Source organism: Cornus florida, unplaced genomic scaffold (assembly GCF_030987335.1).
Source record: "Cornus florida cultivar Cherokee Brave unplaced genomic scaffold, ASM3098733v1 CherokeeBrave_3.0.0_Hap2_Chr02, whole genome shotgun sequence".
NCBI lineage: Eukaryota > Viridiplantae > Streptophyta > Magnoliopsida > Cornales > Cornaceae > Cornus > Cornus florida.
In genome coordinates, this window is record NW_026775572.1 from 13,297,823 (window position 1) to 13,358,770 (window position 60,948).

At 32.6% G+C, this 60,948-nt stretch overlaps 1 protein-coding gene, 1 long non-coding RNA gene and 3 pseudogenes across 2 annotated transcripts; 4 read left to right on the forward strand and 1 right to left on the reverse strand.

The window, feature by feature from the left end:
* Positions 1–26,340: 26,340 nt before the first annotated feature.
* LOC132293715 (expansin-A15-like) lies at positions 26,341–28,600 on the forward strand. The gene is made up of 4 exons (XM_059791308.1): positions 26,341–26,515; positions 26,638–26,767; positions 26,842–27,154; positions 27,850–28,600. The coding sequence occupies exons 2-4, from the start codon at positions 26,641–26,643 to the stop codon at positions 28,151–28,153; spliced, it is 744 nt and encodes a 247-aa protein (XP_059647291.1). The 5' UTR covers positions 26,341–26,515; positions 26,638–26,640; the 3' UTR covers positions 28,154–28,600.
* Positions 28,601–29,003: 403 nt separating this feature from the next.
* On the reverse strand, positions 29,004–31,462 carry LOC132293716 (uncharacterized). Its single transcript, XR_009477903.1, has 2 exons — positions 31,005–31,462; positions 29,004–29,501 (listed from the first exon to the last, which is right to left on the reverse strand). It is a non-coding gene; the product is annotated as an uncharacterized LOC132293716 (long non-coding RNA).
* Positions 31,463–44,659: 13,197 nt separating this feature from the next.
* LOC132297649 (U2 spliceosomal RNA) lies at positions 44,660–44,800 on the forward strand (annotated as a pseudogene).
* A 1,161-nt stretch (positions 44,801–45,961) lies between these two features.
* LOC132297659 (U2 spliceosomal RNA) lies at positions 45,962–46,102 on the forward strand (annotated as a pseudogene).
* Positions 46,103–46,652: 550 nt separating this feature from the next.
* LOC132297667 (U2 spliceosomal RNA) lies at positions 46,653–46,793 on the forward strand (annotated as a pseudogene).
* Positions 46,794–60,948: the final 14,155 nt, after the last annotated feature.

The window sequence follows — 60,948 nt, forward strand, 5'->3', positions numbered from 1 at the left end:
GCAGGTATCCCCTGCTACACAAACACAGGTAACCCCCGTTGCAGAACTCGTAGGTATCCCCCGCTACGACATGACACGACTCACAGGTAGCCCCCGTTACAACACGACACGACACAATGCACTGACAACAACATGATAAGGTGCACATATGATAATGCAAAATGACTCCCAGGTAACTATGCAACACAACTCACAGACAACCATACAACACGACTCACATAAAACCATGCAACATGACTCACAGACAAACATGCAACATAACATGACTCACTAGTAGCCCCCATTACAACACGACACAACTCACAGGTATCCCCCATTACGACACATGCCGGCTCACAAGTGTCCCCCGTTACAACCGACATGACTCACAGGTATCCCCCGTTACAATAGTCACAGGTAAGCCCCGTTACGTTTAGCACAACTGTGCACAAGCAGCTGCCTAATCTCACAGGTATCCCCCGTTACACAAGAATCCATCACAATAATATCTCATCTCCTCTGTGGATAATCCCTTTTTATATGGCCCGACTGACCACACCGAAAGCAAACTCCGAAACTAGGTCTATCAAAAGGACACTCTGCCTTGCGGTGTCCTGGCTGCTTACAGTGATAACACACTAAGCTTGTCCTAGAAAGCTCTGAAGAAACACCAACAATAACAGTAACATTTGCCGTCCGCTGCTCCTGAGTAAACAAGGAAACATCCATGTGCCTTTTCCTGTCCCAACTCCTGGAAGAAGTACCTACACTCGTATCACTCGTTCCTGAGAACCCATGGTACCACTCATCTCTTGTCAATCCTTGGCTTCTGCTTCTACCATTAATGATCTCGTGACTGCTTCAAAATAATTCTTTAACCCCAAAAGTGTCAACCCCGGCCTAATAAAACGATTTAGGCCAAACACAAAACGCCATGTCTTCTCCTCCTCGTTTCCTAACACATCCATAACGAAACGTGAGAGAGAAGTGAACTTATTTTCATACTCTGTTACTGATTTGTCACCTTGCTTGAGACTATCGAACTGCATCCTCAATTCTCATCTCTTAGTCTGCGGGAAGTACTTTTCAAAGAAAAGACTCTTGAATGCATCCCAACTCATACTGTCAATATCATGCGCGTTAGTCATGGTTTTCCACCATGTTGCCGCGTTACTAACAAAATTGTATGTAGCTAAGGTGATCTTCAACCGACCACCGGGCACTGCTATTACCCTGAAATGCTTTTCAACTTCATCCAACCAATTGTCCGCTACCAATGGATCTGGACCTCCTTCAAATGTTACTTTCATGAATTTGTTAAATCGAAGCAGATACTCAAGATTCCGCTCCATCTCCGTCTCGGTTGCGGTACCACTTGAGGAACTGTGGTACTTGCAATTTTCTGAAAGGTTGTAGCTGCAACCCTTGCCACCAGAACTTCGTCCTCCGGTACTTGTGGATTATCATCCACTTCTCTAACTCGGCCCTGTCCCAGTGAAACCCTATCCGGCTGGGATGGTCCTTCACCTGCTCGCTCCCCGACTTCATCCAACTCCATCACTTTATGTAGTCTTCAAACACGGTTCTACAAAACAACTACACGATTAAAACAATAATACACGAAGTAGTTCAACCCACAAGCTACGGTGCTCCCACGATTCGTTCGATAAGAACCAAAACGTTCACAATCGCAAGAATGAACGAACCCCCTTACATACATGAACCAAAACCATTCGTAACCCAACACCACACTACCACGAAACTTCAAACTTGTTAACAACGAAACACACTAGTCATACATACATCCACTCCCTAGTGGATGGACAACCACAACGTAAACCTAAGCATGCGACTACGTCCCAAAACTGGATTATATCTATCGTGCTCAAATAAAAGTTATCACATCCTATAATATATGCTTTACATGACTCGTGCTCAATTACATGCAATAAGAACTCATATAACATGCTTTTAATAATAATTACACTTAACAATTAAGCACGTAGTCAACTAAGCATTCTTTCATCATCAGTAACAATTAACAATTAAACATGTAGCAAATCAAGCATGCTTTAGACAAATTTAATCATGTAAGTAGCTACACACATACATTTAACATTTAACCGCTTTTACATTCAACAATTAATGAACTTAATGAACAATGAACACAGAGGCATATACTAAACATGGTAACATCTAAGCACATAAGCACATAGCAATAAGTCACGTTGTTGAACCAAAAACTAACTCTTTTAGGTCAACCCTACCCATCGTCCTTAGGTTTTCAAACCTAAAGCTCTGATACCATTTTGTAATGGCCCAAATCCACTGGATCCAGATCATTAAGCGAGCTCTTACACTACCCAAAATCATCCAAGGGTATTATAGTCCTTTCACGTTAAATTTATATATAAAAGTCTAACAAGGACGAGATAGTCATTCATCACAATTTTATTGTTTTAAGACTCCAGGGGTATAATAGTCATTTACTTATATCACATAATAAATAAAATAAGATCCGGGGCAATATAGTCCTTTCGGTGGTTAAATTATAATTATTGCATTTTATTGGGTTATAAAATAATTACTTGCAACATCAATTGGGTGCCAAAGTGTAATTTAGGAAACTAAATAGATATTACTTAAGAGACAGAAACCGATCGACGTATATACGTTATACGTCAACTGGTTTGGGTTGTGAACAGTGGAAAACCCACTACCGAGATACCGATCGACGTATGGGATTTTACGTCGACTGGTTTAGGACGTGTAACATGAAGAGCTCACTGTTAGGATACCGGTCGACGTGTGAGTAGCTACACGTCGACTGGTTCACGCTACGCGTCAACTGATTTTGGGTTATTTACACTCGAAATTTTCACTGTTTCATATACACCAACTTTGGTAACCAATCACCCAATTACCACCATTGCACGTGTGCGTATTTAAATACATTTCAAAACCCAATACAATAACACTATTGGTAATAAAAATTTTGTAAGATACATAACACATTCCAAGAAAATGCACCAAGAAGGATTTAATATGATTATATTTAATTGCATCTCCAAATACAAGTCCAATACGTTATTTAAAGACCGAATTACATAAGTTTCATTTTATACAATTTTCAAAAGATTAAATACAAGAATGAGGCCTCCATGGCCAATATTTACAAAGCTTTAATATAAACAAAATGGAAGTGAATTCCTAACTACGTCAATGTCCATGGATGCACACCAATTACCGGCCATCTCCAAATTCTTGAAAAATGTTAATGTTGATAGGGTGAGTTCAACAGCTCAGTAGAGTAAACCTAAAATACAGTCCTACAAATCCCGTGAGCCACAACCAAAGAATGGGAATCAAAGAAAAGGGATCATGGGATTAAATCATTTCAACATTCATGGAATTCACAATTTCACAAGTTGTACCATCAAATATGAAATACAATGTCTCATTTTTTCTTTCTAACCCAACCTCACTGCAACCTTCCTAATCATCACATTGGCTCACCACACAAACCCCCATCTCATTTTCTAACCCTCATTTCCACATTAACCTTCATCTTCTTAACTCACCCTCATGCCATGAATATGCATGTTATACAACCATTTATCATTATACAAGTTATAATTTTTATTTAAATTATCATATCAAACATCCAAACATAGAAATTGATAACATAGATCATACTTTCACATTTTCTCATACAAAAGTAGCATGCTTGGCACAAATACTAGAAACCATCATTTTCTCATCTTTCAACAATTAAGTCATCACAATTCATGCTTAACATCACAACCAAAATTTTAACAAAATAAGCATGCTTCACAACCTTAAAATTAGCATGCAAGGAGGCATATAGAAACTCACTAAAACCATAGGAATTTGTAAGTTAGACTTCCCCTACCTCAAGATAGAAACTCAAGCTCCAAGTTCCCAACTCAAATCCCACCAAAAGCTTGCAATACCGGTACCAAGATGTAGCCCTTGCAATGGTCTATGATTTGCCAACAATGGCTTAAACCAAATCCTCTCTAGCATGAACAAATTTTAGAGAGAAGGAAGAGAGATATAGAGAGAAAAAGAAGAAAATAGAGGAAGAGAGCTTGTGGGTTGGTCCGAAAATAAGGGGAAGAAATAAAGAAATGGGCCAAATGGAGACACCTCATTGTCTCTAGAATTCTCTAGACAATTCCATGAGTCAAAATGACAACAATGCCCCTTGAACTTCTTTGTAACTTCAACCTTGCCATAAAATACCTCCTTCCATAAAATATCACTAATACAACATACATACATGTATAAATATACACATACACATATGAAATGCCGAAAATGCCCCTCACTTAAGGTGAGAGAATCGGGAGAAGTTCCCGAGTCCGGAAATCGTGCCGACCTCCAAAAATTCTAAAAATGACACCGTCACTGCTAATTGACTTAAACTGATTAGAAATACACTTCCAAAACCCTCAGCTCAACAAATGACCAAAATGCTCCTCGGGGCCCGTGTGGCACGCAAAACGAGGCAAGGATTAAAATAATCCAAAAAAAATCAAATAAATTCCAGAAATTAGAAAATAGGAAAAATCAGTAACGTTACAAGGCGAGTTACAAATTACATCTCACACTTATTTTTGCCTTTGGGATAGGAGGTGAGTCACAAACTAGATCTCACACCTGTTTTTGTGACAGGAACATGTGTAGTCTACAGAGAGTGCATAACTCGTGCATAACCTGTGCATGGCCATAAGTGAGAGTAAAGTCGCGAGTAATTTAAGACTATTTTGGGTTTGTATTTTAAATAAATTATAAAGGTGACAACTCACTATATAATATTTTCTACACCAATCTTTAGCATGGGACGAAAGTTAGGGGTGCAGTTTGTAAACATTTGCTTTGTCGTCACAATTTATTACAGGGAATGGGCATCTTTTCATCGACAGGTATCGCAGAACGCAAGTGCGTTGCATTGCATGTTACGAACATATATTGACAGGTGGCGGAGGATATCTAGCATGTTGGGTTGCATGTTACAAGCATATGTTAACAAGTGGCATAAGATATTATCATACACGATGTTGGGTTCCAAATGTATAATAAAAGATACTGATACAACTCTATCATAAATAGATATTAACTGTTATGTTCTTATAAGACTTCACCTTTTTTATTTACATAGACACTACTAGACACTTCTCTACAATAATAGAGATTTCCAATAATCGACTAGAGATTTCACCATCTTCCACAAACAACCGAAAACCTAATTGTACCCATAAATCATCATCTCACAATCATACGAACAGAAATGGAATTTAGCACTAATTGACTTAGCAACTAAAATGAAATTTACATCTGGCTAGATTACTTTATTAATCATTCAAGCCACCAAAATTGGCCTAATACTTCGACTCTTTACAATTTTCTTTAATTATAAATTAATCTTAACAACATATTAATCTCTCCATCTCTCATTTCTACACTAAATTACTTCATGAATCTTTCAACCCACCAAGATGGATTAATACTTTGATATCCTATAATTCTCTCTTATGGACTAACTCAAGCATATAGATGGAGTAAAACAAGATTAATCCTCACATCAATAAAACAAGCTATCCATTTGTTATGGACTCTTGCTGATTGATGTAGTGCAAAGGTTTGTAGTATAAGAGTAATTGTCATTTTATGAAATTAGTTTACGTAGTAAACGTATATGGTATTTTATTTATTTTTTTCGATGCATTTATTAAGACTCTTCCATCAGGTATACATCCGTTTATTGAGGTAGTCGGAGATATGAGTCATCACTTGAACTCTAAACAAGTGGTAAGTAATGACAATGAATCAATGGTTACTATTGAACTCTAAACAGGTATACTCACACACACATGCCTCCACTGAGACTCGAACCCGTGACATCTCTTTGAGAAGTAGGGACTTGATATCGCTAGGTCACTCGCCTGTTGGTACTATTGAGGCTTCGTTTGGCAAGGCTTTTACTTCTGCTTTTACAAAAAAGAAAAAGAGAAGCACCAGCTATCACTTCTATTTGGTTATATGATAGTGTTTGGAACTGCATTTTAGAAGAGTTTTTAATGTTAGAAGAGTTTTTCTGTTTGTTTGGCAAAACGTTTACTAAAACTCTTTATATATATATATTTTATCTAAGGGTAAAATAGTTATATTAGTAGTAGAAGAGCTTTATATATATATATATATATATATATATATATATATATATATATATATTTGAGAGGATTTTTTTTTTTTTGGGTGTTTATCAACCTAAATTGAAAAATAAATAAATAAATAAACCTAAAAAAGGAAATTAAATACAACGTTTTCCATACAAGTTCACCTTTTTTTTTTTTTCCCTTATAAGTTCACCTATTTTCCAATTCAATTTTGAGGTGAAAAAAAAAGCTAACCATGAAAAGATTTTTTTTCTTCATTCTGTGACCTTTTAGAATGATTCTGAGGAAGCTATACATACATGTTCACCAATTTCCCAATTCAATTTTGTGGTGAAAAAAAAGCTAAAGATGGAAAGAAAACAAAAAAACAAAACCAAGAATGAATCAAAATATAGATTAGATTGCAACAGTGAAATATATATATATATAGTTCTAATTCCTTAGGGTTCCCTTTTTTTTTTTTTCGACGATAAATACAAAGAAAGATCATGAGGGGAGTATGGAACCTACAAGAACAAGAAAACAGAGATCCACCTGGGCTAAAGCCCTTATGCAACTCCAATCCCAAATCAGAGGTGGAAGAATTCTTAACCCTGCCACCAATTCAAAGAACTCCGATCCTACTATGTGGGCTGAAGCACATGATTTTTCATGTTCCAACTCTGGACAAGATTGTAGCTATGGACAAGTATATTAGATCTATGCATTTTCTCGTAAGTTCCATATTAGCCCCATGATCTTTTTTTCTATTTACCGAAAATAAAAACAAAGAAGAGAATGAGCCCAAACAAGAATCTTTTTCTGAGTTTCCTACCCATTGAATGCTCGATCAAATCAATATCATCTTTTGAGTATGAAGGGGATATGAATTATTTTTTTCCTTTTTTTGGGGTTTTTGAGAAGGCAGAGGCAAGTTCTGTAGTGGCTAGGGTTTGGAAAGAAAATTAAAGGGACTTTTATAGGGACACGCTTGGAATTACATTTTTTTATTAAGTAATAAAAAAAGTACACTTGTCATTTAAAAAGTTTCATTAAAATGCCAAGTCTTCCCGTGTCGTTTCAAAAGAGCGCTTTGAAAAAACGGGGTACCAGCTTCTCCAAAACTCTCTTCCAAAATCCAAAAACTCTTTTAAAAAATTAGTCAAATACTACTCAAAAGAGCTTTCAAGTTCAAAAAGCTAAAAGCAACGTTTGAAAAGCCAATCCAAACAGTGCCTGAGTCTATTGAGGATCAATTGGTATATATTTTGTACAAAGCAATGCATTTACATTTACATTTACATTAACATCTTCCAATTAGTTGAATACTGCTAATATCACCAGTTATCAGCGCTTGCTCCTGAACTGTCTAGAGAAAGAGAAGAAATTCGTGGCGCTCTGTCAGCACCACATCTAATATCAACATTTAGCCAAAATTGAGTGAAAATGCAGGTTATCCCAGTACTCCATTTTCAGTCACAATTCTGTACAAGCTATCAGAACACATAGCAGTCAAGATATTATATAACCAAAGCATAAGCAAGACACACTCCATTATCAACTATTTTAATAAAAGAAATAGAGCATAGATTAAACATATTATATACCTTACAATAAAGCAGAATTATATATTATTGAGAAGTAAATATTTTACACCTCGAATTTCTGATGCTAAAAAAATCATCTGATGATATCTTTATGAGTAAAAGATTTAACATAGATTACCACATCATGGGTAAGTAAACATCATACAGAAAGATCTTTTCATGACCACATTCTAAAAATTCATTACAAAACCATTTTCTGATTATAAACATAAAATGACTCTTAACTGCAAAACTGCTTCGTTCGTCAGCTAACATTCATATAAACACCTTACAGATCTGGTGGGCGATTCTAATTAATGTTCCTTTTCTTAAATTTCTGTCCCGAATGGACGAACACACTAGCAACTCCTCCATGGAAGAGTGATACTGAAAAGCGCTTGAATTTGAAGATTTAGTATCTACAAAAGAACAATTAATCAACATGTGATCAATGTGAATATAAAGAAGATTCATGCAATCCAAGAAGGAGAAGAGAAGGATAATTAAAACATTGACATTATTTGAATAATGCATCTAAATTCTAAAGCAAGAAATTAGAGGGATTCAATCCAATGACTGCTGAAAGAAAATTCAATTTATTATCTTGGTTTTTGGAGAGAGCAGATTTGAATATGAGTTGAAAATGCATTTCAGTAAAACTAGGTGCACATTTGGGAGGACATGGAAGTTCCAACATAAATAAAACTAGGTGCACATTTTCCTCTCTTCTCTCTACCAATCCTCGAACCCTAGACTTAAGGGTTGACCACACAAGCCAACTCCTAAGCCAAAGAGGCTATGAGATGACAGGTTAGGCGCACGTTGTGTGTGTGTGTGTGTGTGTGAGAGAGAGAGAGAGAGAACCATATTTTTGTATTAGAAAATGCAGTGAAATACATATAAAATTAAGTAAGATATGATGATATAGCTATATGATTCATAAGCAAAAGGAAGTGTAAATTAACTTATGCTGAAAAGGGCATCAAATTCTTGATTGAAGCTCCATGCAGATGTCATCACCAAAAGCCTAGCATTAGGAGCAGAATGAAGGGTGTAGCCAAAGACAACTTGCCGAACTTAATATCAGCAATCTGCCTTCTGAGAAAGAAGCTGAAGCTATACAAACGTCGGCAAGTCATCCTTGGCTGCACCCTCTACAATCTGAACCTTCATGCAAGGCCACAAGTGAGAAGATATTCAAGAACTAGTGGTGCATCCTTGTAAGGATATCAGGAGCTAGAATTAGGTAGCTAGGAATGAAAAGAGCTAGCTATGGAGGACAAGAAAGAGATCTAGAGACTAGGTATTTAATGAATGGCTAAAGGCAATATAGTGGATGTGAAGAGGAGGATAGGTTGATAGGCTTTATATAGAATTGACTGAGGAGATGTAGTAATCAAATAATGATAAATAGTATATTATTAGTGAAATAGTGCAAATTTATGCATTATCTTCAATCGAGGTGATGACAATAGCTCTTACAGGGATATTGCTTTTGGCCCAGTAGAATAGAGTAAGTGATAAGGTTCTTTCTCTCTCTGTCTCTCTCTCTTTCTATATGAAAAGTACTGCTGCTAAGAAATGAAGATTAGGTCCATTGAGACTAACATTAATTCTCAGTGTGTTAAATTAGAGTGCTAAGCCATCTAGCTCTGTGATAATAAATTTGACGGTTAAGTTAATGCATAACAAAACCAGTATGTGTGTGTGTGTGAACAAAAAACTAGGATCCATATTCTCCTTGAAAACTAGAACTCTCGAGAACTGTAAACAAAGACTGCAAGAGAATCAAGTCAATTAATGCACAGAGAGTAACAATGTTATTAGACATCTTGTAAAACATTGGATCAGTGGTGATGGATAGGTCATGGGTTATGGGAATATTCTGGTAGTGTATGATGTGTAAAGCAGTAAATTATTATGTGCAGTAATTTATTATGTGGAATAATGAGAGGAAAAAGGTCTAAGGAGTACCCAAAACAAAAAAAAAATTAATAAAAAAGGGCTAGAACAGTGTACGAAGACTTCGCCATTGCGGGATTTGGGGAGAATTAGATATACGCAGTCTTACATCAACATGTGGGGGAGAGGCTGCTTTCATACTTCGAGCCCGTGACCTCCGGGTCATAATAGAGTAACTTTATTGTTATGTCAAATCTGCCTTCTGACACAAAAACTGAAGTAAAAATGAAAAAAAGAGAAAAAATAAATAAAAAAGAAAAGGTTTGGGGACAGCACAGTTGCAGTAAAAAGTGGCAATAAAAAGAGGTAGAAAAACGTTTGATCTTGGGAAGTGAGGAACTCGTGGATCAAGGCTGGTAATGTTGGACATTGGCCCCTTGCTTTAGCACTCAATGCAAAGTGTAGTTTGGATTCCTTTTTCCTCCTCTCAATGCCCCATGTCCCTTGATTTCCAAAAAGAAAAAAGATTACTGTCTCCACCTTTTCCAAGGGTCTCTGTCTATCTCAAACACATCTATTTTGGGTAAGTATACACACACATTCACATGAATTTTAAGATAATTAAACAGCTTTATGAATTAAAGTGACGCCAACCCTATTCCTTTGGGAGAAAGGCAAGAATCACGATGATGATAAAGTAAAGTGTGAAAATTAGTTTATTAGGAGATTGAAAGAACACTATTCTTGAGCGCTTAATGTTATTCGATTTTTATAATAGGGTGAAATGTGCAAACCCTAACCCCATCTGCACCTTATCTTTAAGTGGGTCTCACTCATTGTCTCTGATGACTACTGTAGTATCAGAAAAAACAGTGAGCCAAAGAAGTCAATCAAAATCAAGAAGGGAAAGGCTGAGAATGGAAAGGGATTGTGCAAGTAGATGGAAAAAAAGAGAAATGCAAAAAATAAGAGTAGAGGTGTTCATTTAACAAATATATAGAAATAACAATGGACCATAATATTACAAAGTTATTGTGGATACATTAATTAGATACATAAATATCATGTCTATAATTCTACTAGAGAAAAGGAATTATCATGGAAATATTGCAAAAGGGTCCCTATGTGTTTTTGTGGTGGTAGTGGTGTGGGAAGGGGAAAAAGTGAGAGGCTAGTCTTACATATATGAGATAATACTATCTAAATAATACAAGTGGAGTATATATATCTTAGAACTAATTCCTTATAATAATTGATCATAAATAAGAGGAGCAGAGGTATTCATTAATGATATATTTTCCTATATTCAAAAGAGGGAAAAGGTTGGTCATATGGGCTTTTCTGGAGTTTTACAGGCATCTTGAGAATTCTTAGCACTTGACACTTACTCCCATATATCTGTTCCCTAAGAAATTATTGTCTCTTACATCCATGTGATACATGGCCACTATGATAAATATACTAAAATCAGACCCCCAAAAGTAAAAAAAAAATGATATAACAACCTTTTTCTTTTTTTGTTCTTTTTCTTTTTGTGATAAGCAAGATAAATTTATTCATATAGAAGAAAAAAAGGTACAAACAACCAAGAACTCTTTTCTTGCTGACAGTACTTTTAGCAGCTCCCATCACAAATGGTGGTGCTTTTGTGATTCTTTAGAGAGACAGGAGAAGAAAAATACTATATAAAAAAGCAGAAATGTGAAATTAGCTAAGTTAATATTTTTCATTAAGAAGATCTGATGGAACTCGTGGTTTTTTTTTTTTTTGGCAAGGAAGGCCATATCAGCTTTGTCTTGAATTAACAACAGGCCAAAAGCAATAAATGCAAGCGGGCCCTTCTTAATTATGTTGTAGGATGAAAAAATTATGCTCACATTTCTAGAACACAACAAGCATATTATGTGTCTTAATTATAAATCTAAGAGTAAAAGTTGGCTAAAATGCACTTTTAAGGCAGGAATAGGCATTTTCTTTAGTATACAGCCATGTGAGGAATAGATATCTTATGGCTCAGCTTATCTTTTTCATATTTGTTTGTTCTATGTTCTAATGAGTGATAATCTTCTAGAGTTTATCTTATTTCAGTGGCTCATATTGCTTCTTTTCTTGTGCTCTTGCTTCTTTCAGGATAAACTTTGGACAACCTAAAGAGAAAAACAAGAGCAAATTAAGTTTGATGATTTCAAGAAAAGTGTAAAGAACACAGTCCTTTTCATGGAAGATTTCAAATGATTCAGTTTCTGACTCTCTCTCTCACTCTCACACACATACACACAACAACAACAATAGAACAAGAATCCAATATAACTTACAGGGGAAAAAACTAGGTGAAGTAGTGCTTATTTTGCAGTTTCTTCAAGATTAACCTTGGTCACAGAAATTGATATCTTATAAGGCCATTTATAGTATTATCAATGTGTAGAGTTAACTGAATTTTACCAAGAGAAAAGGTGCCTTTTGGGATATCAGATCAAAATTTGAAGGTAATGTCATAAAGTCACCATCTATGTTAGCTCGACTCGGGTATGTGTGTCGGACATGGGTATATATCCATGCGTCGGATGTGTCATATCTCTAAACATAAGGACAAATAGGCACCGCTAAATATTCATTTTATTTAATTATTTATTTTATTTTCTAGAGTAAAGTAATATTTTTATCTAATATAGTGTTCAATATAAGCATTTAACTCAGTTAAAGTAATAATATAATATAATTAAATGATTAGATATTCTTTTTAAGTACATGCTTACCCAAAAGTGTCGGACACATATCCTATTCTCATGTCCAAATAATATGTATTCGACACGGGTACTTGTCCATGTAACATAGGTCACTATCCAGTATATAACTTCTTTTCATTTATTAAAAAAGGAAAGTTGGTGTCTCAGTATAACTCAGAACCCCACAGAGAACTCTCTAGTAACTCTTTATTTGAAAAAAAAAAAAAAACAAAAAACAAAAAACCCTTTTACACTTGTCATGGTCACAAGTCAAAGACAGGATTAGTCAACAACTATATAAAAAAACATTAATACTTCTATTTCTATGTATAACCCTAAAACCACATAACTCTTAAAATGTTAAGAAGAAGAAGAAGAACTAAACCTAATTTTTTTACCAGTGTTTCTCATTCATAATTCTCTTATATTTTTGTTTAATTAATATATACTTGAAATTAAACTCTATTAGAGTACACTAATACAATACAATACAGTTTATATAATTTAATTAGAAATCTATTGCCTAATTCGTGATTACAAGAAATTGAAGTGAGGATCCTACAGTGTTTGTCATGGAAATTGAAACCTTAATTCAGCTTCTTGAAATCTTCTCGATTTATGCCCAATTTAATATGTAAATTACTCACACACACAGACAGAAATATAGATAAATTCTCATTCAATATTCAAAAATTCTATATTACGCTTCAAAAGAAAATTCACCTTGATATGTGCAAGGAAAATTCTTATCGAAGCCTCTTTTTTCTCCTTTGATTTCTTCGTCCTGTTTCCTTCTCTCTCCCCTAATTTCACAAGACAAAAAATATATATTTAGGTTGACTTAAACCCTAATATTACATAATACTAGAGTTGAGTGAGGGTAACAAAACATACTCATTGATTTGAATTCAACTCTGATTGTTCATTCTAGTATGCCAAAGAAAAAAGGTTGTGACAGAGTCCGGATCATTTTCCCACGAGAAACTGGGAATTGGCACGCCATTTCTAGGTCATTACGGTAATGATGTGGTAATAGAGTTTTAATAGACATAAGAAAATGTTCATTCTATTTTTTTCTTTTTTTTCTTTTCCCAGTGACACGAGAAACTGATTGGGATTTGGCGGGAGTCTATTGCTCTGTCGTACCATGTCTGTGTAAATGGACTTGGTAGTGGATAATTTCTCCTAATGTTGATTCTATTTTATTTTGCAATTATAGGAATGACAAAAAATTAAAGTTTAAGGTTGATAATATATTTTACAAAATTTTTAGTATTTTTTGCAAAGCTCAGTCCAAACTCTTTCATTAAGTAAACAAACGAAATTTTAACTTTATTTAATAAATGTGTACGAATATAAATATTTGAACATATTGGTTAGTAGATTTATATAGTCTCGTATAAATTCATCAACGAAATAACTTAAATATAAACATGAGCTCAAACTAAGTCCAACCAAACACGAATACAATATCAAAGCTAACTTTCTTTATTAAATGTCGAACTGAACTCATTTTTTAAAATAATAATAAATTGAGTTTAAACTTAACTTTTTGAATTAGTAACGAAATAAGTTAAGCTTCAGCTCACTAATAGACAAGTCAGACTAAAACTTAGCTTGATTCAATTCATTTGCAGTCACTAGTGTTGTTAAGACAATGTGCACGATTCAATTCATTTGCAGTCACTCGAGGGACAAGGTGTCACACCCTGGCCTAATTATAGAGGTAGGTTACGTCATGCAGATGCGTGAATAACGTAAAAACATTAGAGAGAGTTGTGGAAAAACTTCTACAATGATAGAGATGTTGTACATTCTTGGAAGGAGTAGAAGCACACAAAATCAGTTATAATCATGTAACTCACCAAACGATATAATCCTGTAACCCTGTCTTGAATCAGTTACAATTGTTTCATATTTTTATAATTCAAATGTGACTCACCAAACAATATAATCATGTAACTCTGTCTACAGGAAATCAATTGTTTCATATTTTCTGAGAATTGAGGTGGAGTCAATTGACGTCACTCAACAAAGTAAGTCTATCAGTTAGAGTTATTTCATATTTTCAACAAACAATATCATCATCTAATTCTATCAATTAGAGTTATTTCATAATTTCAACAAACAGTATCATTATGTAACTCTATAAGTTTACAGACTTACAATTGTTTCATACTTTTAGAATTTCAATTGACCTTTCACAAGAGTATCATCATGTAACTCTACCTGTAAGGAAACAGTTACAGACAGTATCATTATATAACCTGCAGAGAATCAGTTACAGACAGTATCATCACGTAGCGTGCAGAGAATCAGTTACCGTGTATGATCATATTGCCTATAGAAAATTAGTTACAAAGTATCATCACGTAGCTCCAGGGAATCAAGTCAGGAATGACAAACATATAAATATTGTTGCGGTGTTTTTTTTTATTAAAAATAAATAAATAAAATGGCGAAGCAAACAGTTTGAACTGAAACTAGGACTCTGGGATCAAGTGTTCTAAATTATTGGACGTATAGGACATTATCTTTAATATATACTATCCATGAGATTACTATAAAGAATTAAAAAAAAGAAGAAGATAATATTAATTATTGGAATTGACCAGAACAAAGATAGAATTTTAGAACAAAAGGATAGATTAAAAAAAAAAAAAAAAAAAGGCTTAATGATAATATTAATTATGGGAATTGGCCAGGGCCAAAATAGAATTTTAAAACAAAAGGATAAATTTAAGCTGTTGTTTTCCAGTTTGCAATTAATTCTTATACATTCAATACATGTAAATGGAAGACACATTCATTATAAGAGGTCATATATGAATCCAAATGGAGTCGGACTTTCCATACGAAATTCATAACTAACTAAACAATCAATAAACTTGGATCAAATTAAATCATAGATCTTAAACTTAGCACGATAGATTTCATTTTTATAAATTCAATATAGTTCATATCCATTTGGAAATTGGATTCATTTATGAACTCTTGTAATGAATGGGATTTGGCATGCCATTTCTAGGTCATTACGGTAATGATGTGGTAATAGAGTTTCAAAAGACATAAGAAAATGTTCATTCTGTTTTTTTTTTTTTTTTTTTTTTTTTTTTTTTTTTGTTCCCAGTGACACGAGAAACTGGGATTTAGCGGGAGTTTATTGGTTTGGGGTACCATGTCCATGTAATGACTTGGTATCTTGGAGTATTGTATAATTTCTCATAATGTTGATTCTATTTTATTTTGTAATTATAAGAATGACAATAAATTAAAGTGTAAGGTAGATAATATATTTTCCAAAAATTGTAGTACTCTTTCATCAAGTAAACAAATTCAATTTTAACTTTATTTAATAAATGAGTCAAATGGTCAATATATGAACACTAAACTGAGTCGTATATGTTAACGAACATAAACTTTTGAACAAATTCATAAATATAAGTTTGTAAACTTATATAATCTTGTATAAGTTTATGAACGTGACAACCCGTTCTTAAACATGAGCTCAAACCAATCCCAACCAAACACAAATACAATATTAAAGTTAATTTTCTTAATTAAATGTCGAGACTCATTTTTTTAAAATTAATTATTGAGTTTGAACTTAACTTTTTGAAAGTTCAACTCACAAATAGACAAGTCAAACTAAAACTCAGCTCAATTTAATTCATTTACAGTCAATCGTATTGGTGAGACAAGGTGTACTATTCGAGTAAGTTAACCTCATGCAGAAGAGTGAATGACAAAAGAATAGTAGAGAGAGTTGTGGAAAAACTTTTAGAATAATAGAGATGTTGTACATTCTTGTATGGAGTAGAAGCACATAGAATTTTGTAGACTCTAAAATATTCAGAATATAGTTAGTAAGCCTATTTACAGGTGATTGAGTTATTTGTAACCAATCAACTCTAACAATTTGAGTTATTTGAGTGTGAGCGTTGTTGTGAAACTCTAGGCATGTGACAACGTCACAACCATCAACACAATTAATTGGATCAATTTTAAAATAATTTTAACAGAATTATAATGTCTCAGCAACTTAAAGAATCAATTTAAAATTAATAATATACATATTAAATATTATTGAAGAAGTTTCATGTTTTCCGAATATGTTTTTATAATTCAAGTGAGGTTGGTTTCATATTTTCAGAACATATTTTTAGAATTCAAGTGAGGTGGTTTCATATTTTCACAATCCTTTCATGATTGTCGAGTCAATTGATACTTATTCAATAGACAATATCATCATGTAAGTCCGCCTAGAATCAATTACTATTGTTTCATATTTTCATAATTCTGACCTCACTCAACAGACAGTATCGTCATGTAACTCTGTCTACAAAATATTAGTTAGAGTTGTTTCATGTTTTCAACAAACAATATCATCATGTAACTTTATCAGTTAGAGTAGAATCCGTTACACACTTACAATTGTTTCTGTTTCAAGCTTTCTGCAAGGAATTAATCAGTTACAGACAGTATCATTATGTAACTTGCAGAAAATCAGTTACAGACAATATCATCACGTAGCCTGCAAAGAATCAGTTACAGAGTATCATCTAGCCTGTAGAAAATTAGTTAAGGATGACAATCATATAAATATTGTTGGGCTATTTTTTTATTAAAAAAATTTTGGCAAAGCAAACAGTTTGAACTGAAACTAGGACTCTGGAATCAAGAGTTCTAAATTATTGGATGTGTAGGACATTTGTTTTAATATACCATTACTAAAATAAAAAAATAAAAAAAAAAAACCCTTAATGATAATATTAATTATTGGAATTGACCAGAACCAAGATAGAATTTTAGAACAAAAGGATAGATTAAAAAAAAAGATTAATGATAATATTAATTATGGGAATTGGCCAGAGGCAAAATATAATTTTAGAACAATAAGATAGATTTAAGTTGTTTTCGCTTCCAGTTTACAATTAATTCTTACGAATTCAATTTATGTAAATGGAAGACACATTCATTATAAGAGTTCATATATGAATCCAAATGGAATCAGACTTTACATACGAAATTCATATCAAACTAAACAATCATGTAAACATGGATCAGATTAAATCATAGATCTTAGACTTAGCAAAGTAGATTTCATATTTTCCAAATGTAACCGAAGAAAAAATGTTATTTACAAAAAAATTGTCAAAGCACTTCTACAATTTTCAATTAATAGTTAGACTGAATACTTTTAAAAGTTCAACCCGAATTCAGACCTTAATTATTAGTAAAAATAATGCTTTTGATTTATTCCTTCAGCCCAAAACACCCATCAATAAATACACACACATACACATATGAAAGGAAAGGAGTGCTGTTCAGGATGTGACATGTGCAGTGTGTGGTGAGGAAGATGAAACAATTTTTTTGTTTATATTGGGCAACGAATGAATTTTTAATGGAAGAAAATGGGAGGAACATACTATTATTGAGATTCAAGGAGAATGAAATTAAAATTCAATGTAACCTTCAATTCCATTACTAAGGATTTAAGGAATGCTGTGGTGAATTAGTGACAATGGATCATTATGGGAGTCCAATCGGAATTACTATCGTGTTTGAAAGACAAGTTTAATGAAACATTCGATTCAGCTTTCTGAAAACAATTTTCAACCATTCAAAAATAAAAATAAAAATTCTTTTTCTGCTTGGATTTTTAAAAATTGTAGCCAAACAAAAATCTGCTTAATTTTTAAAATTTTAATTCTCTAAAAATAACATAAAAATATTTTTGAAAAACTAAACCAAACAAATTTTATACAAAAATTTCCTTGACAATTTTTGAAGATGTCACAGTTGTTTATTAGTGTAGTGGTGCTGAGCTCTAACGGGTCTCTACGTTATAATGAGGCGGCCCATGATGCTCTGAGAACGTGACTGCTCTTTTTTAAATGTAGGGACTTTCGAGTTTAGGGTAGAATGGCCTGTGATACGTATTTGTATTTTGTAACAGGGAAGCATTTTACATATTTGGCTTGTGACAACAGCGCAACACAATTTACAGAATCAATTACCTTCCAAAAAAAAAAAATTAACAGAATCAATTTTAAATTAATAATATAAAATTAATATAAATGTCTCACTAACTTTATGGAATCAATTTAAAATTAATAATATATATATAAAACAACCTCACTTAAATTATGTTTTCAGAACGTTTCACTCAAGTAATTCTGCTTAAAAGGGAATCAGTTAATCATCATGTAACTTTGTTTACAATGATATTATCATGTAATTCCACATAAGTTACAGTTGTTCATGTTTCACAACGTCACTCAAGAAAGTAAGAATCACGTAACTCTGTCTAAGAATCAGTTATAAATAGTATTATCATGTAACTTGTAGAGAATCAGTTACGGATAGTATCATCATGTAACTTGGAAAGAATCAGTTACTGAGAACATCATGTATTCTGCAGAGAATCAGTTACAGAGAGGATATCATTACGTAACAGCAGGGAATCAGTTACAGGGAAATCAAGTCAGGGATGACAAACATGTAAATATTGTTGTCGTATTATTTTCTTTTAAAAAAATAATAATAATAAAAATAAAAATTGGCAAAGCAAACAGAAGTCTGAACTGAAACTAAGACTTTGGAATCATTGGATGTAGAGGACATTTTTTTTAATCTACTATCCATGATATTACTATAAGGAATTTAAAAATAAATAAATAATCTTAATGATAATATTAATTATTGGAATTGGCCAGAACCAAGATAGAATTTTATAACAAAAAGGTAGATTAAAGAAAGCTTAATGATAATATTAATTATGGGAATTGGCCAGAGCCAAAATAGAATTTTAGAACAAAAGGATAGATTTAAGCTGTTGTTTTCCAGTTTGCAATTAATTCTTATAAATTCAATTTATGTAAATGGAAGACACATTCATTATAAGAGTTCATATATGAATCCAAATGGAGTCAGACTTTACATACGAAATTCATATCTAACTGAACAATTATTTAAACTTGGATCAAATTAAATCATTGATCTTAAACTTAGCACAGTTGATTTAATATTTTCCAAATGTAACAAAAGAAAGAAAAAATGTTATTTACGAAAAACTTTGTCAAAGCACTTCTACAATTTTTAACCAATACAGTAGTTAAATGGATTACATGTGCTCCCGTTTGGTAGAATGAAAAAGCCTTCAATTCCAATATAGGAGGACAATCAGAATTGCTTCCGTCTGCTGGGCTTATTGGATTCAGATTTTTGAAATTTTAAGGCCTATCGGTATGGTGGGTCAGCCCATTTTGCCGATGACTACAGGTAACAGCTTCATTGCCGGTTATTGTGGGCCCAAACCAGCCCTTTTGCTTTGTTTCGTTTCCGTAATTGAAAAACGCAAGGCTAATTTTGTAATGAAAAACTCAACTGCTTGGTTTTCAAATAAAAACCTACGGCTACTTCCTTTTATTTTATTTTTCTTTTTTTTTTCCTTTTCTTCTATTTTATTTATTTAATTATGAAAAAATAATGTATTTTTTTATTTAATTATTTGTGAGAAAATATTTAATGTCTTTATATTTATGTTAATTTAAATTTGTTAAAAAAATGTTCCATTTAAAAGTAAAAATGTTTTTGAGTGGTTTGGAAAAATAGATGCTGAAGAAAACACAAACAACAATTAAATAAATATTTTTAATATATTAAATATTAAATATATAAAAAAGTGATACATAGGTGTAAGTCACACAATCTTTCGTAATTGGTGTCGCTGTCACATTCCGAGCGCGTTTTTGTTCTCACGTTTAGCCTGCTCTCACTCCCGTTTTTATTACATGTGATTTAAATTTTGTCGCTTTCGTGCTCTTGCTCTTGAATTCGTTTTCGATTCCGATCCCTCTTCATGTGACGTGTAACATCGTTTTCCATGTCTGACCACCCGAAAAGAAAACAAAAAACTAAAGTGATAATAAGTATTAATATTGGCAGTGCTCATGTAATTGTAAAATATAAATATAAATATAAATGAATTGATTTGTACAAAATATATACCAATCTGATGGCCAATAGACTCAATACTAACCATTAATTCATTGTTCAAGTGACATTCCTTACCACTGATTGAACTTTAAAAAAGTACTCTCTCTAATCCATTTAACTATTAATTGAAAATTGTAGAAGGGCTTTGTCAAAGTTTTTCTGTAAATAACATTTTTTCTTCTGTTTCATTTTGAAAAAATGAAATCTATCGTGCTAAGTTTGATCTATGATTTAATTTGATCCTATTGTTTACTAAGATATGAATTTTGTATGTAAAGTCTGATTCCATTTGGATTCATATATGAACTCTTGTAATAAATGTGCCTTCCATTTACATAAATTGAAGGGTAAATTACAACTAGACCCCCTGTGGTTAGGTCATATTACACTTATATGAACATTTTGGTTTTAGATTTCACTTGTATATGAATTAGTGATTTAACATTTCACTTGCACCCCAAATATGAATTTTAGGACTTTTGAAGTGTTAAAAGACTATACTACCCTTTGGCCCCATATTTGTGACCAAACTACCCATAACCCCTACCCCCGGTGAACCTTCCTTTCTCTCTTTACCTCTCTTTTTCCCCTTTCTCTCTCCCTTCTCACAAACCCTCACAACAGATACGCAAATACACACTGACCCAGTTCCGGCGAAACAAAACTCAATTCCGGCGACCTCAGTTCATATCGGCGTGTTCCCAAGGGACGACAAAGCAACAACGGGCGTCTAGTCAGAGCAATCAGCGATGACGACATCGGATGTAGCTGTGGGTTGTGGAGCTGTGATGCGGCGGGCCGGCGGGGGTGGTATATGGTGTGGGTGATATATATGTGTGTGTGTGATTTGGTGGAAAGTGGGAAAGAAACCCTAAATCGAAGAAAGAAGACAAGGATTCAACGCCGTCGGAGGCTTCGACATCATTGCCGTCTTCTCCACTGTCGTCGCCGTTTGACTTGACAAATCGTCGTCATCGGCGAATTGATCCCATCGTCTCTCCTGCCGCCATAGCGACCACCTCCACCACGACCTCTTTCACCGCCGCCGCGACTGTAGCTACCTCTCTCCACACAGATACGCGACTGTAGCTACCTCATTAATTTTCTCCCTTCTCACAAACCCTCCCGCCGGAGCAAGAGATGAGGATTTTTGCCGCCGATTACGATGTCGTCGAGGCTGTAAGCTTGTAATCCGATGTCTCACTGCCGAGATATATTGATTGGGCCACTGTGGAGGTTGTAATCCGACACCCGCCGCCGATATCAACTTGCTCTTCAACGTCGTCTTCAACAATCGACTTCGCCCTCGATTCTGTCATCGACGTCCATTTCGGCAATGGATGGGATGGGATTTTGTGTATTTTTGGGTTTGGTTTTAGGTGGGTGGTGGTGATGAGGTGTTGGGTGGGGGTGTAGTTTGGTTTTGGGTGGGTTGGTGGTGCAGGTGTTAGGGTAGGACGTTGGTGGTGATGGAGGTGTTGTTAATGGTGGGAGCTGCCGGTGTTAAATATATATATATATATATATATATATATACACCCACAGATATATATATATAGGTGACATATATATATATATAGGTTTTGAATATATATATATATACACCCACACATATATATATAATATGGGTTTTTTGTCATTTAAGATTATATATATATATATATATATATATATATATATATTGTATTAAAAAATTGAGGGTAAAATGGTCAATTCACATGTATCAGAAGTCAAAAAGTAAATTGGGGTGTAAGTGAAAGTTAAAACCAAAATCTTCATCTGGCTGAAATATGACCTAACCTCAAGGGGTCTAGGTGTAATTTACCCTAAATTGAATTTATAGGAACTAATTGTAAACTGAAAGCGGAAAACAACCATCTATCTTTTTGTTCTAAAATTTTATTTTGGCTCTCACGAATTCCCTTAATTAATGTTATCATTAAGTTTTTTTTTTTTTTTTTTTTTTTTTTTTCTAAAATTCTATTTTGGTACAGGCCAATACCCATAATTAATATTATCATTGCTCCATTAAAATATTTTTCAGAATTTTTTTTTTATTTTCTGGTATTTGGTTGTAATAAAATATTTACGAAATAAAAAAATATTAAAATTTAACAAAAATAACTTATCTATCAATTTTCGACAAGTTATTTTACGTGCTTCGCTAGATGACTCGACCTCAACCTCAACATAAATTTTTGGCAAACACAGAAAAAGAAAAAATAAAAAATAAAATTTAATATTTTACGTCGAAACAAACAAATTTATAATAATCTCATTTATCAAAATTGATGGTACATAAAAATAAAAAAATAAATTCCTCCACATCCAATGTGTATCTCGCTCGATGGACTCGACCTCAACCTCGACGTAAATTTTTGGCAAACACAGAAAAAGAGAAAAGAAAAAATATATTTTAATATTTTACGTCGAAACAAACAAATTTATAATAATCTCATTTATCAAAATTGATGGTACATAAAAATAAAAATAAAAAAATTCCTCCACATCCAATAACTCTTAATTCTAGAGTCTTCCACTGTTGCTTTTGGAGTTCCAGTTCAAACTTCTGTTTGCTTTGCCCAAAAAAAAAAATAAATAAATAAATAGAAAGGGACAACAATATTTATATATGCTTGCCATCCTATTGAAGAGCTGACTTGATTCCCCCGTAGCTGATTCCCTTTTATATTGCTTGCCATCCTCTTGAAAGATGACCTGATTCCCCTCTTTGCTGAGAGCTGAGCTACGTGGTGCACTCGGAATATATGTGTTGCTCATTGTCACGGATCTAGAAGGTTTGAAAAATTATTAGATGGTCCTAATCTATTTGATATTTGATGAACTAATTCAATGAAAACCCTCGATCATAAAACTTTGTAATAGAATTTTCTTACTGTGTACTCTAGCCACCATTGTGTGACGAGACGTGCTTAGTCTAATTCCCACACTCGCTTGTGTCAACACTCGACGCACTTAATCACTTTGGTACTCTCTTACGCTCACTTATGCGCTTTGCACTCTCAAACTTGATGTTATAAATGAGACTCGCCTGTATATATGCTACTTCTGTGGTGCATATCCATTTTAATGCATGCATGCCACTATTTCTAGGATTCCCATTATTGCATAATTTGTTCATGTGGTGATGTGCCCAAGGCAAAAAAATAAGCATGCTGACCCCAACTCTCTCATGTGGCTAATGCAAGAGCTTTCCATAATTTGAGTTGGTGGCATGGTTAGCTGTATTGACGGATCCCATAATTTGAGCTAGTGGCATGGTTCGCTGTATCGGTCGGTTCATAACTCTATTTTAAGAGTTCGAAACGGTTACATATCTCTATGAACTGATTAGTTCAGTCAATTTACATCGATATTCGATCGAGTCCACAGTGACCGTGAACGATACCGTAGCCGATACCAAGAGCTTCCCATAATTTGAGCGGGTGGCATGATTCGCTGTATTCGCGGATCCCATAATTTGAACTGGTGGCATGATTTGCTATATCGGCCGGTTTATAACTCTTTTTCAAAAGTTCGATACGGTTAGCTTAGCCAATTAACACCGATATTCGTTTGAGTCCACAGTGACTTTACACGATACTGCAGTCGGTACTGCAAAGCTAATGGTTGCTACAAGCATGCATGTGGTTCTACTATTTCTTCATGATTCACAACAATCATGACGAGTTTTGTATCTAGGATAAATATATTGTAGAGGCAAATTGAATGCACAGAGGCTATTCACTTAGGCAAATACGCTTTTTCTTTTTTATCCTGTTGCAATAGGATAACTATTCACAACTGGCCATGTGATCCCATGTGCAACTTGTTATTTTAGAGTTGAGCATTGCTTTCAATTGTAATATGACTTCTTTTACACCACAGTTCTTTTGTGGGTTATCACTTTCTTTGAGGCCAAAAGGGAGCTTTTATGTTCTGAATATTGTTGGAACCAAATAAATTAATGATCAAAAAGCATAAAATCCTTACAGCTTTCTAAGTTTTGATGATTAAAAATCCCAAACTTAAAATCTTTTCTGTGCATAGGCTTTTCAACACTTAAAAATCCTGAGAATTTTTCGATAATTGTTCGGTGCAAGTGGGACGGAGGATTGCATATGTCCCATAACAGATTATGAGTTGCTCTAAGAGATCTGACGCCACCATTGTGGACAAAAAAATAAAATGAAGTTACATTTTTGGACATGAAGCAACCTAACCAATAAATAATTAGATAGTGCATTGGGTCGAAGTTGAGCGGTTATAATCTTCAGTGCAACAACCAGTTTTGTGGCTTAGCAATTTGTCATACTCATACTAGTTGATATCACAAATATAGCGTCTGTTTGGCTTTTTTCTTTTTTTCTTTTTTTCTTTTTTTTTTCTGTCTTTTTGACATTATCTTTAGTATTTTTTTATATAATTCAAGATTAATATGAAATTAAATATAGTCTACCCAACAGAAAACCTTATCCAATACTCAGAAAGAAAAAAAGAAGATGAACAAAGCAAAAGCATAAAAAAGAACTTTAATGTCATCAAATGAGAGAAGCATACCTGACAGTTTAATTATTGGCAATAGTTGTTCTAAATTCAAGTATCTGAGCCTCAGAACCTGTTGAAACTTTTGGAGTGTCCAGAAGAATATTCATGTCCATTGATGAATCAAAAAAGTAGGTAATATAGAATTCTCACAATATTGGTAGTGCAATTTTTTAGGAAATTTAAGTAATTAATCAGTTCAAAGCACAAAAACAAACCATTTAGATAATTCCAGTAATCTAAAAAGAATATATTCACAAGGTCATAGCATCTTTACAATTCATTATTATGCTCACTGAACTAATCAACTTAATAATTACTCCTCTTGTTATCCCAGTTCAGATAAGCTGTAAAGATAAGAAACTATGCCCCTCTTTAGAGGGGTTGCAGCATGTTATTATAAAGAATGGTCAGGTGGACACAGCTAAGATTGATAAAAAGAAAAGAAAAGAAAGATCAAAAAAAAAAAAAAAAACGAAATTAGATTGATGCAAAGATGTTAGTACATGATCATAAATCTTTTCGTAAGTGGTCGGTTTGCCACATGCGTAGCACTTCCATCGGATCATAATTTTTTTCCAGATCATGAATTTTCTGCAGAGAAGCTTGCTTGTTAATCTAGTTTCTTAATGGGGATTGTTCTTTCACTAATGTATAATATATATATATATATAGAGAGAGAGAGAGAGAATGAATTCCCAAGTGGACTGCCATTTGGTACTAAATGTCAATGCTATTTGTTCCACCACCATCCCATGTGCATGGTCTGGGCATCAAATTCCTAGTGTTTGTTCTACAATGGTTGCATTAAACTATCTCCTACGAAATCATTTAAGATGATTGCATTAAATTCTTTCCTTCATAAACACTAAAATATGCTGCTTGCTCAAATAGTCAATCCCTCGGACCGATGAGATCCAGCAGGGTAGTGTGGTGATTAATTTTGTTTACCCTAATTGACCAAGTACCCATAAATTTGTTATATTGATTGTTAGTAAAAGTACACCAGAATTAGATGTTCAATGCACTCTGGTATATATTGCAGTTGACGAAGACCCTATCTGATTCTATTCTTATTGCAGCACAAGAATGTGCTTTGTTGATGACAATACTACAATAAGGTCTTCTTGATAAATGCTTATTCTAACATTTTTGAGACCTTATGCTTATGACTTTTTTAAATTTTTAAATATATAATTTAACAGAACATATTCTGCAATTCTAAACAGAATAAGAAGTCTAGCTGAAGGGTGAGGCTTTGTGGCTGAGCTAAGTGATGAGCTAAGACCTAATTTGAATTTTTTTTCTTTTTCATATTATATGTTTAGTTTCGTGGTTATTGTTTTTGGCTCGTCTTTAATTTAATTTTCAAAAGCATGTGACGTTATGCTTTCTTGAACATTTTACAAGTTATAAGATGGTGACTTAATGACTTTTCTGAAGTCCAAATCTCAGTCATTTATTTAATTGTACCTCCATACCTCCACTCACTTCACTTCTATAAATACAGTCTCATTCCCCCATGTCTTCCTTACCTTCTTTTCCTCTGCTCTAGTCCAAGTTAGTGTCAGAGGGTCAGACTTCAGCCACTGTAAGTAGAAACTCTTTGATTCTCTTTTACGCTTCACTGCCCAGCTTTCTTGTGATTTTGTTACTCTATCGACCTTTGAATTGAATCATTGATTTCTCAAAATGGTTTTCTTTGATCTGTAGGAAATGGATTTTCTTGGTTTTTTCTTGGTACTTTCTCTAGCCATGTTGAAAAGAGTTCATGGCATTGGTGGCCAGTGGTCCAATGCCCATGCTACATTCTATGGAGGCAGTGATGCATCTGGTACAATGGGTGAGAACCACAACCCTCTTTCCTTTTTGTTCTCTTTTTCTAAAAATCATTGTCATAACATTGGATTTTTATAGGAGGAGCTTGTGGATATGGAAATCTCTACAGCCAAGGTTATGGGACAAACACAGCTGCACTTAGTACTGCCCTTTTCAATAGTGGGCTGACTTGTGGAGCTTGTTTTGAGATCAAATGCGTCAATGATGGCAAGTGGTGTCTCTCCGGGTCGATCGTGGTTACAGCGACAAACTTCTGCCCTCCAAACAGTGCTCTGCCCAACAATGCAGGAGGGTGGTGCAATCCTCCTCTGAAGCACTTTGATCTTTCTCAGCCAATTTTTCAACACATAGCCCAGTATAAAGCAGGGATAGTCCCAGTTCAGTATAGAAGGTAAGCATATGTGCCCTCTTTGTCTAAGTAGCTATGTTTCTATCACCATATTTTCCCAGTAGCTGGTCAACATATTTTTCAGTGCTTCTCAATTAGTAAATCAATTGGCCATAACCTCCCTAGCTCTCTTTTGGGCTCCTCGAAGTTCTAAAACCCAACTCCAATGTAACAATTTCCCAAGGTTTCACTATATACTATAAAGACCTTAGTCAAGATCTCTCCTCTCTCTCTCTCTCTCAACATTTTCCCAAATTCTATATTATACTGCTCTTTAATCATCTAAACATCTAAAACTTCCTCATAGACACTCATTTTCAACTTTCAAGATTTTCATAGTAATTGCCTCTCAGCTAGGAAACACTATAGTCAAAACCTTTTCTTTTTGCTGCCTCAAAAGTTCACAAATTCCAACTCCAATATATATACTTAACAACGTTTTTCATGGTTTGCCAACAAAAGCCTCAACTTAACCCCCCCTCTACTCTTAACTCGACTTTTATACAGCTACAAACGAATCAAGTTGTTCATGAACAGTTTGCGCTCTGTTCATTTGAATTTTTTTTTGTATTCGGTCATTAAACTAACGAGTTAAGCTCGAGTCTTTTCTAGGACTTGTTTACCAGCCCCGATGTTCAGCTGGGTTAAATCCTTCAATTCAAATCTGAATTTTATTTGTTCCATTTTTCAACTTGCAGAGTTGCGTGTAGGAAGAGTAGTGGAATCAGATTCACAATCAATGGCCACTCATACTTCAATCTTGTCCTCGTAACCAATGTTGGTGGTGCTGGTGATGTTGTCTCTGTCTCCATCAAAGGCTCTAAAACTGGTTGGCAACAAATGTCTCGCAATTGGGGCCAAAACTGGCAAAGCAACACCTACCTTAATGGTCAATCCCTCTCTTTCAAGGTCACAACAAGTGATGGAAGCTCCATAACCTCCACCAACGCGGCTCCTACAAACTGGGGTTTCGGCCAAACCTTCACTGGTGGACAGTTCTGAGTTCTAACTCATTCATGTGCTTATCTAAAACTAACCAAAACAAATTTCAAAAGTCACTTACAAACACAACTTTTAATATTATCAGCCCTTTCTAGCCTCTTCAACTAATTACATATGGTATATGTAAGATATAGTGTATTAGTAGTGTGTGTAATATAGTGACTACTGTTACATCAAGATGGGCACTTTTAAAATGGCCCTGGTTGGATGGTTTGGACCATCTTTTGTACTCCTTTTTGTCCCTTTTGGGTGTGTATGTGATTGTTGTTGTGCCTTTAGTATTTAGCTAAATCACACGCACACCATTGAAGGGTTGGTGTGGTTTGTGAAGAGGGTCTCTGTCAGACCTACAGCGAATTTAAAGGGTAATTCATTGTTAAAGAGGAGATTGAAGACTGTTTTCTTTTATGTCGGAAAATCTTTTAATGAAAAAATTTGTTATTGATATGTTTTGAGCAAAGATTTATCCTTCAATCTTTATTTATTATAATTAATTATTTGTGTATATTCTGCTGCTGTTTTACATGAATGCATTGAATGGTAAAGCATGACAAATTGAAAAAAAAAACACCCCTAATATCTACATTTTGTGCAAATAACACCACTATTGTTTGAAACAATGTTGCAAAGAAGGGCTTAATGTCTTTTATCTGTCAGAAAATGACATCTTAGACCTTTAAGAAGAAGTGGGTTGCAGATGACTATTTTAAGTTATAATATCCCTAAAACACCCTTACCTCCTTTTTAAACCTATGAATAGGCAATTTATTAAATCATATAATGTGAGTGATTTTTAGTACATAAGGTTAGAACCATTGAAGAAAAATTAGTTCAAATTGAAAGATGTGAATTCCAATAATAATTCCCCCAAGCATAGCTAAGAGTGCATTTTAAAACCAAATGACTTCTTTTCCACATTACATTGTGATATCAAATTTTCTAACTATATGAAACTTGCACTTCCAGTGACATATTTTCAGAGTAATTGCTTCTCATTCTTCCATAGTAACAAGAAGACTTCAAATGAGTATCTAAAACACAGTAAATTGGATTCCAGAAGAAGGTAGAGGATTTCTCATTGGATGTAATCCAGGAACATGCATCGTCATAGCCTAACTCAACTTGAAGCATATCAATACTATTTGAAAAACAAATCAAGGAAAGTTCTAGAAGGCCAAAACTTGCCATGCGCACGTGTGAGTCTTCTAAAATGAGCAAGCAACTCTTCTGGGCTGCATTTGTTTGAGAAGATAGTTATGAACTTCAACCACCAATGAACTGATCATCTGCCTTTGACCATCCAAAGGCATGCCATGGTCATATGACTCAGATGGTATCATGTAATTATCTGCAGAAAAAAGGTCATATCTTGGCAATTATATCTACATAAACCAATTCCAAAATTGACATACTTCCAGTGAAATTGCCAGTTAAAGTTTGAATCCAGATCAACAATGAATAATGATGCAAATTGAATTAATCATAGAAATAAAGCTGAAAGCGATTAATTTACTTACATATAAGTTAAGTCCTTGAAAGTTGAAACATAACATTCAAGCATACATTAAGTAGTTGAAAGTTGAAACATAACATTCAACCATAGGCCAAGAAGTCCCACATAGATCAGCAGTAGTGAAGACACCTTAATTTGGGACAGCGTAACACAGTACTCGGGAATAAGGGGTAGATGCAGGCCAAGAAGTCCCAGATAGATCAGCAGTAGTGAAAACCTTAATTTGGGACAACGTACTCAGGATTAAGGGGTAGATGCGTAGGAAGTCAATGCCATGAATCAGTAAATATGTACCATAAGAATTAACTAGAGTAACTAAAAAATTGAACCAACCACTCCAGGAATCTCATATCTGCATATCCTCCTAACAGAATTTTGTCATCTCCCAATATCCTGAGAATTAATCAAGAGAATAGTAGACTACACCAGGTAACAAGGGTTTTTATATATGTTGTGCAAATTGCATGGTTGACATTATGAAAGGTTATGCATATTGAGATTTAAATTGATATAAATCTTATACATACATTCAACATATACAAATAAGTGACTAATTCACAGAAACACTTAAGCTCTGAACACCCAATAGAGTTATTGTATAAAACCAACTTAAACAACAAATGACTTCCCTACTGTGAGTGCATGAATTTATATACAAGTTGCCAACCCTTAAGAAAGTACCAAGAAAATATGTATAATTATAACATGCACATACATACACAGATACCACATCCTGCCCTAACTCTAATTTACCGAAACCGAACTTGCAGGACAACTTAGTGGTCTTCAGAGCAAACCAATCAAGAGTATAAATAACACCAACCCTAAAGAAGGTTCTAAGACCTAGAAGGGTAACTTAGTAGTCTTCGGATCAAATCAATCAACGAGTATCAACTCTAAAGAAAGTTCTAAGTACCCACATAATTACACACACATATGTAGGTCTTATGATCTTAACGGGTTAGTCTTGTTAATTGTTATACAATTGAATGATTTGCTGCAAGCTTACTTTTTGTAATATAGAGTTAGGGCATGTGTGTATAATTATATCCATATCTATATATAATTACTAGTCCCCCTTACATGATTTGCTTCCTGTTATTTTTTTATGGATGTTTACTAGTCCCCCTTAGATGATTTGCTTCCTGTTATTTTTTTATGGATGTTTACTTACATATAAAATCATGCACTGAGAGGGGTTTTGCATCACATAATGTTATTTGAATCATTAACACCCCCCCCCCCCCCCCCCCCCAAAAAAAAAAAAAAAGTAAAACAAAATAAATAAAAGAAGCTTAGATTGTAGAGCATATCAATGAAGAGTAAGTAGAGACTAACCCTTCTAACAAAGTTCTGAGACCGAACCACATACTATTCATTCTGATTTTTGAGAATGCTTCCGAGATTTTTTTATTTGAATGTTATCTGCATCATAACTTATACAAACACTAGAAGTGTATTAATCAAAAAAATAATAAATAAAAATATCAAACAAAAAGAATCGAAATTGTGAGTTTTTTTGAGTTGGATGGGAATAGCCCGCTTGGCCATCATCGCCCAATTCATTGATTCGATGAATCAATGAAATTAAGGAGGGCTATGACTGCGGGCAGTCTTCATCGCAGTGTAAGATGGGGAGGCGTAAGTGGTGGTTAAAGAGCGTAGCCGCCATCGGCCACCCTGTAAAAGGCGGTGGGTGACTCTCTCTCATCCCCGCCTCCACAAATCCATCACCGCTCGGATAAGATCAAGTAGTGTGTAATATCTCTAGGGTTGTCGCTCTTTTTATATTAAGGGGAAAGTCTAAAAAACACAAATTTGTGCGACTTAGCCTCTTTAATTAGATTTATTTATATAAATTACTACTAGATATAAAAATGTGCAATTAAGCCACCTCCGGTAATTATTTCGGGGAGATTTGGACGCCAGTTGATGATGTGCATGGCACGTGATTATTTTAAACCCTTTATTCCTAAATATATATATATATATTTGCAGGATAATGCTTAACTACTTACCGGTAAGTAACTTCACTCTACTCACTCTTGTGTGTTTCAATAATGGCACGTGATTATTTTAAACCCTTTATTCCGAAATATATATATATATATATATATATATATATATATTTGCAGGATAATGCTTAGCTACTTACCGGTAAGTAACTTCACTCTACTCACTCTTGTGTGTTTCAATAATAATTTACCACGTCAGATTTAATAAAAAAAAATAAACCACGTTTATTCAATGGTTGATTCGAGAAAATATAGGAGGATGTGAATTATTTTATTATTAAAACTGATGTGGTAAATTGTTATTGGAACACACAAGGGGTAAGTAGGGTGAAGCTATTCACCGGTGAGTAATTAAGCATTATCCATATTTGTATATGGTATATATATGGGTTTTGAACTTCTGATTCTTGTAAATTTTGTAGTTTGCAGTTACAGAGAGAGAGAGGGTAAGTTCAGAGTTGAGAACGAGAATAGAGATGGAGGCGATTGGGGAGGCTGAAATGATTTGCCCTAAAACAAATTATATAAAAAAAGATCATAAAAAATTTCACCAAATACGATTTAGTTTGCAAAACAAGAATTATAGACCTTGACTAGTTGATTTAGAAAAAAAAAAAATTAAAACAAAACCCACACATACAAGTTAGCAGTTGCACAGAGAGAGAGAGAGAGGGGGGGGGGGCTTGAGAGTTGTAAGACAGTGGCGGAAGCTTGCAAACGGCAAACCCGAATTGGAACAGTGGGCGATGGAAACTGAAAGATATGGGTTTTGATTTTTTGAACAATCTGAAATAGAAACTGAAAGATAAGGGTTTTAATTTTTTAAACAATCTGAAATGAATGCCGATATGGGTTTTGATAGGTAATAGGTTTTGAACTTTTTTTTCCTAATTGGCTTTGAGCTTTTGATTCTTGCAGACAGATAGATATATGGGTTTTGAACTTCTTATTCTTGTGTGGTTTTGGAGTGTGCAGTTAGAGAGGGGGGCGGGGGGGGGCAAAATCAGAGTTGAGAAAGAGTTGAGAACGAGATAATAGAGATGGAGTATTGATAGAGGGTTATTTTAGTCTTTTCACATTTTATGTTATATTATTATTTTTTTTAAATCATAAATAGAGGGTTATTTTAGTCTCTTTGTAGCTCCGGTACCGATCAATAGCTGTCAATGCCCAAAATGTACTAATTCGTACTATTTTTAAAACATAGGGGAGATAAACAAACCATAGGGGATTACACACACTATATCGATATCATAGGGATGTAAATTGCACGCGAGCCTATATCCAACGAAACCTTAATCCAATCGATTTTTTGTAGGGTTTAGCTTAGGTTTAAATCATGGTTCGTTTAATAGATTCAGAAAAATATCAGTGTAAACTAACTGAATTATAGAGATAATACAATTGTTATGAGGGGAAAAAGTGAATTTTTTTTTCGGTTGTTAAAGAAAAGAAAATGCGGATTCACTTCCTTGAAATTTTCAAATTTAGTTAGCAGGAGACAGCAATTTTAGATCTAATGTCAAGAGATAAGGGCATGACTTGACTTTGGAGGTATTAATTGTTTGTATTCACACTTAAAAGATAGAAAAAAATAAATTGGGTGATTGTAAACACAATATTTTTTTTTTGAAGAAGAAGAAGAATAATGTTTGATGTACCTGTACATGGACCAAAATAATACAGGCTCAGAAAGCCCAAAAATGAAACAAGAAGGCCCGTTACCACAAGGCTAGGCCCAATGAATTGGATTCAGATTATAAGTTGTTTTTATTCATATAAGTAATAAATAGAAGTTCTCTACGCAAGCCCAACTTGAATAATAGTAGGCTTTCTAATATTTTGAACTTGTAGGTTTTTTACTTATATATACTGATGAAAATAAAATATAATAAAATTACATTAAATTAATTTCAAATTATCAAAATTTATTTGATGAGCTCATAATCAAGTCGAACTGAGCTAGAGTTCATTCATTAGCTATTCATGAGTTTGAATTGAATCCATAAACCAATGACTAAATTGAAATAATTTCAAACTTGACTTCATTCAAAATAATTAAAAATACATACAAAATTACCAAAAACAAATATCAAAAACACTAACTTGAATGTTGAGATATCTTAAGAATTGGGCTCAATAGTTATTTTCTTATTCTACTAGTAATTTCTCCCCCCAACAAAAAGAAGGAGACTTAGTGCTATTTCACAGGATTAATAAACCCGATTTTATGGCTCAAGAGACTTTTTGATGTTTGGAATCAAATTTCTGATTAGGCAAGGTCCAGATTGTATTAGGTGGATATATTGGAATGCTACATTTAAATCCTTCAGCTGCTAATGTAAGTTTTTTTTTTTTTTGTTTTTTTTTTCGGACAAACAATCCAAAAAAAAACATCAATAAAAGAAAAACAACAGAGGAAACACAACCAAAGGAGTATCCTCGTTATTTGTAAATTAGCACAATTTAGTCAATTAAATATATATATATATATATATATATATATATATGAGAGTTCATGGCATGTAAAAGAAACCAACAGTTCTCTTGATTCAGATTTTAAATTTGTTCTACAAGTTGCATGTCGGATTTTCATCACTATACAACTAATCCACCCGTATTGACTAACATTTTTTTAATTTCCTCTAATATCTCAACTCAACTATTGCCCAAAATAATAATAATAATAATAATAATAAATACTTCTATAGAAAACCTTTAATATCTCAATTTGTAAAAATGATTTAAACGGAAGATTTCGGCTATGTCATTGATTGCGGTACTAGGTGTATGACGTGTCATGCAAGAGTTCTTCATTGAAAAATGAAAAATTGATGATATAGGACATACAAAAAATGTTTTGTTATACATCAATTAAGTTGGTCAAAAAAGAAAATACAATAAAATTAATAATAATAAAATATATACCATGTGTTTGTTTGTTTCCAAAAAAAAAAAAATAACCTAGGTGATACACACCAATTGCACTACTTGAACTTTTAATATACCAAATGACAATATTTCCTTAAAAGTGAAGTGCATGACTTTTTTTAAAAACAATGCGGAGTGTCAAGGGAAGTTCAAAAAATATCATTATTATATATTACTCCATTCGTCTCATATTAATTGTTGTCACAGGGGTAAATTCTGAACACGAATTTAGTGCCCTGTGATGGCACTAAACCAAAAATATGAACAACTTTTCTCCGAATTTCTAACTTAACTCAGTCAACTCACACTTGCTGCCTAAAACACACAACAAATAAAACACTCTCACACACAAGTATAGTTGCAAGAATGTAAAGAAAATAACACCCACGAATTTACAGAAGCACAAGGCTTCCAACCTTTTACTATTATTCATAAAACAGTACAAGGAAAGGCCTCAACCTGCAGAAGTATATAAGAGTCTCTCATAACACAACTCTGTGTCTCACTCTCAATATGCCCTCTCTACAGAACCCACATTAGCAATATATAGGCAAACTCTCAAAACCGCCCACTAAAGTGGTGGATGACACCCCCATCCACCTAGGGTCATGTTGGCACCCACTAAGTGTGCCAACACTACATATGTAGTTGACAAGCCCAACTACTAGCTTGTTGGCACGTTTTGCTCATGCCACTTGGCCACAGGAAGTTACACATTATCTGCCACCTTCTATATATCAGCATAGTGGAAGAAAACCGACTCTAACCACCTGTGTGTTGTCCCCTCAGATCTATGCCACATGCATAGGAAGTTACTCAGCACACGCCCACTCTCCATAATATATGCACACGAGTGGGAAGTGTTAGTAACTTCCCCCAACTAACTGAGCCCACTTAGTGGGAAGTGTAACTTCCCCCAACCAACTGAGTCCATTTACTGGGAAGTGTTAGTAACTTCCCCCCAACCAACTAAGCCCACTTAGTGGGAAGTGTAACTTCCCCCAACCAACTAAGCCCACTTAGTGGGAAGTGTAACTTTCCCCAACCACATGAGTCCACTTAGCCATCTTTTGTAACCATAAGCCATGTCTGAGTCCCCTGAGCCAACCTTACACGCTGAGCCTTGCCTACGTCCACTGCCTTGTGCCCATGTCCCTGACTTGACTATGTCACACGTCCATGACTTGTGTGGTACATGCTTTAAGCAACATCTGAGCCAACCTTGTGAACTTAGCCCGTACCAAGCCCACTAATTTGCACCCACATATAAATGTCTCAAAGTGCACGACATCCAAATCGAGTGTCGTCTGCGCCAACCATCTTCTATGGACTCAAGGTATCTCCCACAAAGATCCCAAGCCAAAACTCCAAGCTTCACTTTTTCTATATTTACGAAAATGCCACTGGGCAACACCAGTGCACGCTGACAGCATCCCATGACCGTTAGGGGGCTTGTCAAGGTCCCGACCCCGTAACAAACCTCCCCCACTTAAGAATTTCAACGTCCTCTTTGAAGCAATCACAAAGTGTCACAAGTCTATGCCTGCAACTTAGCATGTTAGCCCCGACCAACCCGAATACTGAATATTAACACTGCAACAACTCCACTGCTACACTTAAATAATGACATAAACCCCAACCTCCGCTTCAATTCATAATATGAATTCTGAACACCTTTGGATTCTGTCCTCACAACCAGCAACCCAAATCAGAAAAACAAATAAAGAGGGAACTCACCATTACCAACCTTGGCAATAAACTTAGTGAGCATCTCGGTATAGCTTTCCCTTGAAGCCACGCGCCCACCTGCACCTATCATGACTGCATGACAAGAGGATTGACCCGAACATTACCCTCATCCGAGTCTGAATCTCTTCCATTGGCTTCTTCAGCAACCATAGCATTCACCTTCTCCTTCTTAGGACAATCCCTTACCCTGTGTGGACCATTGCAAATGAAGCAACCACTGTCCAGCTTTGGCCTCTGCTGGATGAACGTCACCTCTGACTTACCTTTGTCTTTCTCTTCCTCAGCAACACCATACCTCTTGGGCTTGTCACCGAACTTGCCCTTCTTCTTCAGTTTGCTAGCGATAGTAGAGTCAGACTTTTCAATCTACAAGTTCACCAAGCTGTCTGCTACAACTATAACAGAAGAGAGGTCGATCACACCGCTCCTCCTTAACTCGATTTGTGCCTATGATTGCAAGCCTGCTATAAAATTAAACAATTTGTCCCCCTCGGACATATCTTTGATATCCAGTATCAAAAATGTGAACTCTTTTACATATTCATGCACTGTACCCGTATGCATGAGTCTCCTCAATGACTCCTGAGCCACCCAGCAAGAATTTGTTGGAAGAAACTGCTCCTTCAGTTATTTCTTTAGCTCTGCAAATAAAGTAATTTTGGGACGTAACTCGTCTTCCACCAGAGTTCGCCACCACAATTTAGTATCACCAGACAAATATATACTGGTAATAGTTACCTTGTCATTATCTGGAATGTGGGTTGCTAGAAAATATTGCTCCATATCCCACAAGAAATTCTCCAGATCTTTGGCACTCCTCTTGCCCCCGAATGACTTTGGTTCTGGAATTTTGATTTTGGAATATGATGGCTTCTCTCCCACAACAGTCTAATTGTACATGGCCCTCTTCAACAGAGCCACCTCGCCCTCCAAATCCTTCATATGTTCTTTGAAGAGGTCTGCCATGGACATCATACCATCATTCATAATCTGCATCTTTGAGTTTATCTCCCCCACAAACTCTTCAAGCATTGATCGTATTTTCTGCAACTCAACTGCAAACAATTCCATCTGCTCCGTCAAGGCAGCAGCATTGTCAGATTGTGGAGCACCCACCAAGGCCTCTAAACAAGTCACATGATCTCTAAGAGCTTCTATAGCATTACCACCGGCCATGATGAACCCAACTCTAGGCTCTGATACCAATTGTCACAGGGGTAAATTCTGAACACGAATCTAATGCCCTGTGATGGTATTAAGCCAGAAATATGAACAACTTTTCTCTGAATTTCTAACTTAGCTCAGCCAACTCACACTTGCTGCCTAAAACACACAGCAAGTAAAACACTCTCACACACAAGTATAGTTGTAAGAATGTAAAGACAATAACACCCACGAATTTACAGAAGTACAAGGCTTCTAACCTTTTACTATTATTCATAAAACAATACAAGGAAATGCCTCAACTTGCAGAAGCATACAAGAGTGTCTCACAACACAACTCTGTGTCTTACTCTCAACCTGCCCTCTCTACAGAACCCACATTAGCAATATATAGGCAAACTCTCAAAATCGCCCATAACTGCCCACTAAAGTGGTGGATGACACCCCCATCCACCCACAACTACCCACTAAAGTGGTGGATGACACCCCATCAACCTAGGGCCATGTTGACACTCATTAAGTGTGCCAAAACTACATATATAGTTGACAAGTCTAACTACTAACTTGTTGGCACGCCTTGTCCACAGGAAGTTACACATTATCTGCCACCTTCTATATATCAGCATAGTGGAAGAAAACTGACTTTAACCACCTATGTATTGTCCCCTCAGATCTATACCACATGCATGGGAAGTTACTCAGCACACCTCCACTCCCCATAATATATGCACACGAGTGAGAAGTGTTAGTAACTTCCCCCAACCAACTGAGCCCACTTAGTGGGAAGTGTAACTTCCCCCAACTAACTAAACCCACTTACTGGGAAGTGTTAGTAACTTCCCCCCAACCAACTAAGCCCACTTAGTGGGAAGTGTAACTTCCCCGAACCACCTGAGCCCACTTAGCCATCTTTTGTAACCATGAGCCATGTCTGAGTCCCCTGAGCCAACCTTGCACACTAAGCCTTGCCTACGCCCACTGCCTTATGCCCATGTCCCTGACTTGACTATGCCACACATCCATGACTTGTGTGGTACATGCTTCAAGCAACATCTGAGCCAACCTTGTGAACTTAGCCCGTATCAAACCCACTAATCTGCACCCACATATAAATGTCTCAAAGTGCACGACATCCAAATCGAATGCCGTCTACGCCAACCATCTTCTATGGACTTAAGGTACCTCCCATAAAGATCCCGAGCCAAAACTCCAAGCTTCACTTTTTCGCCATATTTACGAAACTGCCACTGGGCACCTCAGTGCACGCTGACAGCATCCCATTGCTATCAGGGGGCTTGTCAAGGTCCCAACCCCATACCAATTGTCCACTATAAAAAATTTTCAAAATTACCGAAATAGACCTTTAGTATGGGATATAGGTAGTATGTAAGTATATAAATGAAATTGACTAAAAATGATATCAAATAATTCAAAAATAAAAAATGGTAGTGAGTCAAAGTTTTAGAAATTGACAACTATTATGAGATGAAAGTAGTATATGTATTAAGCATGTCTTTGTCTCAAATCTCAATTCTCTAAAAAGGATAGAGTCCAAAAAAAAAAAAAAAGATAAGTCCAAGCCAATGAGCTAATTTACAGAGGCACTTGGACTTAGGGTCATTTTCTTATTAAGTGATAGCACCCTTCCAGAGAATTTCAGCAACACTGATTAAGAAATCTCCATTTTCTTTCAAGCAATTAAAAAGAGAGTATTCTGCACAAAGTATCAGTGCTATTTTATAAAATGATCAAATTTTAGTGGATTGACGTGCCATTAGGGATAGTAATGGGGCAGCCCATATTTCCGTCCTCGTTTACATAATCGGTTTTTTAAAATCGTCTCAAACAGGATGAGACGGGTCGGACTCTGCCGAGGTGAAAATTTTTGCCATTCTTTATGCAGCCAAGCTAAATGTTAGACAGAAAAGTGTTTGAAATTAAAATTTAATTTCACCGATCCAGAAATCAATCACTGCATATCTGTTTGAGCACTGTTCATTTGAATTTTTTTTAACAAGTTAAGCTCAAGTCTTTTCAAGAATTTGTTTACTAGCCCGATGTCCCGCTAGGTTAAATCATTCACCCTTGCCATCTTGCTTTAAAGCAATGAGTAGGCAATATATAAGGGTTAAATGCAAAAAATCCACCTGAACTATTGACAAATTTGCAACAAACCTTCCTGAACTACAAAAGTTGAAAGAAACTCCCTGAACTATACATTTTTGTTGCAGATGACTCCTTCCGGCGATGTGAGATACCCCTCGGATCCGAGACACGGGTTGATCAGGCCCAGGCCCAAACCCGAGGGAATATCAAACAATTAATATTTTATAATGAACACGGAATACAAAATAAATTAAGAAATGAAATTAAAGCTGGAAGGAACTAAAAATAGAATCCGCAAAATATTATAATTATTAAAATCCATCAAACCCAAACTCCAAAACTCCATCAGTTTACAACTTGGGAATCCATCTCTAGTGGACCCCTATTAAACATCCAAACGGAAGATAGAACAACTGTAATAAACGTCCAGAAATAAAACTATAGAGAGAGCCCTACATCGTCGGAAGAGTGAATAGAGACCTCTACTCAGCACGAACACGTCTAAGCCTGGAACTGTCGTGTACCTAAAAAATAGAAGTGGGTCAGGCCCATGCGCAAGTTCTATACTACTACAATCCAAATAGAGGCCCGATACGCATGTACATCCTAAACAATTCAACAATAGCTAATAGTCCGTAAATATATATATATAGTCACACTAAAGGACTCTCACTGGACTGCAGGCCGGTCTCAACCTGAATAGAGGGAACATGTTAAAACGCACACGAAGTGGGCATATGTACCTATACCTAAACAGGGTACACCTCCAACCATCGTAGCCAGCTACACATCCCGATGCATATACGCTCCCTAGCCATCGGTCCTGAGGCTCAAGCTCATACCGAGGCACCATAACAGTACATATATAAAATCCATCCAAAATCCCTGGTATTGCCGCTCAACAAGTAGTTGCCATGACAATACAAATCCACAGGACTTAACTTTTAGTTAATCCCATCCTTATTCCAAATAGGTGGGTAATGGTATTGTTTTAAAAACCAAACCCATCCTTAGTATGCCACCGTCCCATACCGGTGCCTACTTTCCAATCCTCCAGTAGTCAATAATACCAATAAATCAAGTATATATCAACTAAATTCCAACATCCAACATTCAATGTTAGCAGTGATAAAATAAGCATTGATAAACAGGGTCACAACAACAACATATACATACCCAATTTAAGTTGTTCCCTTTAGTCTGATATAAAGACAGAATTAATTAAAACTTCCATTTAACACCTTACAAATGACATACAGATATGTAGGGTATGTATCACAAAATCCTAACCTCCACAGTTGATATTAACTGTGATAATGTAAGCATCAAAACAATATTCACAGTATGTATGTAGACATGCTCAAATTATAGTGTTCCACAAAACCGATCTAGTGTTAAACTCAAATCCTCCTAGTATTTAAGTTCCAACAGTTGCTATTACAGAAGTTAAGATAGCTATCATCTAGACCCATCCTTCCAATAATTTATACTAGCAGTGGTAAGGAAAAACGTGAACCACAGAACCACAATGCATCCACAAACATGCTTAGTCTAGGTTGAACAAGCATACAACACTACTGTAACTACCAGTTTCATAGCAAAACAGATATCATTTTAGTTTGGTTTAATCTTCATTAATCCTGAAATCATTTAAGAGTGCAAAGAGTATGAAGCCTAAGGGAAAGAGTATGGATAGAATCATGCCTCAGAAACTTTTGTTCAAAGTTTCAACGTCGTCTTCTTAAAAATCCCGGCGAGTTCCAAAACTCGGTTACTGTTCACGGGTACGAAACACTATTCTTGAACTCAAAATCTGATCTCCACCGTTCAGATTGTGCGACACTGAGTCATGAACCTATCCTCCAAATTTCAGCTCGATCGGACCACGGACAAAGAAGGATCGGATGTTTGATGAAATCTGGGCAGAATGGAAAAAACCTGTGCGACCCAGTTACTGTTCACGAGTACGAATCACTGTTCCCGAGGTCAAACTCTGATCTCCACCGTTCAGATTGTGCGTCACTGAGTCGTGAACCTCTCCTCCAAAATTCAGGTCAATCGGACCACGGACGAAGCGGGTCGGAGTTTTGATCAAATCTTGGCAGAATGTGAAAAACTGCATTTTTCCTTCTCCACTTCCATAAAACGTGTGCTTTGTTTAAAAAAACCCAACACAGACGTCTACCTTATACTTATAGAGTTTTCCTAAACCCTAGGTTCATTTAAGTCCAACTCACAATCCTAACCGGCCCATCCAATTAACGTACTACGACGGCTATAATATAAAACCCTAATTTATACTGTAATTAAAACCCTAATTAGATGTATTTACCTAATTACCCTATTCACTATTAAATACTTAACAAATAATCTAATTGAACAAAATAATAATTAATAAACCCAATTAAACCAAATAAGACACACATAAAATAAGACACACATAGAATAATTAAACCAATTACACTTAAACCATTAATGCCAATTAAATAATTAAAACACTAACAAGTAATTTCAATCAAATAACTAAACCAATTACACTTAAACCATTAATGTCACTTAAATAATTAAAACACTAACAAGTAATTCCAATCAAATAACTAAAAATAAATATCATTTAAATAAATTAAATCACCACAAAAGAAATAAATTAAATCACCACAAAATAAAACAATTAAGCACCTAATAAAAAAAATAATGACACATAATCAAATAAAATGCACTTAAATAATAAATTAAATACCATTAAATACCAGGAATATCCTTTTTAAAATTAGGGGTATTACACGATGCTCCGGTGGAATCTCACCGTTAAATCCACAATATCTAATTTAATGACTATAATGCCCTTTAAAAGCATGAAAAAACTCTATTATCCTTCTTGCACCCCAGCCTCTCTTTAACTTACTTTTATTCCCAAACATGCCCTTATGTTCTATATGCACATACGCATATATATATATATATATATATATATATATATACATATAGATGTATTCGGCAGCTTTTTCATGTCATTCTAGTAAAATAAATAAATAAAAAAATAATATATTGCCGACCTAAATCTCTCTATGGCTCCCTCTATCTACACACACACACACACACACACATATCTATATTTGGAATGTAATTCATCCATCACAATGTGTCCAGAGAATTGAAGAATTTTCCGAGGAGAAGAAACAATTAATTCAGCAATGGGTCACATGAATATAGAGACGATCAACAAATTCAGAAGCGGGTTTAAATGAAACAGAGTATTTGAAGCCTCAATTAGAGAGAGTGAAACCCAAACAGTACCACACTACTCCTGTCGGCCTATGCACATACTCTTGGTCGGAACCCTAACCTCAGCGGCAACACACCCCCTTTCCGTCTTCATACTCACGACCGAATTTAATTTCAGATTGAGACCCAATTACTTGTTTTGGTGAACCCAAATCGAGAGCATGGCCATCCGTTGTTCTAGCGACACAAAGGCTAAGCCTATAAGGGCAAAACGAGTAATTTAGGGAAAAAAAATAATAAAATAAAATAAATGAGTACCAGGCACCATACTAAAAAAGATTCATTTAATTGATCATTATGCCCAGGTGTTCGGTCCGTGGCTTCACATTGACCACAAAAGGATCATCTCTTGTCATCAAGACTGCTTCATCTATCACGTCTCTTTCCATTGATTTAGAATTTGAATGATTGGCAATGTTCAACATATATATCCCAGACATATGCATCTCCCTCTCTTTACGTGTGCCTATATTTATCTATACTATTATTAAATGTGCAAAGAGTTTCAGTATTTCAGTATTTATTACTTAAATCAATGACAATAAAATGTTTATTAATTGATATAAAAAGAATAATTATTTTTTATGCATAATTATCACAATACAACCAGCTCGGCCCCGTTATGATTATGTCATTATCAGGAGAGGACACATGTCATCATCCTATTAATCCAAGAAACCTATAAATAGAGACATGTAGGAAAGAGGAAGGGGTACAGAAATTCAGAATTCTAAAAATTCAGAATTCCTAAGTAAAATGCAAAAGTTCTGCCAAAGAGTTTCAGTATTTATTAATTTATATAAAAAAAAATATTTATTAATTGATATGAAAAGAGTTTTTTTTATTAAAAAAAAAAAAAAAAAAAAAAAAAAAACTAAAACTCTATAAAACTCTCCAATCTACCTAATAAAATTCAAATTAACCTATTTATCTATTTATTAAAAAAAAAAAAACTCTATCACATTAGACAAAGATATATTTAAAGAGTTTCTATAAAACTCTAATACAAATTATCTATTTATTATGAGTTTTTTAATAAAAGGAAATCTAATTAGACAAGTATTATTAATATAAAAAAATATTTATTAATTGATATAAAAAGAGGTTTTAAAAGAATTTCTATAAAAACTAACACAAATTACCTATTTATATATTTATTATGAGTTTTTTTAATAAAAGGAAATCTAATTAGACAAGAATTATTAATATAAAAAATATTTATTAATTGATATAAAAAAGAGTTTTTAAAAGAATTTCTATTAAACTCTAACACAAATTACCTATTTATTTATTTAATATGAGTTTTTTAATAAAAGAAAATCTAATTAGATAATAATTATTAATATAAAAAATCTTTTTTAATTCATATATAAAATAAAATAATTTTTCTAAAACTCTACCACAAATTACCTTTTATTATGAGTTTTTAATAAAAGGTAATCTAATTAAGCAAGAATTATTAATATAAAAAAATATTTATTAATTCATATAAAAGAGTTTTTATCTATATCTATACTATTATTAAATGTGTAAAGTGTTTTAGTGTTTCAGTATTTCAGTATTTATTTATTAATTGATATAAATTCTATAAAACATAAAATTACTCAATAAAATTAAAATCAATTCAAATTAACAAAATATAAAAAGAGTTTAATTCAAATTACAAAGTCCCACATTGGTTTTAAGTAAAAAGGAATACATGAAAACATCTTATAAAACTATAGAGTTAAAGAAATAATAATCACACCTTCTAGGCCTTTTGGCTAAGATCAAGTGTAGTACAAAATTTTTTTGACTCAGCCTTTTGGCTAACCTTTCTTAGTCTTTTGACTAAGATCAAATATAGTACTACTTTCTCGACCTTTGTGCAAAGAGTTTCAATATTTATTTATTAATTGATATAAATTCTATAAAACTCAAAATTACCTAATAAAATTCAAATTAATTCAAATTAACAAAATATAAAAAAGTGTTTAATTCATAATAAATAGCTCTCATTAATTATTATATCACACGATATAAATTCTATAAAACACAAAATTACCTAATAAAATTAAAATTCAATTTATAATCAATTGTGCTTGACCAAATGGTCCATATATTAAATTATTTGTCAATTTTCATATTTTTAATTTAATAAAATCATTGATGTAAATGAGTCATGAGTTTATTACTGTAAGCCACACTAAAAAAGATATGTTGGAAAGCAAAATTAATACATCAAACGTGTGTTTTAGTGTTTTAGTATTTCAGTATTTATTTATTAATTGATATAAATTCTATAAAACATAAAATTACCCAATAAAATTAAAATTCATTCAAATTAACAAAATATAAAAAGAATTTAATTCAAATTACAAAGTCCCCCATTAGTTTTAAGTAAAAAGGATTACATGAAAACCTCTTATAAAACTATAAAGCGAAAGAAATAATAATCACACCTTCTCGGCCTTTTGGCTAAGATCAAGTGTAATACTAATTTTTTTTGGGTCAGCCTTTTGGCTATCATTTCTTGGTCTTTTAGTTAAGATCAAGTATAGTACTACTTTCTCGACCTTTGTGCAAAAAATTTCAATATTTATTTATTAATTGATATAAATTCCATAAAACTCAAAATTACCTAATAAAATTCAAATTAATTCAAATTAACAAAATATAAAAAGAGTTTAATTCACAATAAAGAACTCTCATTAATTATTATATCCCACGATATAAATTATATAAAACTCAAAATTAGCTAATAAAATTAAAATTCAATCTATAATCAATTGTGCTTGACCAAATGGTCCATATATTAAATTATTTGTCAATTTTCATAATTTTAATTTAATAAAATCCTTGATACAATGAGCAAAGTGTTTCAGTATTTATTTATTAATTGATATAAATTCTATAAAATATTAAATTACCCAATAAAATTAAAATTAATTCAAATTAACAAAATGTAAAAAGAGTTTAATTCAAATTAAGTCCCACATTGGTTTTAAGTAAAAAGGAATACATAGAAGCCTCTTATAAAACTATAGAGTTAAAGAAATAATAATCACACCTTCTCGGCCTTTTGGCTAAGATCAAGTGTAATACTAAAATTTTTTGGGTCAGCCTTTTGGCTAACAATTCTTAATCTTTTGACTAAGATCAATTATAGTACTAGTTTCTCGACCTTTGTGCAAAAAGTTTCAATATTTATTTATTAATTGATATAAATTCTATAAAACTCAAAATTACCTAATAAAATTCAAATTAATTCAAATTAACAAAATATAAAAAGTGTTTAATTTACAATAAAGAGCTCTCATTAATTATTATATCCCACGATATAAATTCTATAAAACTCAAAATTACCTAATAAAATTAAATTCAATCTATAATCAATTGTGCTTGACCAAATGATCCATATATTAAATTATTTGTCAATTTTCATATTTTTAATTTAATAAAATTCTTGATATAAATCAGTCGTGAGTTTATTGCTGTAAGCCACACTAAAAATGATATGTTGGAAAGCAAAATTAATACGTCAAACGTATGTTTCAGTGTTTTAGTATTTCAGTATTTATTTATTAATTGATATAAATTCTATAAAACATAAAATTACCCAATAAAATTAAAATTAATTCAAATTAACAAAATATAAAAAGAGTTTAATTCAAATTACAAAGTCCCGCATTGGTTTTAAGTAAAAATGAATACGTGAAAACCTCTTATAAAACTATAGAGCTAAAGAAATATAATCACACATTCTCGGCCTTTTGGCTAAGATCAAGTGTAGTACTAAATTTTTTTGGGTCAGCCTTTTGGCTAACATTTCTTGGTCTTTTGGCTAAGATCAAGTATAGTACTACTTTCTCGACCTTTGTGCAAAAAGTTTCAATATTTATTTATTAATTTATATAAATTTTATAAAACTCAAAATTACTTAATAAAATTCAAATTAATTCAAATTAACAAAATATAAAAAAAGTTTAATTCACAATAAAGAACTCTCATTAATTATTATATCCCACGATATAAATTCTATAAAACTCAAAATTACTTAATAAAATTAAAATTCAATCTATAATCAATTGTGCTTGACCAAATGGTCCACATATTAAATTATTTGTCAATTTTCATATTTTTAATTATATAAAATCCTTAATGTAAATGTGTTGTGAGTTTATTGCTGTAAGCCACACTAAAAATGATATGTTGGAAAGCAAAATTAATACATCACACGACAGAGACCAACCAATATGCAATAACCAACCAAGCAGGAAAAGCAAAATACAACACAACCTCTCCTAATTTGAGAACCCCTAAAGCTCTGAAACTTACCACATGCTTCCACAGTAATAAATTACTAAATTATAATAACAGTATTTACCTAATAAAATTCTAATTAACAATATATATATATATATATATATATATATATAATATAAATCAATAAAATAAAAAGATTAAATGTGCAAAGTGTTTCAGTGTTTCAAGTATAGTACTACTTCCTTGGCCTTTGTGAAAAGAGTTTCAATATTTATTTATTAATTGATATAAATTCTATAAAACTCAAAATTACCTAATAAAATTCAAATTAATTCAAATTATAAAAAGAGTTTAATTCACAACAAAGAGCTCTGATTAATTATTATATCCCACGATATAAATTCTATAAAACTCAAAATTACCTAATAAAATTAAAATTTAATCTATATTCAACTGTGCTTGACCAAATGATCCATATATTAAAGTATTTGCCAATTTTCATATTTTTAATTTAATAAAATCGTTGATGTAAATGAGTCGTGAGTTTATTGCCAAACTAAAAATGATATATTGGAAAGCAAAATGAATACATCAAACGACAGAGACCAACCAATATGCAATAACCAACCAAGTAGGAAAAGCAAAATACAACACAACCTCTCCTAATTTGAAAAACCCTAATGCTCTGAAACTTACCACAGGCTTCCACAGTAATAAATTACTAAACTATAATAACAGTAATTACCTAATAAAATTGTAACTAACAATATATATATAATATAATATAAATAAATAAAATAAAAAGATTAAATGTGCAAAGTGTTTCAGTATTGTGTTTCAGTGTTTCAATATTTCAGTTACCTAATAAAATTAATCACATTCTATATAAAACTCTTATTTTTAGTTTAATATAAAAAGAATAGTTATTTTTTATGAATAACTATCACAATGTAATCGACCCCGCCAGTTATGATTATGTAATTATCAGAAAAGGATACATGTCATTATCTTATTAATCTAAGAAGCCTATAAATAGATGTATCTAGGAGGAAGGGGTACATAAATTGAGAATTCTAGAAATTCAGAATTCGAGAGTAAAATACAGAAACTCTGCAAAAGAGTTTCAATATTTCAGTATTTATTTATTTATATAAAAAAATTTATTAATTGATATAAAAAGAGTTTTTATCTATACTAATATTAGATGTGCAAAGAGTTTCAGTATTTATTTATTTATATAAAAAAATATTTAAAACACTAAAATCAACATAATAAAATTTAAATTAACCTATTTATCCATTTATTATGAATTTTTTAATAAAAGAAAATCTAATTAGATAAAAATTATTAATATAAAAATATTTATTAATTGATATATAAAACAAAATAATTTTTCTAAAACTCTACCATATAAATTAGCTTTTATTATGAGTTTCTTAATAAAATTAAATTTAATTAGACAAGGATATATTTTAAAATATATATATATAATTTCTAAAAAACTCTATCACAAATTGTCTATTTTATTTTCAATAAAACTACATACAGAAATATATTTAAAGAGTTTCTATAAAACTTTAACACAAATTATCCATTTATCTATTTATTTTGAGTTTTTTAAAAAAAGGAAATCTAATTAGACAAGTATTATTAATATAAAAAATTATTTATTAATTGATATAAAAAGAGTTTTAAAAGAGTTTCTATAAAACTCTAACACAAATTACATATTTATCTATTTATTTTGAGTTTTTTAATAAAAGGAAATCTAATTAGACAAGTATTGTTAATATAAAAAATTATTTATTAATTGATATAAAAAGAGTTTTTATCTATACTATTATTAGATGTGCAAAGAGTTTCAGTATTTAAGTATTTATTTATTTATATAAAAAATATATTTAAAACACTAAATTCTACACAATAAAATTTAAATTAACCTATTTATCTATTTATTATTATGAATTTTTTAATAAAATAAAATCTAATTAGACAAGAATTACTAATATAAAAAATATTTATTAATCGATGTATAAAACAAAATAATTTTTGTAAAACTTAACCACAAATCAGCTTTTATTATGAGTTTCTTAATAAAATTAAATCTAATTAGACAATGATACATTTAAAGAAAATAAAATAATTAACTATATCACAAATTACTTATTTTATTTTTAATAAAGCTTTATCACACTAGAAAAAGATATATTCAAAGAGTTTCTATAAAACTCTAACACAAATTACCTATTTATTTATTCATTATGAGTTTTTTTAGTAAAAAGAAGTCTAATTAGAGAAGTATTACTAATATTAAAAATTATTTATTAATTAATATAAAAAGAGGTTTTAAAAGAGTTTCTATAAAACTCTAATACAAATTACATATTTATCTATTTATTATGAGTTTTTTTTAATAAAAATAAATCTAATTAGACAATAATTATTAAAATAAAAATATTTATTAATTACAAAATTACCTAATAATATCAATCACATTCTATATAAAACTCTTATTTTTAGTTCAATATAAAAAAAAATAGTTATTTTTTATGGATAATTTTCACAATATAACCGGTCAGCCCAGTTATGATTATGTCATTATCCGAAAAGGACACATGTCATAATCCTATTAATCCAAGAAGCCTACAAAATAGAGGCATGGAGGAAGGACGAAGGAGTACTGAAATTGAGAATTCTAGAAATCTAAAATTATAGAGTAAAATAGAGAAACTCTGCCAAAGAGTTTCAGTATTTATTAAAAAGAGTTTTTATCTATACTATTATTAGATATGCAAAGAGTTTCAGTATTTATTTATTTATATAAAAAAAATATCTATTAATTGAAACGAAGAGAGGTGTTTCTTTTTTTTTTTTTTTTTTTTTTTTTTTTTTTTTTTTTTAAAGGAAATCTAATTAGATAAGTATTACTAATATAAAAAATTATTTATTAATTGATATAAAAGAGGTTCAAAAGAGTTTCTATAAAACTTCAACACAAAGTACCAATTTATCTATTTATTATGAATTTTTTAATAAAAGTAAATCTAATTAGAGAAGAATTATTAAAATAAAATTTTTATTAATTGATATAAAAAGAATTTTTGAAAGAGTTTATATTAAACTCTAACACAAATTACATATTTATTTATTTATTATAAGTTTTTTAATAAAAGAAATTGTAATTAGACAAGAATTATTAATATAAAAAATATTTTTTAATTGATATAAAAAATAAAATAATTTTCTCAAAAACTCTATCACAAACTACCTTTTATTATGAGTTTTTTTTTTTTTAATAAAAGCTAATTAATTTGACAAGAATTATTAAAATATAAAAATATTTATTAATTGATATAAAAAGAGTTTTTAAAAGAGTTTCTATTAAACTCTAATACAAATTACCTATTTATTTATTATAAGTTTTTAATAAAAGAAAATTTAATTAGACTAGAAAAACTCTACCACAAATTACCTATTTTATTTTCAATAAAATTATAATACATTAGACAAAGATATATTTTAAGATTTTCTATAAAAACTCTAATACAAATTACCTATTTATCTATTTGTTTTGAGTTTTTTTAATAAAAGGAAATCTAACTAGACAAGTATTATTAATATAAAAAATTATTTATTAATTGCTATAAAAAAGAGGTTTTAAAATAGTTTCTATAAAACTCTAATACAAATTACCTATTTATTTGTTTATTGAAATCTAATTAGACAAGAATTATTAATGTAAAAAAATATTTATTAATTGATATAAAAAGAGTTTTTAAAAGAGTTTTTATAAAAGTCTAACATATATTAGCTATTTATTAGGTTTGAATCAACATTTTCATTTTCAAGACAGAAAAGGGAGGGACCGGTTGTGAGGTCTCACCAAACAAGCAATGCTTGAAAAGCGGCTGCCCTATTTACGATGATAGAATGACTTTTGTGACGAGAATGAAAGAAAAAAAACGAAAAAACGACTGACTGGACATCGAAATGCTTTTTCATCGACGGTGAAAGCATCAATGGGTCCGTCCCCGGAGTAGCCTTTGGCTCCGTCTTAGGTTGCCGATTGCTACCCTCTTAGGCTTTGACTTTCAGAGGAAGAATTCCCCTTACAGGCACCCATTATGATCTGAGTTTTTTTAATAAAAGAAAATATTATTAAACAAGAATATATTTAAATAAAATAAAATAATTTTTATAAAATCTATCACAAATTGACTGTTTTATTTTCTATAAAACTCTATCACATTATCTACAAAACATTCAACACGTGCATCGCGCCTTTTCCTAGTTATTATTAAATGTGCAAAGAATTTCAGTATTTATTTATTTATATATAAAAATATTTATTAAATTGATATGGAAAGAGTTTTTACAAAAAAAAAAAAAAAAAACTCTCCAAAATCTACTAATAAAATTCAAATTAATCTATTTATCCATTTATTATTATGAATTTTTAATAAAAGAAAATTTAATTAGACAAGAATTATTAACATAAAAAATATTAATTAATTAATATATAAAATAAAATAATTTTTCTAGAACTCTACCACAAATTAGCTTTTATTATGAGTTTCTTAATAAAATAAAATTTAATTAGACAAAGATATATTTAAAGAAAATAAAATAATTTCTATAAAACTTTATCACAAATAAAGTATTTTACTTTCAATAAAACTTTATGACATTAGGCAAAGATATATTAAAAGAGTTTCTATATAACTCTAACACAAATTACCTATTTATCTATTTATTATGAGTTTTTTAATAAAAGAAAATCTAATTAGATAAGTATTATTAATATAAATATAAAACTCTATCACAAATTACCTATTTTATTTTTAATAAAATTATATCACATTAGACTTAAATATATTTAAAGGGTTTCTATAAAACTGTAACATAAATTACCAATTTATCTATTTATTATGAGTTTTTTTTAATAAAAAGAAATATAATTAGACAGTGTTATTAAAATAAAAAAAAATTGTTTATCAATTGATATAAAAAGAGGATTTAAAAGAATTTCTATAAAAACTCCAATACAAATTACCTATTTATCTATTTATTATGAGTTTTTTAGTAAAAGAAAATCTAATTAGATAGGAATTATTAATATAAAAAATATTTATTAATTGATATGAAAAATTTATAATATTTATTAAGTGATATAAAAAGAGTTTTTATCTATATTATTATTAAATGTGTACAGAGTTTTAGTATTTAATTAATTATTTATTTAAAAAATATTTATTAATTGATATGAAAAGAGTTTTTATAACATAAAAATAAAAAACTCTATAAAATTTTAAAATTTACCTAATAAAATTCAAATTAACCTATTTATTAGGACTTTTTTAATAAAAGGAAATCTAATACTATCTGTTTATTAGGACTTTTTTAATAAAAGGAAATCTAATTAGACAATTATTATTAATATACAAAATTATTTATTAATTGATATAAAAAGAGGTTTTAAAAGAATTTTTATAAACTCTAACACAAATTAACTATTTATCTATATTTTATGAGTTTTTAATAAAAGAAAATCTAATTAGACAAGAATTATTAATTGAAAAATATTTATTAATGGATATAAAAAGAGTTTTGTAAAGAGTTTTTATTAAACTCTAACACATATTACCTATTTATCTATTTATTATAATTTTTTTAAAAAACAGCAAATATAATTAAACAAGAATATATTTAAAGAAAATAATTTTTTTTTTTATAAAATCTGTCACAAATTAGTTTTTTTTTTTTTTTTAAAACTCTATCACATTACCTATTTATTATGAGTTTTTTAATAAAATAAAATCTAATTAGACAAGAATATATTTAAACAAAATAAACAAACTTCAAATTACAAAACATTCACCACGTGCCTTTTCTTAATGTATATATATATATACACACACATATATGTATAGGAGAGATTGGGTTTTGGTGAGAGAGAGAGAGAGGGGAACTACCATTTTGTGTACAAACAGGGAATGAAAGGAGGGAAACCATCAGATGGGCATGTGGTGATGGTTGGTTGTGGAGACAGAGAGCGGCGGTCAGATGGGTATGTGGTGATGGTTGGTTGTAGATAGAGAAAGCGGGGGAGGGGTTGGTAGGTTAGTTATCCCATTTTAACTGGTCTTTAAAATTATAACTTTTTGATCATAAAAAAAAATAAAAAATAAATGTATGAGTGTCAAATAGTCGTTTTAGAAGGGTAAAATTGTCTTTTTATTTTTCCGATCAACTCAACCACCGAAATGTCCTTAATTGCAACAAATTCATAGTTTAGAGGAATTTGTTGCACTAAGTCAATAATTCAGGGTGATTTTTTGCATTTAACCCTATAAAAAATCATGTAATGTGAGTGATTTTTAGTAAATAAGGTTTGCATTTAGAACCATTGAACAAAAATTAGTTCAAACTGTATCCTAACCGTCCATTAGGGCAGTGAATGCCTATATATATATATATATATATATATAGATATAGTTGGATGACCCCCTGTCACAGTTGGTTCATATCTTAAATATAATTTTTTATATAAAAAAAAATCAGTTCAAACTGAAAGATGTCAATTCCAATATTAATTCCCCCAAGCATAGCAAAGAGTGCATTTGAAAACCAAATGACTTCTTTTCCACATTACATAGCCTGATACCAAAATTTTTATATATATATGGAACTTGCACTTCCAGTGACATATTTTCATAGTAATTGCTTCTCATTCTTCCATAGTAACAAGAAGACTTCAAATGAGTATCTAAAACACAGTAAATTGGATCTCAGAAAAAAAAATAGAGGATTTCGCATTGGATGTAATCCACGAACATGTAATGTCACAGACTAACTCAACTTGAAGCATATCAATACAATTTGAAAACCAAATCAAGGAAAGTTCTAGAATGCAAAAACTTGCCACGCGCATGTGTGAGTCTTCTAAAATGACCAAGCAACTCTTCAGGGCTGCATTTGTTTGGGAAGATCGTTATGAACTTCAACCACCACCAATGAACTCATCTGCCTTTGACCATGCAAAGGCATCCCATGGTCAGATGGTATCCTGCAGAAAAAGGTTCGTGTATCTTTGCAATTATATCTACATAAAGCAATTCCAAAATTGACAAACTTCCAGTGAAATCTAAATTGATTGAAACTTTGCCAGTTGAAGTTTGAATCCAGATCAACAATGAATAATGATGCAAGCTGAATTAATCATATAAATAAAGCTGGAGGCAATTAATTTACTTACATACAAGTTAAGTAGTTGAAAATTGAAACATAACATTCAAGCATACATTAAGTCGTTGAAAGTTGAAATATGACATTCAGCAATAGTGAAGACACCTTAATTTGGGACCATGCAACACAGTACTCAGGAATAAGGGGTGGATGCTTAGGATGTCAATGCCATGAATCAGTAAACATGTACCATGAGAATTAACTCAAGCAACTGAAAAATTGGACCAACCACTCCAGGAATCTCATATCTGCATATCCTCCTAACAGAATTTTGTCATCTCCCAATATCCTGAGAATTAATCAAGAGAATACACCAGGCGACATAATTATAGACGTTGTGCAAATTGCATGATTGACATTATGAAAGGTTATGCATAGTGAGATTTAAATTGATATAAATCTTATAGATACATTCAACATATACAAATAAGTGACTCATTCACAGAAACACTTAAGCTTTGAACACCCAATAGAGCTATTGTATAAAACCAACGTAAACCAACTCCCCTACTGTGAGGGCATGAATTTATATACAAGTTGTCATTCTTAAGTACCAAGAAAGAACCAATACATACCACAAGCGGGTGGTAACATTTGACATGACACGAACATAGCACGAGATAAAAGGGTTTGAGTTTGGGCTAATTGTGTTCGTGTCGTAATCGTGTCGACACGAATTAACCCATTAACTAAACGTATCAATTATGACACCTTATTAACCTGATTAACTAAACGTGCCAGATAAAAGTGTCTTATTCGTGTAAAAAATAACCTATTTAGTTAAACGTGTAGAATAAATGTATCGTGTTTTTAAACATGATCTTTTTGTGTCATTTTAAGTCCTGACCCATTTATTAAACGAGTTATATGCGTCTTCCGATCTCCATGAAAGGTCGAGATGGAGCCTTATCTAGCTTAAAATCAATATGTGTTAGCATATTATATTAGGTTTTAATACACTCTTCAACATATGTGAAATTGAAAGTAATTGAAGATGTTCTGTGTTATACGTGTAATAATCGTGTCGTGTTTGTGTCAAGAAATTTTAACATGATTAATAATCATGTCGTATTCGTGTGGACTCTAATCATGTTTGTGTCGATACGAACACAACACATCAACACGAATTGCCACCCCTACATACCACGCCCAGCCCAGTCCGGTCCGCTCCTGACTCTAATTTACCGAAACCGAACTTAGTGGTCTTCAGAGCAAACCAATCAAGAGTATAATAAAACCAACCCTAAAGAAAGTTTAGAGCAAATCAATCAACGAGTATAAAAATGACCAACTCTAAAGAAAGTTCCCACATAATTACACATATGTAGGTCGTATATTCTTAAAGGGTTAGTCTTGTTAATTGTTATACAATTGAATGATTTTCTGCAAGCTTACTTTCTGTAATATAGAGTTAGGGCATGCTTGTATAATTATATCCACATGCAGTAATGTTATTTGAATCATTAACACAAACCTCAATCAAGAGTAAAATAGAGACTAACCCTTATAACAAAGTACTGAGACCTAACCACATAATATTCATTCTGCTTCGGAGGTTTTATTATTTGAATGTTATCTGCATCATAACCTATGCAAACACTAGAAGTTTAATACATAAATTATAACAATAATAAATAAAAAAATCAAAGAAAAAATAATCAGAAATTGTGAGTTTTTTTGAGTTTGATGGGAATAGCCCGCTTGGCCATCATCGCCCAATTCATTGATTCGATGAATCAATGAAATTAAGGAGGGCTATGACTGCGGGCAGTCTTCATCGCAGTGTAAGATGGGGAGGCGTAAGTGGCGGTGAGAGAGCGTAGCCGCCGTCGGCCACCTATTAAAGGCGGTGGGTGACTCTCTCTCTCTCTCATCCCCGCCCCCCACAACCCATCCCCGCTAGGATAAGATCAAGTACTGCGCAACATCTCTAGGGTTGTTGCTCCTTTTATATTAAATATGTGAATCCAACCGATTTTCCGTAGGGTTTGCTTAGGTTTAAATCAAGGATCCGTATCCGTGATTCGGACTCGGTGAAAAATAATATCACGAATTAATTAAAGGATAAAGTGCAAAAAAAAACCCCTTAAAGTATTGATTATGTAGAAGAAAACCGCTTGATTTAATAATTTGACAATTAACCCCCCTAAACTAGGGATTTGGTAGCAATTTATCCCGTCCGGCGATCTGCCGGTGAATTTTGAGCACGTGTAAGTCACTTGACAGCCCAAATATAATTAAACGACCATACAACCCTTATGAAAAGTTAAGGACCATAATGCCCTTCTATGTTTATCTTCCCTAAATTTCTCCATCCCCATCTTCCTCGATTGATTTGCGGCGGGATGTATATATATATATATATTTCATCTCTCTGACAATACAAACTCATCGCCGGCAACCCGCAAACCCAATCGCAAAACCATGAATATTTTGTCACTGAAACACCTGCGCTGATGTATGAAGCAAGAAGACGACCGGTGATGAAGCTAGGGACACAACACAGGGCGACGACAGTAAGGAAACTCCGGCGATAGCAAAGAATGAGGTCGCGACACGAAGAAACAGATCAGAAATTTCACGATCTGATAGACAACTCGTCGATGATGAAGACGCCAACACACAGAGAGTCTTCGGCTACTGTACTGTCCTTTCGGTTACGATCCTCCAAATTGGGTCGTAAGAAAAAAATAAAACCTCAAATCAAAATATCAAAGGCTGGGCAAACCCAAATCACAATCACTTTCACAAACGGTGATCGATTTCTGTCAATCTTTTACACCCCCAATGATGGTGACGGAGGAACTGCACAACGGCGGAAGTGGAATGGACCGGCAGTGAAGTGGCGGCAGCAACGGTGGGTAGGAAATGCAACGGTGACCTCGGCGGGCTGGTTCAGCGGTGGCTCGGCCGTGGATGACTCGGCGACGCTCAGATGAAGCGACGACTGCGGGGACAAGCTCAGATGGTAGAGAGGACCGATGAGCAAGGTGGGCTGAACGGCGATGGGCTAGTTGCGGCTGAACGATGATGGGTTGGTTGCGACTTCGGCTGTGAGCTTGCGGATGAAGAGACGGCAGTGGAGACGAGCTTGGATGGTGGGCTGAACGGTGATGGGCTGGTTCGGCAATAACTCGGCGATGGCTTGGTTTTTTCATTTTTTTTTTTCAGAATTTATTTTTTTAGTTCTACTTTTTATGGATAAAATAATATCAAAAAATTGGTGATTGCTAAATTTTTTTGAAACGAAGTGGTTTTATATAGGGGTACAATTGTCTTTTACTATTTCCGTCATAACTAATTGGTCGGAGATATCACGTGGGGGTTAATTGCACCAAATTTAATAGTTCAATAGAGTAAATTGTAATTCAGGGGGGTTAATTGCACATTGTCACTAGTTGAAGGGGATTTTTTTGCACTTTATCCTTAATCAAATATTAGGAATCAATATGTCGCGTATCTATTTAAATTAATCCAATAAATTTAATTTGATTTGAATTTGATCGGAGTTTTTGAGTTAGAAACCGAAAATACAAGTGAGGGTAAGACTGGTATATCTCAAATTTCCTTTTTTGATATGAAAAAAAGTCTCATATGCTAAATTAGTTTTTTATTATTATTTAATTTAAGTTTTGACCATAAGTGTCATCAAACCTAACCCAATACAGATCCAAGTTTCTATCTCACACTTTCATATATTTATAATTTTAAAAATTTAACGTATATTAGTAATTATGTTCTTAACTTTTTTTCATCTTTTAATTTGTTTTGATTTATTGTATTTTAATCTTTTGGAAATATACAGAGAATTTGTTATAATTTTTTTATATAATTTACATTTAATTTTTAGAAGTTTTTATTTATAAATGTAATCATATCAGATATTAATTTTGAATCAATTCGAATTTCAGTTCAAACTATCTTACTACACTTTTTTTTTTTTTTAAGGCAAGAATTAGTTGTCAGAGGAAAAAGGGAGGATGAGGGTGCAAGGCTTGAACACGAGTTTTCGGACACGAAGAACAATTCAATCACTCGGACAACATGACACTTGCATTCAAACTACCTTATTACACAATCGAAAAGTTTAAAATTAAACATTGGGCTAGCGTAGGTTTGGGTTGACTTTCACTAAGCTTAAATTGCACTCATGCAGGAAAATTTTGAATTGGACGTTAGGTTAGAGTAGTTTCAGGTTGAGCTTCAATCAGCTCAAGTTGCACTCATGTTGATAGGTTATGCATACAAAAATTTTCTGACTCTCACTGAAAGGTTGAGTGTTACAAGTTTTCACAATAATAAAGGGTTTGCTGGGTAATAACTCTTAAAATAGTTCGCAGGAACTCAAAAAATAGAAAATCATTTTTATATTTCTCTAATTTTTTATTTTTATACCTCAACTTTTAGAAAATTAAATTAAGCAAAGTTTTTCTTGTATAATTTTTTGAGAATATAAAACTGTTTCCATATTTACAAATCCAAACAAAGTTTTTTCACTAGCATAAAGTTGGTATACCATCGAATGCCTCTAAAATGGACTCTTTAGAGTTCAAGTACCCCTAACTATAAAAATGAATGTGACTAACTTGTCGGACAAAAATGAAAAAAAAAAAAAAAAAAAAAAAAATTGATTATGTGAATTACTTGTAAGTAAAAAGAAAGTGAAATTTTTATTATAATTTTTTCTTTATTGTAAGCTTGGTTGTTAAAGAAAAGAAAATGCGGATTCACTTCCTCAAAATTTTCAAACTTAATTAGCAGGACACAGCAATTTGAGATCTAATGTCAAGACATTAGGGCATGGCTTGAGTTTGGAAGGTATTAATTGCATTCACACTTAAAAAATAAATAAAATAATTTTTTTTGTTTTCGAAGAATAAAACAATTGTGTATGTTTGATGTAAGTGTACATGGACCAAAATAATACAGGCTCAGAAAGCCCAAAAATGAAACAAGAAGGCCCGTTACCACAAGGCTAGGCCCAATTGAGTTGGATTCAGATTCTAAGTTGTTTTTGATTCATTTAAGCGGAGTAATAAATAGACGAGTTCTCTACGCAAGCCCAACTTGAATAATAGTAGGCTTTCTAAAATTTTGCACTTGTAAGTTTTTTCCTTATATATACTGACGAAAATAAAATATAATAAAATTACATTAAATTAATTTCAAATTATCAAAATTTATTTGATGAGCTCATAATCAAGTCGAGCTGAGCTAGAGTTCATTCATTAGCTTTTCACGAGTTTGAATTGAATCCATAAACCAATGACTAACTTGGAAGAATTTCAAATCGGCTTCATTCATAATAATTAAAAATACATACAAAATTACCGAAAACAAATGTCAAATAACACTAACTTGAATGTTGAGACATCTCAAGAGTTGGACTCAATAGTTATTTTCTTATTCTACTAGTAATTTCTTCCCCAACAAAAAGAGGGAGACATATTAGTGCTATTTCGCAAAATTGCAAGTGGAATAAACCAGATTTTATGGCCCAAGAGGCTTTTGATGTTTGGAATCAAATTTCTGATTAGGCAAGATCCAGATTGTATTGGGTGGATATATTGGAATGCTACATTTAAATCCTTCAGTGGCTGATGTATATCAATAGTACTTGTCTAATTAGATTTCGTTTTATTAAAAAACTCTTTTTATATCAACTGTTGAGGCTGAAATTCGCGCAGTCCGATATGATACCGTTTTCCTGCAAGGAAGAGAGGAGAAGATCGATGAACCTTGACGGCACCGGTGTGGTGCCTGCCAAGAGCTCTCCGACGATCAAATTAGTCACGGAGGTCTAAAGAGAAGGCAGGGATTAATAATAGTTTTTACGTCGTACCTTCTTTAATGGCTTGATGCCCTATTTATGGCTGTCGATTGGAATCAAAATCGTTCCGCTGATATCGATGGTTGACCTTATCTTCCGCTTATGCAAAATCATAGGAGATTTATTACCAGATTTGTCGGGATATGATTTAATCATTTTGACCTCCTCTAGTTATAGTAGGGTTATTCTTACTTGTTGAACCACGTCAGATTTGATTTCATTATCCTTGATAATGAAATCTAATCAATCTTATCGAGGGTAGGATAGGTTTATATTTTTCCCTATCAGTTGCCCCCCATTTCCAAGCTTGCACGTCTAGCTTTGGGAATGTAATAAATAATAATAATACTTTTTCTTTTTCTTTTTTTTTTTTTTTTTTTCCAACACGAGGGAACAGTACCCTCGGGGTACTGTTCATGAACAGTACCCTCGGGAACTGTTCATGAACAGTACCCTCGGGAACTGTTCCTGAATAACTTTTTTTTTTTTTTTTTTCACCCGAGGGAACAGACCCTCGGGTACTGTGCATGAACAGTACCCCGAGGGTATTGTTCATGAATAGTAATAATAATTTTTTTTTTTTTCACCCGAGGGAATAGACCCTCGGGTACTGTGCATGAACAGTACCCCCGCAGGTACTGTTCATGAATAGTAATAATAATATATATTTTTTTTTTTTTCAACCCCGGTGAATAGTGCCCGCGGGCACTAT

What these genes read in the sequence shown, in the direction of transcription:
- LOC132293715 (XM_059791308.1), top strand. Translation starts at nt 26,641, where the DNA reads ATGGATTTTCTTGGTTTTTTCTTGGTACTTTCTCTAGCCATGTTGAAA. An exon ending in TGATGCATCTGGTACAATGG is followed by an intron (nt 26,768 to 26,841) that starts GTGAGAACCACA and finishes GGATTTTTATAG; the next exon opens with GAGGAGCTTGTGGATATGGA. An exon ending in GTCCCAGTTCAGTATAGAAG is followed by an intron (nt 27,155 to 27,849) that starts GTAAGCATATGT and finishes TTCAACTTGCAG; the next exon opens with AGTTGCGTGTAGGAAGAGTA.